Raw genomic sequence first — 72089 nt, forward strand, 5'->3', positions numbered from 1 at the left:
AGCTCGCGCAGGAGCAGTGTTACATGGGAGCGCCATGTTGTTCCCATCACTACCCGCGCTGCTGCATTCTGGACCAGCTGGAGCCTCCGGGTGCTCTTCAAGGGGAGCCCCATGTAGAGAGCATTGCAGTAGTCAAGGCGAGAGGTGACGAGGGCGTGAGTGACTGTGCACAAGGAAACCCGATCGAGAAAGGGCCGCAACTGGCGAATCAGGCGAACCTGATAAAAGGTCCCCCTGGTAACAGCCGTCAGATGTTCCTCCAAAGACAGCTGCCTATCCAGGAGGACTCCCAGATTGCGAGCCCTTTCAGTGGGGGCCAAAGACTTGCCCCCAATAGTTTGAGTTTGAGCCTGTTCCTCCCCATCCAGATCTGCACAGCCTCCAGGCACTGGGACATCACTTCAAGGGCATTGTTGGGGTGGCCTGGGGTGGAGATGTACAGCTGGGTGTCATCAGCGTACTGATGGTATCTCACCCCAAAGCCTCCCCATCCAGATCCGCACAGCCTCCAGGCACTGGGACATCACTTCAAGGGCATTGTTGGGGTGGCCTGGGGTGGAGATGTACAGCTGGGTGTCATCAGCGTACTGATGGTATCTCACCCCAAAGCCACGGATGATCTCACCCAGCGGCTTCACATAAATGTTGAACAGAAGGGGCGAAAGGACCGATCCCTGCGGCACTCCACAGATGAGAGGCCTCGAGGTCGACCTCTGCCCCCCTGCCAACACAAACTGCGACCGGTCGGAGAGAAAGGAGGAGAACCACCGCAACACAGTGCCTCCCACCCCCAACTCTTCCAGCCGGTGCAGCATGATACCATGGTCGATGGTATCAAAAGCCGCTGAGAGATCTAATAGGACCAGAACAGAGGAATAAACCCTGTCCCGAGCCCTCCAGAGATCATCCACCAACGCGACCAATGCCATTTCCGTGCTGTGCCCAGACCTGAAACCCGACTGGAACGGATCTAGATAGGATGTTTCCTCCAGGAATTGCGGAAACTGTTGCGCGACCACACTCTCAACAACCTTCACAATGAAGCGAAGGTTGGAGACAGGACGATAGTTAGCCAATATTGCTGGATCCAGGGACGGCTTCTTGAGGAGAGGCCTCACCACCGCCTCTTTCAGGGCAGCGGGGAAGTGACCCTCACTCAACGAAGCATTAATGACGCCCTGGAGCCAGCCTTGTGTAACCTCCCGGGAAGCCAGTACCAACCAGGAGGGACACGGGTCCAGTAAACATGTGGCCGCACTAACTCTCCCCAAAATCCTGTCCACATCATCGGGAGTCACAGCATCAAACTCCTCCCAGATAACATTCTCAAGACTGTTCCTCGTCACCCTGCCCTGATCTACCCAGTCAGAGTCCAAATCCCCCCGGATCTGAGCGATTTTGTCATACAGGTATTGTCCGAAATCCTCTGCTCTGCCTTCTAAGCGATCCTCCCGCACTCCCAGATGGAACAGGGAGCGGGTCACCCTAAACAGGGTGGCTGGACGATTCCCTGATGACGCAATAGAGGTGGAAAAGTAGTTAGACTTTGCCATCTTTATCGCCACTAGGTAGGCCTTAATATGCGACCTTACCAGTGTTCGATCAGATTCAGCGAGACTGGCCCTCCAACCGCTCTCCAGGCATCTTTTCCGGCACTTCATTTCCCTCAGCTCCTCGGTAAACCAAGGAGCCGCCCGGGATCGGCAACGGGTCAGAGGCCGCAAAGGCACGACTCGGTCCAAGGCCCCACCAGCCGCCCGATCCCAGGCGGCTACCAGGTCCTCGGCCGAGTCATGTGCTAGATCCTCAGGAAATGGCCCAAGCTCCGTCTGGAACCTATCAGGATCCATCAGACGCCTGGGGCGGATCCATCTAATTGGGTCCGCCTCCCTGCGGCAAGGGGTCGCGGTTCGAAGATCTAGGCGAAGGAGTGAGTGGTCAGTCCATGACAAGGGTTCCATGTCTATATCCCCTATAACAAGACCACTCAACCACTGGCCAGAGACAAAAATCAAGTCCAGAGTGTGACCTCCCCTGTGAGTAGGGCCATGAACTAACTGGGTCAGGTCCATGGCCGTCATGGAAGCCATGAACTCCCGAGCCACCTCAGACGTTTCACCAACGGATGGCAAGTTGAAATCACCCATGACTATAAGCCTGGGTGTATCTACTGCCACCGTGGCTATCACGTCGAGTAGCTCAGGTAGGGCTTAAAAGCTGATCCAGATAAGATTAGAGCCACTGTGGAGTTACCACCCCCTGCTGATGTTAAATCAGTGCATAGATTTATCAGATTTGTTACCTATTTAGCAAAATTTCTGCCGCACCTATCGGAGGTTTGTCAGCCATTGAGATGCCTTCTGGACAAAGATGCAGTTTCAGTCCTTTAAAAACGAGAGAGAGAGAGAAAGAAAGGAAACACAATTGTCCTTTGTGAGCAGAGAGGCAAAACACACCGGCGGAGAACAACGAGGCAAGATGGTGAGTGAGTGGGCCCCAGCTGTGGAGCAGGGAGGAAAACCATCCGTGGGGCAGAGAGGAGGAGGAGGAGGAGGAGGAGGAGGAGGAGGAGGAGGAGGAGGAGGAGAACTGGCTGTGGAGAGGAGACAAGAGGCAAGCTTACCGTGTGCCATCCGGGTGGTCCTGTTGCTGGGAGAAACAGCACAAACGGGAGCCACGTGGCTGGGGAGCCAGGAGCAGCGCCAGCATGGCAGAGGGGAGAGCCGGCAGCGAGAGGCATCACAACAAAGCAGATCCTGAGAGGAGCGTGAAAAGCAACGGGAGAGCATTGGTGCAACCAGAGGCTGTTGTTGTTGGTGGAGCATTTCAGCAAAGGGGATCAGCGAACCGGTAACTGAGAACAGCAATAGAGCAACGTGGGAGACCAACAGGTGACCGGGGGTGGGGGGGGTAACTCCATGAACTGAGAAAAGCAGGGAGAGCTGAATACCCGGTAGTGGCAGGAGAAAAACAAGTAGGAAGGATAAAAAGACAACACAGGACACAAGGCAAAAGAAAATCAAAGGCAAGTAGACAAGAGCAAGTACAGAACATATAAAGGCAGAGAAGTAAGAGATAAATTAAGCCCACAAGAAACCAGGGAAGGAAAGGATCACAAGAAAGAAAGGACAATCAAAGAACATTCCAGTACAGGCTAAGAACGAACCTCGTGCTTAAGCCCACTCAACACTAAAAAAATTCAAATTGGACAATCTAAATGATCTGATAGAACCTTACATTTTTAAACTAGACAATTTGAACTATAGGCATTCTTTAAATGTTAGAACATTAAACTTTTAGCTAGACTTGAGTCCCCCAAATTTTAAATGATCTGTTAGAATATCTGTATTCCAAATTGGCCAGTTTTCCCTTTTAAAAATCTGTGGTAAAACGCTCTACATTTTCACTCTCAATTTTTTTAAATCCACTCATGGAAGAAGAAACTGATACTATTGTGATCTGCAGAATATGTTCCATTTATATACTTATGCCCATAGAATACCCAAACTACATACGTATGTAGCAAATGTAAATTAATCAAGTGACTAGAAGAAAAAGTAAAGGGTCTAGAGTAGGGGTGAAATGCTCCCGGTTCGGACCGGCTCGGGCGAGTAAGTAGCGATTGCGGTGGGCAGTTCGGAGGACCGGTAGCAAAAATCCCTGCCCCTGCCCCCCATGCCCAGCTGAGCCCCGCGATCATCAGAGCCTTTTTTCCCTTTTAAATGGCTCTGATCAGCCAAGCTCTGACATCCCAGCTGAGTTGCCTGCTAATCATGACCAGGAGGATTTTTCATCAGGTTCGCCTGATTCGCCAGTTGCGTCCCTTTCTGGATCGGGACTCCCTACACACAGTCACTCATGTCCTCGTTACTTCCTGCCTGGACTACTGTAACGCTCTCTACATGGGGCTCCCCTTGAGGAGCACCCAGAGGCTCCAACTGGCACAGAGTGCGGCTGCACGGGTGGTTATGGGAGCAACATGGCGCTCCCGTGTGACACCTCTCCTGTGCGAGTTGCACTGGCTCCCGGTGGTCTTCTGCATGCGCTTCAAGGTTTTGGTCACCACCTTTAGAGCGCTCCATGGCTTAGGACCTGGTTATTTACGGGACCGCCTACTACCACAAACAGCCTCCCACCAGCCGGTATGCTCTCATAGAGAGGGGCTCCTCCGGGTGCCATCAGCCAAACAATGTTGACTGGCGGCCCCCAGGGGGAGGGCCTTCTCTGTGGGGGCACCCACTATCTGGAACGAGCTCCCCCCAGAGATACGGAGGATCCCGGATCTGCGCACTTTTCGCCATGCTCTTAAGACCCTCCTATTCCAGCAAGCCGGCCTGGCCTAATTTTCTCCCCTGTTTTAAAATTCTTTTAAATCGAAATTTTAATCTGTTTTAAATTATTGGGATTTTTAATTGTCTCGGGCTAAATTATTTAATCTGGTTTTAATTATGTTTCTAACTTTTGTATCTATGTATTTTATTTTGTGTCTGTTCACTGCCCTGAGTCCTTCGGGAGTAGGGCGGTATATAAATTTAATAAAAAACAAAAAAACAAAAACAAGAGCCATGTAAAAGAAAAAAAGTTTCTTTTTTTCTCCCCCCCCCCGCAGCCTCCAGCTTGCTTACCTTAGCTGCTGATCGCATGACGATCGCAATCCATGCATCAGCAAGCAACTGAATCTCCCTGCCTGCAATCAAGCTCATCAGTGAGCAGCTCTTTCTGCCTGCCTGCCTTCCTGCCTAGACTTGTGGACTTCAACTCCCAGTAAAGCTGGCTGAGGAATTCTGGGAGTTGAAGTCCACAAGTCTTAAAGTTGCCAAGGTTGAACACCCCTGTTCTATTGGGTAAGTTTTTTTTCCCCTTTGGGAGCTTTAAAAAAAATAGTTAATTGGGGGTTTTTTTAGTTGTTCTTTTTTTAGACCTAGCCATTTAAAGTTTAGGAAGTTTTAAATTTAGCTGCTTTTATATAAAAATAAAAATAAATTAAAATAAAATAATATTTGTGCAGCTTTCTGAGATTTAGTGTGTTTCTGTAGTGTTTCACTCTAACTACACAAACACACAAAATCTCACAAAGCTGTATGTGGAATTTTGTGTGTGTAAAGTGTGAAAGTTGGTTTTTTGGGCTTTTGTGGCTGTGTGAGGTTCCTGCTTGTTGCAGGGGCCATTTTGAGTCTACCACATCTGCTTTTACATTGTGGGTGAGCCAGTTGTGTTGTGTTGTGTTGTGTGTGTGTAAAGTGTGAAAGTTTTTTGGGGGGGCTTTTTGTGGCTGTGTGAGGTTCCTGCTTGTTGCAGCAGCCATTTTGGGTCTAGCACAGCTGCTTTTACATTGTGGGTGAGCCAGTTGTGTTATGTTGTGTTTTGTAGGTTAAAAAAGGGCAAAGAAGTGACATTGACTTGGCCACGCCCACCCAGTCACCTTACCACCAAGCCCCACCCACTAATTAAGCCACGCCCACAGAACTGGTAGCAAAAAAAATTAGATTTCACCCCTGGTCTAGAGGAAACTCTAAGCACTTTGAAACTCGACCTACAAAATGAGAAATGCCAAACCTTGCAAAAAGAATATGCCAAAATTGAACATAATAATGACCAAACAACTTCTAAAAGAGTTGACCCCATAGAGGAAGAAGACAGGTGGAAACATGTCACTCACAGAAAAAAACACAAACCTAGTACAAAACCCCTGTCCAAACCAACCCAATCTGATGCAGCCCCACTGGTACTAAGCAATCGATATCATGGACTCTCACTAGAAGAAAACATGCAGACACATAGAAAAGAAACACCATCAAATGTCCTTTAAAAAGTAGCACCATCAAGTACTACTGTGACAGATAGAAAAACATGCCAAACCTCCCTAGGGAAAAAAAGGCGCATGCTGGTGATAGGAGATTCAATTCCCAAGGGAACAGAACCTGCCATCTGTAGACCAGACAGTCAATCCAGAGAGGTATGTTGTCTCCCTGGAGCTAAAATCAAAGATGTGGCTGAGAAACTAACCAAAATAATAAAACCCACAGACTACTACCCCTTTTATTACTACATGTAGGGACCAATGACACAAAAAAGGACTTGAAAACAATATTGAGTGATTATGAGCAGCTAGGCAAGAAAGTCAAGGAACTAGGTGCACAAGTAGTTTTTTCATCTGTACCGCCAACAAAAGGGCAAAATAGGTAAGAGAACAAAGAATTCTAGACGTGAACAACTGGCTAAAGGGTTGGTGTCGCCAAAAAAACTTTGGATTCCTGGACCATGATCTGTACTACCTCCAAGATGGGCTTTGGCAAGGGATGGGTTGCACCTCACAAAGACTGGGAAGAATGTCTTCGAAAAACAACTGGCTCAACTTATCAGGAGGGCTTTAAACTAAAATTGAGAGGGGAGGGTGACCAGTCTTTAGGATCTCCAGGACCTAATTCCAATCAAAGACCCCTAGAAAACAAGGCAAACAATGAAGGAGGGATGGGAAGGAAAACAAACTCAAACACCAAATAGGATGTGGAGTTTCCGAAAGATGCCCTAATTAATTCATGAGCCATGAGCCGAACTCCAAAAGAAATACAGTCATTTATTAGGAGCACCATTTCGGCAATATTCGGATGCAGTTAGAACTAATCCCACGTAGATTTACGTTCCCCTATGACCCTGTCTCTCCCCTCCTCTCTGGCCATGTCATAAATCACATTCTCCAATTAACCACTTTGGCTGGCTGTGAAATCCAACACCCTCCTTCTGATTGCGGTCAGGAAGAATGTATGGAATGCACTTCAGTTAGGGAAATCAATCAGCTCTATCAGTTCTCCCTCCCTCCTGCTCATGGCAACTTGAAAGCTTTGCAAGTTGACATAGGAGACATAGGAACAGTGGTGGGTTCCTCCCGGTTCGGCCCGGTTCAGCCGAGCCAGTAGCGGTGATGATATGACGTCACCGAACCAGTTCTCTTTGCTTGGGAGCTGCCCGCCCCCATGTTATTCTTACCTTTTATTTGGCCCCTCCCCCAATCTATCCGCTGCCTCCCGAGTCCCAGCTGATCAGCTAGAAGGAAAAAAACTGTTTAAACTCTTGCCATGGGGCTTCAAAGGGCCACCCTACAGCTGATCAGTGTTAAAAGGCAGTGTGGTGGTAGACCAGTGCGCTCCAAAAACAAATGGGTAGACCGGAATGCTCCAAAAACAAATGGGTAGATCAGTGCCTCCAAAAACAAATGGGTAGACCGGTGCCTCCAAAAACAAATGGGTAGACCGGAACGCTCCAAGAACAAATGGGTAGACCAGTACAGCTCTCCAAGCAGTTAAAAGCCTGGTAGACCAGTACCACTGCTAAATCCTAAAGAATTGTCACATGACCATCAAACCATGCCCACAAAATAAGCCACGCCCACAGAACTGGCAGTAAAAAAATTTAGAACCCACCCCTGCATAGGAAGCATACCCAGAGTCAGGCATTACGTTCTCAAGTGCCTATATACAAATGCACAAAGTCTGGGGAACAAACAGGGTGAACTTGAACTATTAATACACGAAGGTAGATACGGCATAGTTGGAATAACAGAAACTTGGTGAGACGAAACCCACGATTGGAACATAATGCTAGAAGGATACAAACTCTTCAAAAAACCCAGACCCCCATAAAAGAGGAGGTGGAGTTGCACTGTATGTAAAGGACCACTATATTGCTACAGAATTGCATGAAACCAAAGATGAAAACATCCTAGAATTCATATGGGTCAACATAAAAGACAAAAAGAATGGCATGGCCATAGGTGTATACTATAGGCCACCCAATCAAGCAGAAAAAATAGATACCCTTTTTGCCAACCAACTTGCAAACATATGTAGGAAACACACTACAATAGTAATGGGGGACTTCAATTACCCTGATATCAATTGGAAAACTAATTCTGCACCAAGTGAGAAATCAAATAGGTTCCTAACCAACCTAGCTGACAACTTTGTTGTCCAAAAGGTAGAGGAGGGAACTAGAGGGACAGCCATACTGGACTTAATACTTACAAACAGAGAAGAAGTGATAGAGGGAGTTGAAACTGCAGGAACCTTGGGTGAGAGTGACCATGTCATACTAGAATTCAACATAATGCAAACACAAACTGTTATGTCCGCGCAGGCGTGAGCAGAGGCTTTCCTTCTGCCACGCAGGTGCGGGACATATTTTAAAGTTATTAGTTAAAGGCTGACAGTTTTCCTTTAAAAGGGTCTGTCAGCCGGAAATTGCATGTTGGTTTTACTGAGTCATTATCTGCAATAAACGTTGCTGCTGGAAGTTTGGCTTATCATCTGTGTTCCTACACCCACACATTTCATTGATGACGAAGGAGGGATTGCTGGGCCCTGAGCCAACGTAGAGATAAAAGAGGCACACGTGAGTGGTGACTGTTTGTTTTGGAAAGAGAATGGCTAACTCACCACAGTTTGTTCCATTTGATCCTGAAACACAGACGTGGGAATCCTATGACCTTTTTGACTGTATATTGGAAGCTAATGACTATACAAATATCACAGACAATCGTAAACGAGCACTTTTTTTGAGCATTTGTGGAAAAGAAGTGTTTGAGATGGCGAGGGCCCTTATTGTGCCCCAACCCCTGCAGACAGTTCCTTGGGACATATTATTAAGCAAATTGAGGGAACATTATGCTCCTCGACCATCTTGCATTGCTAGAAGACATGCTTTTTACCATAGGGACCAGGCGGAGGGTGAGTCTGTCAGTAGTTATATGGCAGCCCTCAGGAAAGCAGCTATCTATTGTGAATTTAGCAACTTAGATGAAGCCCTTCGAGACAGATTGGTCTGTGGGGTTTGGGATGTTCAGTTACAGAGACAATTATTGGCGAAACCAACGTTAATGCTACAGACAGCAGTAGAGGAGGCGCAAGCTGCCGAAACATCGAATAGATTGACGGAAGAGATACAGAAGTCGGGCAGCCCCCTGGTGGCTAGAAGGGGGAAACCGTCCATCGGGGAGAGGTGGAATTACAGGAGGACACTGAAGATGAGGGAAATAATCATAATGATGTCCATCGGTTGAGAGCGGCCAGCAAGGATCGCAGATGGACAGAGGATCGAAAGTTGTTCTCCTCATGTATAGGGTGCAGCAGAAACCATCCGAGAGCTATGTGTCGCCATAAAAACACCATTTGTAGATGGTGTGGGAAGAAGGGTCACCTAGCACAAGTTTGCTGTGCCACGTTGCCTGCCCCCCCCCAACTGGTCAGGCTTCAATTCATAATGGGGGGGAAGTGTGGCCCACCGAGGTTAAGAACCCCAGAGGATGAGTGTTTTACTATTAACACGGACGCTTGTCATTCAGAGAGGGTGAGCAATCAAACCGGGATTCCGGGAAGTAGTAAACTTTACATTACTGTCCTTATTGTGGGATCTCCCTGCCGAATGGAAGTGGATACAGGGTCGGAAACAACAATTGTATCCTGGCAGACTCTACAGAAATTGGTGCCACATGGAGCCGAGCGGAAGCTTATGCGTAGTCGTATTCGTTTGAGAGATTATCAAGGAAATAACATCCCCATTAAGGGTAGTGGAACATTCCACGTCGAATATAAAGACTTCTCCAGGCCACTTAAATTGGTTGTTGTTGAAGGTGCACTGCCTAACCTCCTGGGACTGGATTGGTTTGCAGCTTTGGGGTTAGAGATTACTGGGGTTCATAAAATCCAGGGAGAAACCATCGGAGAGTTGAGTAAAGAGTTCGCCGATGTGTTTGACGGAAAGTTGGGAGAATATAGGGGTACCCCGATATCCTTCAGTTTAGACCCCAAGGTGGCACCAATAAGAATGAAACCAAGGAGGGTGCCGTTTGCATTAAAGTCCAAGGTTGATGAACAACTAGATAAATTGATTCAGCAAGGCATACTGGAACCGGTGGACCACGCCAAGTGGGAGACCCCTATCGTGACCCCAGTGAAACCAGACGGGTCGGTCTGAATTTGCGCGGATTATAAATGTATGTTGAATAGGGCTCTTCAACATAATGCTTATTCGTTACCAGTGGTGCAGCACTTGCTACATTTGTTGGGGGAGGGGGTAAGATCTTTGCAAAGTTAGATCTTGCCCAAGCATATCAGCAGCTCCCTGTAGATGACTCCACTGCCGAAGCCCAAACAATCATAACACATCGGGGGGGGGGGGTTCCATTGTCGCTGCCTACAGTTTGGGGTGAGCGTGGCCCCAGGTTTGTTTCAAAGCCTGATGGAACGTTTGTTATATGGCATTCCTGGGGTTGTGCCCTATTTCGATGACATGCTCATCTCCGCTACCAATAAAACTGAATTATTTGAACGACTACGACTAGTGCTACAAAGATTTCAAGAGGCTGGACTAAAGGTAAAGGAAGAAAAGTGTAAAGTAGCAGTAAATCAAGTCGAGTTCCTGGGATACCTGGTTGATGCGTCTGGATTGCACCCCACCAAGGAGAAAGTACAAGCAATACAGGCTGCGCCAACACCAAGGAATAAGATGGAACTCCAGGCCTTTTTAGGGCTCCTCAATTTCTATAGTGTGTTTTTGTGACAAAAGGCATCTGTCGCTGAACCACTACATCGACTATTGGGGAAAAAGGTGCCATGGGTATGGGGGCGCAGAGAAGCAGCTGCATTTGTGGGGGTAAAAAAATTAATTTCCTCAGAAAGCATCTTAGTTCAGTTTAATGAATGTCTGCTGTTAGTCCTGACATGTGATGCATCCCCGTTTGGAGTCAGGGGAGTTTTGAGTCATCGCCTTCCAGACAATTGTGAGGCTCCAATGGTGTTCTTTTCCAGGACATTATCATCTGCTGAGAGAAACTACAGCCAACTTCATAAAGAGGAGTTGGCTGCGGTGGCTGGAATTAAGAGATTTCACGAATATGTTTATGGAAGGAGATATGATTTAGTGACAGATCATAAGCCGCTTTTGGGACTAATCGCGTGGGACCAGCAAACACTGCAGATCCTGTCCCCAAAAATGATGTGTTAGACAGAGTTCTTAGCAGCATATAGTTATCGACTTATACATCGACCCGGCATAGAACTGGGCCATGCTGACAGCCTAAACCGATGTCTGCTACCTAATCTAGTGGAGGATCCAGCTCCAGCAGCATCATTACTGCTGATTGAGACCATGCTGTCCGTTCTTGTTATGGCTGCGGAAGTGGCAACCCAGTCAAGAAAAGACTGAATGATCATGCAAATGTTAAACTGGGTGTGGAGGGGATGGCCTAAAGAGACAGGGAGTGTAGAGTTTAAGCCATTCCGGGCAAGGCAATACAAACTTTCAGTGCAGAAGGGTTGCCTATTGTGGGGGAATCAGGTAGTGATACCCTCAAGGCTAAGGAAATCATTATTAGAGACTCTACACGAAGGCCACCCCGGAATTGTAAGGATGAAGGCATTGGCCCGTAGTTATCTGTGGTGGCCAAATATAGATAGAGATATTGCGGAGTGGGTGGCGTTGTGTCAAGCATGCCAGGAATTGAGACTGGCACCTCCTGCAGCACCACCACGGGACTGGGAAACACCAAAAGGCCCCTGGTTTAGAATACATCTCGATTTTGCAGGGCCGATAAAGGGGTTGTCCTTCCTAATTGTTGTGGATGCCTATTCCAAATGGCTGGAGGTGGCCATAATGAGGTCAACCACGATGGATGCTGTTGTTAAAGTATTAAACAAAATGTTTGTGACACATGGGTTGCCGGACGTGTTGGTATCGGACAATGGGCCGCAATTTACGGCAACGACATTCGAGGTATTCCTAGTAAACCGAGAAATAAGTCACAACCTTGTTGTGCCATTTCATCCCACGAGTAATGGGCAGGCGGAGCAAATGGTGTGAACGATGAAAGAGGCCTTGACTCGAATGGGTCCAGGGGACTATCAGGAGAAACTTGATAAGTATTTGTTCAACCAACACATCACTCCCTGTGTAGCCACCGGAAAGAGTCCAGCCAAATTATTTATGGATCGCTGGCTGAGAACAAATTTAGATAGAATACACCCCGATTATTTGACAGAAACCCTCACAGACTGGGAAAGTATGGTCAGAACCTTTGAGCAAGGTGATCTAGTATACACCCGGAATTATACCGGTCAACCCATATGGGTGCCGGCACAGATTACAGAAGTTACGGGTCCCCATTCGTACCAGGTGGAGCTCAAGGATGGGCGCCTGTGGTGCTGACATATTGATCAGCTTTGGAGCCGAGTGAGGGGGACAGTCATTAGGGAGCTGGAAGAAGTAAACCGGGGTGGGAATCCAGAAGAGCGAGAGGGATGACAACGCAGTGAAAGGCTATCTGAAGGGCTGAGGCCAGTGCAGAATGAAACACCTGTTATTGAGGGTCCATTGCCATGGAGCTTGTCTCGCTTTTCCCCATCTCCGACTGAGGGATATGTTCAGGGGGGGCCCCCAGAGAGTATTTGTAAGCCATATGATGTAGTTGAAGAATCGTCAAGAATACAGTCGACGTGTGAGGGCCTGACAGAAATACAGGAGAGCTGCCAGTCGACGCAAAGCCGCCATAGACCAATGTATCTCGATGATTATGTTTGTGGTATACGAAGTTTCCCCGAGGAAGGGGAAGGGGTGTTATGTCCACACAGGTGTGAGCAGAGGCTTTCCTTCTGCCACGCAGGTGCGGGACATATTTTAAAGTTATTGGTTAAAGGCTGACAGTTTTCCTTTAAAAGGGGCTGTCAGCCGGAAATTGCATGTTGGTTTTACTGAGTCATTATCTGCAATAAACATTGCTGCTGGAAGTTTGGCTTATTGTCTGTGTTCCTACACACACACATTCCATTGGATGTGTGGGTGTAGATAGAACACAATGATACCAGAGTCTTAGATTTTAAAAGAGCTGATTTTAATAAACTCAGAACTTGGGAAAAATTCCTTGGATGAATATCCTAAAGGGGAACTCAAGAATCTTGGGAAACTCTGAAAAATACGATCATAAAAGCCCAGTCCAGCACAATACCGCTGAGAAAGAAAAACAAGAAATCCAAGAAGAAACCAGCATGGCTGCACAAAGATCTCTCTGACAAATTGAAAGACAAAAAATGGAAAGAGGGACACATAACTAAGGCAGGATATCAGCAGATAGTCAGAATCTGCAAAGACGAAGTCAGGAGCAAAGGCTCAGAATGAACAAAGACTTGCAACAAAAGTCAAAGATAATAAAAAAAAGTTTCTTCCGACATATAAATAACAAGAAAAAAATGAAGGAAACAGTTGGTCCACTAAAGAGAGAAGATGGCAAGGAAGTAACCCTAACCCTAACCCAACCTACCAGAAACATAACTGTAAAAAATGGACTGGAAATAAAAGTTAAAATAAGCAAAAAACCAGTAAGAGAACACCTGTCTGACCTTGATGAATTCAAATCACCAGGACCTGACGGATTACATCCCAGAGTTCTAAAGAAGATGGCAGATGTCATCTCAGAACCACTGCACTACATCTTTCAAAAATCCTGGAATACCGGGGAACTACCAGAGGACTGGAAAAGAGCTGATGTGGTTCCCATCTTCAAAAAAGAAAAAAAAAACAGACCCAGGAAACTACAGACCAATCAGCCAAACATCAATACCCGGAAAGATACTGGTAAAGATAATAAAAAAACAGATCTGCCAACACCTAGAAACGAGTAAAGCAATAACTAGCAGCCAGCACAGGTTTGTTAAAAACAGATCATGCCAAACCAATCTTATTTCATTCTTCAACACAGTGACTAAATTAGTAGACCAGAGAAATACTGTGGACATAATATACTTAGACTTCAGCAAAGCATTTGACAAAGTAGACCACAACCTACTTCTTCATAAGCTAGAAAAAAGTGGGATAGATAGCTTCAACACCAGTGTTGTGACCCAGGCCCAAGTAGGTAGTAATCGATGCAAACAGTTCCAAAACAAACAGTCTTTATTAGAACAGCTGAGAATTAACTCATTCTCAGCATAGTCCAAACTAAAGCAAAACAAACTCTTCATAACACAAATTCTTCAGTCTAATCACCAACCTTAGGCAAACTGCCAAAGGCTTCTCTTGGCAAAAGTTCAGAACCAGAAGACGCCGACAAGAGATAAGTGCAGCAAGACAAGAACAAGTCTATCAACGTTGTTTTCTGACAAAGAGCCCAAGAGCCGTTGCTGGTCTTTTAAGCCTTATGGGAGGGGCCAATCATTTCTTGGCCCTACTCCTGAGTCGTCCTCTTTGCTGTAGCTGCTCTTGCCTTCTGGCAGCTCTTCTCATACGTGCACTAGGAACAGGCTCCTCCTGTTCCTCTGCCTCTCTACTGTCAGCCTCTGGAGGCTCCGGAGTCCGCACCTCACTCCCCGATGGCCCTGGCCCCATCTCTGCCTCCAACACAGAGCCCTCATCCGGGCCTTCCCCAGCCTCCAGGACTGGCCCATGTTCTTCCTCAGCCTCATCACTGTACGACTCCGCTTCCAGCTCCGCAGGCTGCTGGTGGACCACAACAACAAGATGGATTTGCAACTGGCTGACAAACTGTACTCAATGAGTAGTCCTTAATGGGTCCAAGTCTACATGCAGAGAAGTAAGCAGTGGGGTACCACAAAGTTCCGTCTTAGGCCCAGTACTCTTCAATATCTTCATAAATGACTTAGATGAGGGAATAGAAGGAGAATTTACCAAATTTGCAGATGATACTAAACTGGCAGGAATAGCTAACATCCTAGAAGATAGGCTCAAGATCCATATGGATCTTGACAGACTTGAACACTGGGCCCTATCTAACAAAATAAAATTCAATGTAGAGAAAAGTAAAGTCCTACACTTAGGTAAGAAAAACCAAAAGTACACATATAAACTGGGTGAAACCAGGCTTAATAGAAGTGACTGTGAGAGGGATCTAGGAGTCTTAGTGGACAACCAACTAAATTTGAGCTAGCAGTGTGCAGCGGCAGCCAAAAAAGCCAATACAATCCTAAATTACATTAACAGAGGGATACAATCAGGATCAAGTGAGGTGCTAATACCACTCTATAAAGCCTTAGTAAGACCACACCTAGAGTACTGCATCCAGTTTTGGTCACCAGACTATAAAAAAGATGTTGAGACTCTAGAAAAAGTGCAGAGGAGAGCAACCAGGATGATTGGGGACTAGAGACTAAAACGTATGAAGAACGGTTACAGGAACTGGACATGGCTAGTCTAGTGAAGAGAAGGACCAGGGGAGACAGGATAGCAGTGTTCCAGTATTTGAGGGGCTGCCACAGAGAGGAGGGGGTCAAGCTATTTTCCAAAGCACCTGAGGGCCAGACAAGGAATAATGGATGGAAACTGATCAAGGAGAGATTCAACCTGGAAATAAGGAAGAACTTACTGACAGTGAGAACAATCAACCAATGGAACAGCTTGCCTTCGGAAATTGTGGGAGCTTCATCACTTGAGACTTTCAACAAAAGTTTGGACTGCCATTTGTCAGAAATGGTGTAGGATCTCCTGCTTAGGTGGGGCGTTGGACTAGATGACCTATAAAGTCCCTTCCAACACTATTAATCTGGTAATCTGGTAATTTTACGATTTGTGGACTTCAACACCCAGAATTCCTCAATGTTGGAGACCCCTGTCCTTATGAATCCTTTATTTTGGTTTCAAAGAGCTCCTGGTTGCCTGCTATGGGAACAAAGAAACTAGCAGAGGTAGACTTTGGGTCTGGTCCAAGAGGGCAATTCTTATCTTGAATATTTATCGTCTATCAATGACTCTTGTTCTGATGCAACAGAATGTTCGCAAAACTTCTGATTTATAAAAACCAAAGAGTCCGCAATATAAATGTTGAAGAAATGAGGAGTTCCCAAGCAAGAAGCGGAAACCCGGCTGAAATAAATATTCTATATAAAGTCTAGAGAACAAATAGTGTGTTTGGATAGGAGAGGGAAACACAAAAGTGGTGTTTGCACAAAATTACTAAGTACGGGTTGCTTTAACCTTGGTTGGTGGTTTTGGCAATTTGATGGGCCAATCCACCCTTTGTGGTTAGTTTATGGATTTGTTTTTCATTCCAACCCCGAAAATGGAGAAAACTGAATGAACCACAGTAAATTTACTCTTGGGACAGGATTGGGCAACTATGGCCCCTTTATGACCTGTGGACTTCAACTCCCAGCATGGCTGGCTCAGGAATTCTGGGAGTTGAAGTCTACAAATCGTAAAGGGGCCGCCCATGCCTTGGGAGAATCCTGCAAATTGTAATTGACACTACAAAAATAAGGAAGGAAACATTATTGTTGGATTCAGGGATAAGACTGGGATAGTAAGGTACTTGGGTGGGGAATCAAGAATCTGAAGAAGAAATGGGTGCCAGAGATAAAATCTTTAAGAAGAGGGACAGAGGGTGCAAAAAGCTTTGGTAAATGGAAAGGCCAGAATAGTGGAATCCATATTCAATCTGTGGTTGAAAGAGAACAATACTTTCATTCATCGCTTCACTGGGCGAGGGTGTCTTCCCCGCCACCCTTAAGGAGGCGGTGGTGAGGCCCCTCCTCAAGAAGCCTTCCCTGGACCCGGCAGTATTGGCCAATTATCGTCCAGTCTCCAACCTTCGTTTTGTAGCGAAGGTTGTTGAGAGTGTGGTTGCGGGACAGCTTCCCCAGTACCTGGATGAAGCGTCGTATCTGGATCCGTTCCAGTCGGGTTTCAGGCCTGGGTACAGCACGGAAATGGCATTGGTCGCGTTGGTTGATGATCTCTGGAGGGCTCGGGACAGGGGTTGCTCCTCTGTCCTGGTCCTGTTAGATCTTTCAGCGGCTTTTGATACCATCGACCATGGTATCATGCTGCACCGGTTGGAAGAGTTGGGGGTGGGAGGCACCGTACTAAGGTGGTTCTCCTCTCTGACCGGTCACAGTCTGTGTTGACAGGGGGGCAGAGGTCGACCCCGAGACCCCTTATATGTGGGGTGCTGCAGGGATCGGTCCTCTCGCCCCTTTTGTTCAACATTTATGTAAAGCCGCTGGGCGAGATCATCCGTGGTTTCGGGGTGAAGTACCATCAGTACGCTGACGACACCCAGCTGTACATCTCCACCCCGGACCACCCCAACGATGCCCTTGAAGTGATTTCCCAGTGCCTGGAGGCCGTACGGATCTGGATGGGGAGGAACAGGCTCAGGCTCAACCCATCCAAGACCGAGTGGCTGTGGTTTCCGACGTCCTGATATAGTCAGCTGGTGCCATCGCTGATGATTGGGGGCGAATCATTGGCCCCCACGGATAGGGCTCGCAACTTGGGTGTCCTCCTGGATTCACGGCTGTCTTTAGAAGAGCACTTGACGGCCGTGACCGGGAGGATTTTTCATCAGGTTCGCCTGATCCGCCAGTTGCGTCCCTTTCTAGATCGGGACTCCCTACGCACAGTCACTCATGCCCTCGTTACCTCTCGTCTGGACTATTGCAACGCTCTCTACATGGGGCTCCCCTTGAGGTGCACTCGGAGGCTCCAACTGGTGCAGAGTGCGGCGCGCGAGTGGTTATGGGAGCGACGTGGAGTTCCTATGTATCACCTCTCCTGTGCGAGCTGCACTGGCTCCCGGTGGTCTTCTGGGTGCGCTTCAAGGTTTTGGTTATCACCTTTAAAGCGCTCCATGGCTTAGGACCTGGTTATTTACGGGACCGCCTGCTACCACCAATAGCCTCCCACCGGCCAGTACGCTCCCATAGAGAGGGGCTCCTCCAGGTGCCATTGGCCAAACAATGTCGGCTGTCGGCCCCTAGGGTGAGACCCTTCTCTGTGGGGGCACCTACAAATCTGGAACGAGCTCCCCCCGGAGATGCGGAGGATCCCGGATCTGCGCACCTTCCCCCGCGCGCTTAAGACTCTTCTATTTCATCAAGCTGGCCTGGCCTAAATCTTCCCCCTTTTAATGTGGAAATTTTAAATTTGTTTTAATTATAGGGTTATGGGTAAGGCGTTTTAAATTGGGGAGCCATTTTGGATTTAATTTTGTTTTAAATGTATTTTATTTTATTTTAAAAGTAGTTTTTATTGAATATAAATATTAAAAAAGACATACGTAACATATACACAACAAACATTTATACAACATATACACAAAAAGAGTGTAATTTCTTCTTAAGCATTTTTTCAGAGTGACATTCTACAATTCTACTTATGATATATTCCTTCACCTCTCCTTAATCTAATAACATTTTTTATTATATATATATATATTTAAATCGGTAATATTTCCCCTATATTTTTTGTAGATTTCTGATTTTTAACCAATTATACCAATTATTCCATATTTTATAATAGTCTGATTCTTCTCTTTCTTGTAATTCTTTGGTTAACCTATCCATTTCAGCGCATTCTAAAATTTTCCCTATTACTTCTGTTTCACTTGGTATTTTTTCTTGCTTCCAATTTTTTGCGTAAGTTATTCTTGCAGCAGTTAATATGTGAATTGTGAGATATTTGATATCCTTTGGGTATGATTTGTTAAAGATTCCTAATAGAAATGTTTCTGGTTCTTTTTTAATCTGTGTTTTTGTTATTTGTTCCAACCATTTTTTGATGTTAGACCAAAATTTCTTTGCTGCCGGGCACGTCCACCATAAATGATAGAAAGTCCCTTGTGCCTTTTTGCACTTCCAACAAATTGAGCTATTTTTAGGTTGTATTTTTGCCAATCTGGTTGGAGACATATGCCACCGATAAAACATTTTCAGTTGGTTTTCCTTGTACGCCGTTGCTTTTGTTAAATTTAGGTTTACCTGCCAGAACTTTTCCCATTTTTCCAAAGGTATTGTGTGTTTGATGTTTTGAGCCCACTTAATCATCGTTTCTTTGACTGTCTCTTCTTCCAATTTATAGCGTAGAAGAAATTTATAAATTCTACTAATTAATTTATTTTCTGAATCTAATATAATTTTATCTATTTCTTGTTTTTGATTATAAATTTCATATGTTTTTATATGTTCTCTGTATTTGGATTGTATTTGAGTATAAGTCCACCAGTCTATTTCTCTGTGTAAATCTGTCTCCAATTGTTGTTTTGTCTTTAATTTGCCTTGATAGTCAATTATATCTTTATATCTAATTATTTTTGTCTTATCTGTTAAATTTGGGTGCCTAATTGATTCTGCCGGTGCTAGCCAATTTGGTATCTTCATATAATGTTGTTTTTTAATTTTAAGCCAAATTTGTAATAATGAGTTTCTTATTGTGTGTCTTTTAAAATATGAATGTCTTTTGTATTTCTCATCCCACATAAAGGAGTGCCAGCCAGTTTGGAGTTCGTGTCCCTCAATTGTTAAAATTCTAGAATCCTTTAATTCTATCCAATCTTTGACCCACGATAGTACTGCTGCTTGGTAATATACCTCCCAGTCAGGGAGTGCAGCTCCTCCTCTATCTTTTGTATCCTGAAGCAGCTTAAATTTTATTCGTGGCCTTTTCCCTTGCCATATAAATTTAGATGTTATTTTATTCAGCTTTTCAAAAAACGGTTTATCTATTTTAATTGGGGTGACCTGAAACAAATATAAAAATTTAGGTAATATAGTCATTTTGATGGCCGAAATTCTTCCTAGGAATGAAATGTGTAAATTTTCCCATTTTTCTAAGTCTTTCTTTGTTTGTTCTAGTAATTTATCATAATTGTTTTCTTTAATTGCTGATGTTCTTGTAGATAACCAGATTCCTAGATATTTTATTTTTTTTGTTGTTTGGATTTGTATATTATCTGTCAATTCTTTTGTTTGGATTTCCGTAAGGTTTTTTACAATTAGCTTCGATTTACTTTTATTGATTTTTAGTCCGGCCACTTCTCCAAATTCTTCTATTTTTTGGAACAAATTAGGTATAGATTCCCTAGGATTTTCTGTCAAAAACACTAGGTCATCAGCAAAGGCTTGAGCTTTGTATTCTTCTCTATTGATCCTTAAACCTTCAATTCCTTGGTACGCGCACTTCTCGGGTGTTTTAAATGTATTTTAATGTTTATATTGTATGTTTTTTAATCTTGGCTGTTCACCGCCCTGAGTCCTTTGGGAGAGGGGGCAGTATAAAAATTTAATAAATATAAATATAATATATTGATGATGACAACCGAACCGTGAGGCAAACAAGAAGGAAGACTCAGACACAGACAGAATTGAAGGAAGTAGATATTTTTGGACTTCAGATCCCATTTCTCTTACTTTAACCCTCTCTCCTCTTCTGTATCTTGGCCCACAGAGCTGCTGGTGTTACCTGCTCCTTTTTTAAAAAAAATAATTTTTATTAAACAGTTTGTCTTTAAAAAACAACCACATATACATAAAAAAACAAAACACATCAAAACATAATGTATTGAACATTACATACCGTCTATGGTAATTTTACAGCATTCCATATTGACATACGTATTTTGCTTTTGTAGTTCTCTATTCTATCATTTCTATTTACTTCTCAATAGTAGTATAATAGTGTTACTCCAACGTATATATATACACACATTATAATATTAATTGTTCTTATCTACACATTTATATTTGATTATATTTACATCTCTGTATTTAATGTTATTCAGTTACTCCAATTTAAGTTTCATCAGTATTAAGTTAAACATTTCCTGTTCTGGTTTCTATTTTCGAGCCAACTGTACATTTTATTCCATGTTTCATAATAGTCCAAATCCTCCCTCTCTTTCAACTCCATAGTCATTTTATCCATCTCTGCACATTCGAGAATTTTCCTAATTACCGTATTTTTCGGAGTATAAGATGCATCTTTTTCCCCCCTAAAAGAGGCTGAAAATTTGGGTGCGTCTTATATGCCAAATGTAGCTTTTTCAGCCCTAACGAGGCGCTAATGAGGCACTAGTAAGCGATCTTCCCAGCTTTGCCTACTCCCTCGACTCTGTGCTTTAACAAGGCACTAAAGAGTGAAGTGATCTCTATTACAATTGAAAATACCTAACCTGCTCTCTGTAAATATGTGTGCTTGTATATATGTCATTGTGTGATGTCATTGTGTCCCTTGTCATTGGTTATTACTTACCATTCGCCCCGCCTCCTCTGTATATAAGCCTTCACTCCTCTCAGACTGTGAGCTGTCTAAAAGTGTTCCTGAGGAAGATGAGAAATAAACATTATTGATACAAGAAAGTCTACAGTCTCTTATATTGGGCCTAACCAGAATAATCAAACTAGCAACAAATTGGTAGCAAGAGGATGGTTTGGTAGGCCCAACCAAACATAAAGATGCAAGACTCACAAAAAGAAAAAAGAAGACCTGCCACCAGATACATAACAAAAAGAATGGCAGCTCAGCTGACTCCTGACAAATATACACCACTTGAAAACATGAAGAAACAAACGCAATTACAAGAAAATGAACTGCTAACACAAAACGAACAACCACTAGCTGGAGCAGAAGAACCTTTCTCAACACCAAACAAAGAAGATGAAGTAAAAAGAAAAATACTAGAACTAATAGAAACAACTACAGTTGAATCAAATCTGCTTGTGAAAATCCGCAGCATGATAAACGACCATGGAACAGCAGCAGATAACGAAAATAACAAACAAGAAAAATACAAGGTAAGAAGCTCAACCCCTAACTTCAAAAACGACACCGAAGATGGCGACAGCTTCCCGCCTTTTTCATGGCAGCCATCTTACCCTCCTAATACTCCCAAAATGGCCAACCAATTACTAAAAGAATTCCAAACCTCAAACTATAAAGTAGAAAACAAAACCTACCAAGAAGATGACTACCCAAGTTCAGAAACAAATAAAAAACAACTATTTAAACAAAACAAAACTCAACCTACTGAACTAGAAATAGATAACGCTATACAGGTGCTGACTGCAGCACTCGGGACTAAACTAAAAATACCAAACGAACAACCAGAAAATGAAAAATAAAATTCTAAACTATCACCTACCAAAAGCCAAAAAGAAATAAACTGTCTAAAGAAAGACCTAGCCACCCGAAAAAAGACGCACTGGCAATCATACTTACCTACCGAAGAACGACTTGCTGAGCAACCCGGCTTCATCAAAGATGGCAGCCCACCTCGGACTCCACTTCCTGACTGCTTCGAAGAAAATGGCCAACAAGCCTCCGGTGGCTTCTTCCTCGGTCGTCGCGACCTTGGAGACTCACCGACGAGCAGAGCAGCATCCCAGGCATCCTTCAGTCACCAGAGGCCCTCCGGAAACAAAGCCGAAGAACAGAAGGCCGACTGGGACTTCACCCCGGGAGCTGCAGACACAGGATCCTCACTCGCCGACTGCTGGAGAAGAATGAGGACTGAGCATGCGCAGAACGAACCTGCAAAGAAAAAAGAAGAAGACATAGATACAAGTCAGCGCAGATCCAGCCAGAACATAGAGATAAGTAAATACAGACATGCATCTACCATACCCAGGCCTTATTGCGAGTATGCTAAGGTCTTAAACCATGGACAGCTCCTAAACATAAATAACACTTCACAACACTCAGGGACACTATCTTCAGACTTTATAAAATTAAAATTAGATGGGAGCAACTTAATGGAATGGAACCAATGTTTACAAATTACATATTTGAAAGAGAATGTTTTATTTTTTATTGATAACCCACCAGACAAACCTTGGACTTATGAAATAGACTGCCTCCATCATAAAGCATATTATATATTAATTGCCTCCATTTCCCCAAGTATACTTCCCAGTATTGAACATAATCTAACTGTATCTGAAACATACCAAAAATTATTCAATTTGTTCTATAGCAAAAGTGTAGCCACCACCACAAAAATTTCTAGGGAATTCTATTCTGCCAAACTAAAACATGATACCTCCATGAGTGAACATATCTTGAATCTAAACGCAGTCAGAGCAGATCTTATCCAAAGGGGGGAAACTATTTCTGATAACACTATGAAAAGCATTATAATCAATTCATTAGACCACAGCTGGGATAACTATATTACCTTAATCGACAACTTAAGTATAGAACAAATTACCTTAGAAAACCTTACCAATAAGCTTATTACTGAAGATAGACTTAGAAAGGAGCGATATACACAACAAAGGGAAGGTAGAAATCAAAGAAGAACTGATTTTAGGGTCAGAGATAGATACCCACATGAATGTTCAATATGTGGATCTGAAAGACATCAAAAAAGAGACTGCCCCAAGAACACAAGATATAGTGACACATATCAACACAAAGATAGGAGAATACATTTCTTAGACAGAACTTCCCCTGACTACAGGTATAAACGCAGGGAATCAACACATTCTAGAGAAAGACAAATGTACAGAAATAACCCTAGGGAAAATAAGAAAGGATCACTATATGGAATAAGAAACAGTGACACTTTAACATCTGATTCACTCAACACTTGGCTCATTGATTCTGGAGCCACATGTCATACAACTCACAATAGAAAAATATTAAGCAATTTCACTGAAAAGAAATATTACATTAAAGTAGTGAACCAAAATGAAGTCCTAGTGAGAGGAATGGGAGACACACATATAAAGGGTATAGGAAAAATAGAGGGGGTGCTATTTGTACCCGAAATTCCAAGTAATATATTGGCAACTCTAAAATTAAGTATAGAGAATGAAGTAGAGACCACTTTCAAAGGTGGAAAGGTATTTATGACTAAAAACAACAAAAACATAGGTAAACTATTCACAAATGACGGACTAACATATCTACTGCCACAAAATAATGAATTAATCTACGCAAACTACCAATTAAAAAACAACGAGGCAAAATCAGATAGTCATAATGAGAGTAATAATAATAATGCATCAACCACTGATAGTAATATGTCTGAAAATTTAAGCAATGGAAAACCTATACACAATAATTGTAGTCACTTACTCCACAGAAAGCTAGGACACGCAAGTTTTCCTGTCATACGAAAGATGTTAGAATGCTCTGAAGATTTAAAAATAAAGAACTGTAAAAATTATTTGGAATGCTCCGTGTGTAATTCGTCCAAACTTAAAAACAAACCTAAACCCAAAAAGGCCACTCGCACCACACACTCAATTTTTCAATTAATCCATATGGATGTAGTAGGCCCATTGAAACCTTCAATTAAATATAAAAAAAGATACTTTCTAACCATAGTCGATGACTACAGTAGATTCGGTTTTGTATACACCCTTAACCACAAAAGTGAAGTTTTCAAAAAATTTAAGGAGTTCTTTAAAATAGTAGAAACACAACACAATATTAAAATTAAACAAATAATGACCGACAGGGGGTCGGAATTCCTATCCAACGAATTTTCAAATTGGCTAAAATCACAAGGGATATTGCACTTTAAATCTTGTCCATTTTCCCCTTTTCAAAATGGAGTATCTGAAAGAAAGAATGGTTTGCTACAAACCATGGTTAAATGTGTGTTAGACGATGCTGGCTTGAACCAATCATTCTGGGCTGAGGCCCTTACTTATTCCAATTACACTATAAACCACTTATGGTCAAGTACAATCAACAAAACTCCATACGAACTCATGTATGGAAGAAAACCAAAAATTGGACATTTACACATATTTGGTATAACTGCTGATGTATATGTCCCCACACAATTAAGGCGCAAAGGAGAGAAAGTATCCAAAAGACTAATATTTATGGGGTACGAATCAGGAACCAAGGGATATCGCTTCATTGATAAAAATAACCATTTCATTGTATCCAGATCTGCCGTGTTTCATGAACACATGAACTGGTCAAAAATACATCTCAACGAAATATATCCAGAATCAAAAAACATTACACACACACACACAGAACATCATACATCAGATACCAACCCCAAAAGTACAACCACGAACAAAATCAAATGTCCAAAAATAATTAATGATGAATGGAAGAAAGGACATCCCACTTTGAAGGTAGACCAATTAACTGAAAAAGAAACTAAATATATGCATAGCGATGAACATCCCCAGAATAGACCCATTAGATCCAATAGAGGCACAATCCCTAAAAGATTAGATGATTATGTACTGTCTATCCAAGCTAAACACCTGACTCCCAACACATATGATGACATACTCAAGTTACCTATAGAAGAAAAAAGTAAGTGGGAGGAAGCGATGAAAAAGGAGATGGACAGTTTGAAAGAACTAAATGTATACTCACCAACAGATCTACCCTCAGAGAAATCCCCCATAGGCACTAAATGGATCTATAAAATCCAGCTAGTGGATGGTAAATTCCTATATAAAGCCAGATTAGTGGCCCAAGGCTTTGCCCAAAGATTTCCAGATGACTATGAGGACACATACTCTCCAACCGTTAGATCAGAAAGTGTGAAAACAGCATTGGTATTAGCTTCCATCTTAAACCTAGAAGTATATCAATTTGATGTGCAGACAGCTTACCTACATGCTGATCTTGATAAAGAAATCTATGTAAAAGCGCCCCCAGGAAAGGATACAAAAAAGGGAGAAATTTGGCTATTGAATAAGAGTCTTTATGGACTAAAACAGTCTGGCAAACGGTGGTATGAATGTTTATCAAAGATACTTAATGATATGGGTTTCATAGCTACTTCATCTGATTTTTGTTTTTTCACAAAAAGAAATAATGATTCTATTGAATATGTTTTGATTTATGTTGATGACATATTATATTTTGGACGTGATAAGATTAAATGTGATGATTTTGCTAAACAATTGGGCAAACATTTCAATTTAAAAATATTAGGAAAAGTAAACAAGTATTTAGGAGTCCAAATTGATAAAATGGATAAGGGTTTCAAATTGTCCCAAAAAGATAAAATTATAGAACTCATACAAAAGTGTAATATGGTTAACTCAAAAATTTGTGAAACTCCCATGTCAACTGATTTTTATAGAAATGTGCATAATGAATACGAGCCATTCAAAGATAACACTTTATATCGATCAATTATTGGGTCCTTATTATACATATCTAATTGGACTAGGCCTGATATCACCCTTGCCGTAAATTTGTTGTCAAGACATGTAAGCAATCCTAACTTATACCATTGGGAAGGAATCAAGAGAATTTTGAGATACTTGAAATCTAGCATTAATGTATGTCTATACTTAGAACCATTCATTTCTGAAAAACCAACGTTGACCTGCTACGCCGATGCAGACTGGGCTGCTGATTCAAAAAGCAGAAAAAGCACCTCTGGATATGTTTTTCTTATAAATGGTTGTACGGTGCACTGGTACACTGGCAAACAGAACTTAATTGCCACCTCTACAGCAGAAGCCGAGTATGTTTGTTAATCCAAAGCGGTCAATAATCTAACCTGGTTCAATGATTTGTTATCTAATGTATGGGATGAACCTATTTATCCAATTATCATCAATGAAGATAATAAAGCAGCAATAGACAGCTTCCGAGGCAATAGGCCAACGATCTCGACATATCGATATCAAATATAAACATGTAAGGCAACTGTCAAGTATAGGATTCATTAAAGCTGTTCATTGCGATACTAGTGAACAAATTGCTGACATCCTCACTAAGCCATTAGCAACCAAACAACATGTATATTTGACTTCTAAACTTAATGTACATATATAATCTTAATAACCCACCATTGGTTAGGTATTTTAGAGGGGGATTTGTTACAATTGAAAATACCTAACCTGCTCTCTGTAAATATGTGTGCTTGTATATATGTCATTGTGTGATGTCATTGTGTCCCTTGTCATTGGTTATTACTTACCATTCGCCCCGCCTCCTCTGTATATAAGCCTTCACTCCTCTCAGACTGCGAGCTGTCTAAAAGTGTTCCTGAGGAAGATGAGAAATAAACATTATTGATACAAGAAAGTCTACAGTCTCTTATATTGGGCCTAACCAGAATAATCAAACTAGCAACAATCTCTCTTCCCCCCCCCCCCGTGCTTTGCTTGCTTTTTTCATTGCTGCTTCCTCTCAGCTGTGCCTTAGAAGCTGTTTTTTATCCCCAAGCAGGGGATAAAAAACCAGCAAACTAATGTGCTGAAGCTGACCAGACTAAGGACGCTAACCAGATGAATACCTGGTAGGCAGATTTCCCCCCCCCCCATTTTTCTCCCCAAAAACTAAGCTGCGTCTTATACTCAGGTGCATCTTATACTCCGAAAAATATGGTACTATTTCATCTGAGGGTACATTGTTTTGTTTCCAATTTTTTGCAAATGTGATTCTTGCTGTGGTAAGTACAGTATTATGCCTTTGTATTTGTAACACATATATATTATGCCTTTGTATTTGTAACATCAATGTGCTATGCCTTTATATTTCTTATTTCTACCTCTATTCTAGCTTCTAGTCAGGCCACCATTACTAATCCTAGTGTTAATACACATGTTTATATTAAGACATAGTCCTTCATTATTTGGTTATTCAAAGTCTCAGTACACCATTCTAGTACCAAACATCCTATTATTTAAACTGTTGATTTCATTCTGGTGGGCTTCTCATGTGAGTTTCCAGTTTAGAAAAAACACAGGACAAGTGTTTTCTCGGGATGAGAGAGCAGCAAACAAAAGGCTACAATCTCTTTTATTAGTTACCCTAATACAGCGTCATCAGAAGGCGTTATTATGGCCACACATCTCATATTACACACAAGAGATAGGGAAACAATGGTAAAGATACAAAGCAAAACCTAACTCTGGCTGCTTGGTATCAGATACTACCAGGCGAGAGGCCCATCTCTGTTATCTGATTCTCAGGAATGTGTTTACAAAGAGATAAGAGATATTTTTACTTTGTACCCCAGGATGTTTATACAAGGAGATATCTTTACTTTGTATCCCAGGATGTTTATACAAGGAGATATCTTTACTTTTGCAGGCACGTCCTATGTTAAAAACAATGAGAGAATGAATAGGGCCCTTCAGAGAGTATCCATATGAACCCGCTTTTCATAGTTTGATTATTTCGATGCTAAGCTCCATACAAGTGTCCAACCAGTTAAACTGGTCTATTCATGTACTATGGCCACTGCATTCCCACATTTCCTCTGTTTTTGTTTTTTGCAACAGGGTTCAGCTGTGTTGTTATTATGATGTTCTCTTTATGCCTGGGAAACATGTCTATCATCATAGTAAACAAAGCAGTAATACATTGAATACTACAACATACAGAAATAAGCAAAGCAATAATCATGAGTACAGTAGAGAATATGTTCTTCATCCATCTGGTTTCTGCAAATGTTTTTAGCTCACCCATCCTTTTATTATGGTGAACAAAGTTAGTGGAAAAGTGGCCAGGAGATGTCAAGCGAGGTAGGCCATCATGTTTCTGGGGTGTATTCCAGTTATACATTTCCACAAATCGCTCACACAAATTGTAAATCCATCCGGTTTCAGGCACCCAAGAAAACCACATGTCAGGAGTTTGTAACCTCTGAGTTATCCTGGAAGCCCTATCTTGCAAGTCCCGAGCACCTCCTCTGACCACACCTGATTTGTTCCTCCAGTTCCAGAAGGGCTTTGGTTTCACTTTTCAGGACGTCCTTCCTATTGGAGGGAATAAAACCTTTGCACATTTGCAGAAGGGAGGGGAGACATTGGATGCAGCAACAAAGCAAAACAAGCAGTACAATTATAGATACAATAGTTGGCATAATTGATTTCAACCAAGAACCATCCGGGAGCCATGACCAAAGAGCAGTCCAGGTGTCAATGGCGCCAGATCCATTGGATGATAAGGGATTGTTTTTTGATCAAGTTTTCCATATGTTCTATGGTGTGAGTGATGTTATACTGATAATCAGATACATAGGTACAACAACATGAATGTATAAGGGCACAATCGCCTCCTTTAGCTAAGGCATATCGGTTTTGTAAGACTACCTCTCTGATTTCAGCCAGTTCTTTATTCATCAGCTTCAGCACCTTGATAGTCTCTTTGAACATATATACTGTCCAGTTATTTAATAAATGAAGATCCCAATAGTTCATTGCCACCTGAGATTGGGCAAGATGTTTCTTAATATCTGAGTTTTTAATGAGCCACCCAGTGTCAGTGATGGGTGTGGTTTAGGAAATAGGAGTAGTGGAGTTTGTCCGATTAGCAGCTATTTGAATATCTTTTACTGTCCCATCATGATTGAATGTAGAGGCTGCTGACATGAAGGATCATGAGATGTAGGGGCAATAGATGCAAGATCGTAACTTAATTCCAGAATCCATGATATATAGTCTCCTTTATGCAATTGTTACAGAGGCCCATTGTTCTTATTCACTCCCCCCTCAGCTGGAAATGTCAATATGGGAACCTTAGGTGTTGGAGTAGACTTAGGTAGAAAGTAAGGACCTTGTGCATAGACAATGCGTTTGTGGCAGGAGCATTCTTACATGGTCACTTGAGAGTCCCAAAGCTAACAATGTCCAAGGCCATAAACAAATCATAGTCACTTATACGTGTGAAACAAAATTACTAGCAAAATTAGAAAAACAATTCTGCTAACATTAGTATGTGTAAGAAAGTGGTAAAATGTATATGTACAATATGAAGGTAGTTTTTTCTCCTGATGAAATCTTCCGCTGTGCGCAGGGGACCAACTTCCGGTGTAGTTCTGCAAAGCTGATGGTCACCACCTTGCGTTAAGAGTCTGTTGCCGGGAGGACTCAGCAAGATGTTTTTTCTCTTAAATCTCAGCACCAAGGGTTTCTCCTTCTTTTTGTTGTAAATGAAATGGTCTTACTTGTCTTCCGGGGATCCAAATGATGCGATCATTGTCCTGGACAGCAGCATATCCATGGCCCCAGGTAATAAGGTCAGCAGGTCCTTTCCAGGCAGGATCAGGTAGTTGGTGGAAATAGACCTTTGGTTTTAGGGCAGCTGATGGATAAGCAGAAAAATGACGGGTCGCAGCCGATGTGGGAGGCTGTCCAGTCAAGTTAAGGAAGTTCAAAGTATATAAACAAAGATTGAGTTTGTTTTGCATGGCTGGGAGGCCGAGGCATTTTTCCTCTTTCAATTTTATAAGCCAAATTTATGTGTGATGGACCACTTGTTACAAAAGTCTGCAAAGGCAGTACTGGTGTACCCAGGTCCATTGTCAGTTTTAAGTTCAATTGGGCGTCCCATCGATGCAGAAATCCGAATACAATGATTTATTACATGTTTGGTTGCTTCTCCCCTTTTTGGGAATGCCAATAATAAGTCCTGAATAAGTATCCAAGGAAACATGCAAATATTTCCATGGGGCAAAGGATGGGTACTGAGTTACATCCATTTGCCAAATTTCACAAGCTTTAAGTCCTCTAGGGTTAACACCCATAGGGATAGAATGAGCTTGTTGACTACAGGTAGGACATTGTTGTATGATGGCAGTCGCTTCAGCTGCCGTGAGACCAAATTGTTTCGCTAATGCTTTTTATTTTGATGAAAATAGGCATGACTGTCCCATGGTGTGATGGAAGATATAACCATGAGCGCAGTTGCAGCTTTGTCATTTCCCTCTTCCAATCTCTGTCTCCGCTACCCACAATATCTATAACCTTCCAATAAACAAATCTCCTTATAACACTAAACATTCAAGTCCTTCTCTCACTGCCATTCTGACTTCCAAGCCAGCCCGTCTGTGCAAACCAACTTTCTCTTAAACAATTCAACTCCTTCTTACATTCCCTGTAACACTGGGTTCTTTGCATACCAGTCTTTATTCAAAATAGCACAATTATCTATTCACAGCCTACAATGTCCAGTTAATCCTAAAAATTTCCTCAACTCTTCAGGTGTTATTTTCTTTCATTAATTAAATGTCCTATGTATTTTATCTCTCTTTCTACATATTGTAACTTCTAACTCATCTCTGTGATAATTCCAAACAAACAAACAAATAAACAAACAACAGACAAACAAAGAACAAACATGCCATCTGTTAAGTATGCAAAATGCACGTAGACATAAAAACAATAAGGAGTATTTTGAGTCAATGCTCTGAAATAGAATTGGGTATGAAAGTATTTAAAACGTCAAAAATTTCCAGAAGGAAAAAGAAGGTATTTCATTCTGAGCCAAGACAGTGCTTTGCAAAGGCAGGTATCAGATATCACCCTTTCACTCCCGCCTTTCTCTGGCTGGTTCTCTGAGAGAAAAAAAAATGGTTAAAAGTACAAAGAAACCGTAGCCCCCCTCTTTCGTGCCTCTCATCTCCCAGGAAAAAAAAGGAGGGGGTGAGGGAAAGGAAAATTTTTTTTAAAACAGACCAAGCCTCCCTTCTCCTCGGAGGGCAGGGAGAGAAAAGAAAAAAAGTGCTTATACACAAAATTACATTTCATGCAATCCAATACACACCCATTCACATCTGTACTGCAATCAGACCTTTTGTATAATACATCCTTCATGCGAATCAGTCATTCAAATTATTTCAATGAACTAGTTTATTCCCAAAACAGTGAAAAAATTCAGGCAACAGTCATAATCACAAAAGGTGATATGGGCCCATAACCATTGCCCGGTTTTCCACAGTTTCAAGTTCAAACCCAGTCAATTTTTGCTGGCCAGCCAAGCATATCAATTCCACACACTATCATTATAGATGTACATCAACAAAATATTTTTAACAGAAATCACTTCAAGTTGATTAGTTCAAATTATCTGAGTCTTCCCATTTAGACAGGCTCTAATTTTATTTCCTGCTAAACCCCGGGTGGGAAGAACAATAAACAATTTATTTATTTATTTATTTATTTTTTCAGCCTGAGAAACGTACTGAGAGTCAGAGATCAAATTAAAAGCTTGTTGAGAAAAAGTGTGAAAGCTAAGATAGTCACAGACAATTAGTGTAAGATTCTTTCCAGATGTCGTCATGAGTATCCTTGTAAGCAATGGCTCCTCTGGAGAAAATCATTAAGCAAGTAAACCTAGGATCTTTAGGCAAATGATATGAAATACAGCTTACATAGTCAGTTAGAGCACACTGAAAAGATGAATCATTCCGAAGACAAAAGTAAAAGTCAGATTTTGAGATAGAAAGAATAATATTTATTAGATCAGTTCCATTTCTTCGACAGTCTGGATTACGTCCCAAGGTTATAATTTCAGCAATAGCTTAAATAAAGGGTAAAACATTTTTAGATGGTAATGAGACAAATAAAGCAATGTACTTTTTGCTGTTCTAAAACAGAATTAAATCTCCTGGCTTTTTTCTTTTAGTCAATAACTCAAATAATGGACTAAGTAAATGCATAGGTAAAGAGAAATATGAGCAGTCCCAATTAATAGTACCCAGTAATTGTTGCAAATTTAACTTTGGGTAACTTTAAAAGCCGGAGCAGAAAGAGATTGCACATACAGATAAGGAGCTGTATTTTCTCTGGGGCAATGTGCAATTCATTTACACATAAATCATTTTGTATTTTCAAAAAGCCAATTAGGTTGTATTTTTTGTGCTTCAATTAAGACGTCATCTATACGATGATCCTGACACACTTTAATCATATCTGCCAAATTAAGATTTTTTCCCAGCCCAACAATAGCTTTTAAGTGGTGTTGTTTTTTAGCTTTCTTTCTTTATGTTAGAGAAGGCTTGTTGACGCTTGCCAGAAACAAGCATTTTTCTGAAGGCTTGTTAAGCACATTCAGAAGAAGCTTGCAAAATTGCAGCCGGCAGACACACTGAAAGCATTTCAGCAATTTATTCTATCCATCCCCCTTTTTTTGTCTAACTGTTTCTTTAAATTCTGCTTAGTGGGGGTGTAACTGACTCCTTCAGAATGAGCTGATGTTTAATTTCATGCCGTGCGTCTGCGTGGGTGATTTAACGTGAGAGCAATCTCTCAACAAAGTCTGAAAAGGAACTATTAACAGTGTCCTGAAGGCTTTTATTTATTTATTTTTTAATGTATCATAAAACACTCTATAACTAATCTCCAGAGTGCAAAAAATTTTTCAGGGCTGGGGAGCTTTGTGGAGGCATGTTCCCATCTGCTTCCACAGATTCACTTTTAAAGAGCCCTTTTATTGCCAAAAGTTTTTTAGAAGGTAAATCAAATTCTTTTCATGGGCAGGACTTTCCCGTTATCTTTTTAAAACAATAATTGAGGACTTGGCCAATTCTCTAAGTTTGTGGAGGTACGTAACCTGGGAGAACTAGAGAATTCTGCCCCCATACTCACGATTTATGGGAGGGTGCTTCGTTCGCAGACGACCGGCCCTGGTTTGCAGAGGCTCTTCCAGCCGAATGAGTATGAGGGTGCCAAGAGACGTGCTCGATCCATGAATCACGTCGGGGTCACCAGATGTTGATTTCATTCTGGTGGGCTTCTCATGTGAGTTTCCAGTTTAGAAAAAACACAGGACAAGTGTTTTCTCGGGATGAGAGAGCAGCAAACAAAAGGCTACAATCTCTTTTATTAGTTACCCTAATACAGCGTCATCAGAAGGCGTTATTATGGCCACACATCTCATATTACACACAAGAGATAGGGAAACAATGGTAAAGATACAAAGCAAAACCTAACTCTGGCTGCTTGGTATCAGATACTACCAGGCGAGAGGCCCATCTCTGTTATCTGATTCTCAGGAATGTGTTTACAAAGAGATAAGAGATATTTTTACTTTGTACCCCAGGATGTTTATACAAGGAGATATCTTTACTTTGTATCCCAGGATGTTTATACAAGGAGATATCTTTACTTTTGCAGGCACGTCCTATGTTAAAAACAATGAGAGAATGAATAGGGCCCTTCAGAGAGTATCCATATGAACCCGCTTTTCATAGTTTGATTATTTCGATGCTAAGCTCCATACAAGTGTCCAACCAGTTAAACTGGTCTATTCATGTACTATGGCCACTGCATTCCCACATTAAACATACCTAATAGTACCATCTTTCAACCTCCAACCTTTCCATCTAACTATTGCTTTATATAAAGGTGTGTATTCTTATTTCTACCTCTATTCTGGTTTTTAATCAGGCCATCATTATATTAGGAAAAAAAAGAAAGAAAAAAATACTTTCTTTCATCATCTCTTGACCATTTTAATATTTCAATTCTTATTCGGTTTTTAACTTGCCTCCCATACTCCTCTCTTGGATCTTTGTCTCTATCAGCATCTGTGTCTTCACCATTCAGTCTGAATATTTCTCCCATCTCTATCCTCCTAAGCTGCCAGGTCTCCAGACTGTCCACCCACGCCCCTATCTCCCTTTCAAAAGTATCTTCCAGGTTATCTGATTCCATTTTTAAATCTCTTAAGGTACTTTTCCCTTGGTTTATTTCATCAGTCATTATTATCTTTATCATCTTCTCCTTCTCATCTTCTTGCTTTATTTGCTGGTTTGTCTGTTCTATCTTTTCCTCCATTCTTTCTGTTGTCTCCTCTCTTTCCTGAACTCTTTGATCTTCATTCATTATCAGTTGTAGGATATTTTCTGTTTTCCCATTTATGCCTTGTGATAGGTTTTTTATCTCTCTGTGATTCTTTGTCATAGTATCTCTTGGCTTGACTCTCGTCTCGGTCTGTGTAACGTCACAAAACACAGCAAGCAGATATGAGGTTGCAAGTTTTACTAAACGTATTGCAGCAACACAGCCAAAAGTACAGAACAAGCCGGATGGTCAGTTCAAAGTCAGCGCTGCGCGCAACTGCCACGCAGCACTATTTATCTTGTTCCTTATCATGGAAGCCACCATCCGGCACTTATTACCCCAACCAACCCCCCCCCATCAGCTGTTCAGCGGTTTCGTAGTTCGCGCCGAAGCTCCGTAACGTCATCACACGTCGCTGGCCAGGAAACAAGCCAGAAGCTGATATCGTCAGGGGTCACTGTGTGCCGTTTGGTGGTCTGAAATTGCTGTCTGCTGCCTGGCTCTCCCCCCACCGTTCAGGTGATGTCTCTGACAGCTTCAGGTCCCCCAGCCCCCCTAGGAATGGCAAGTCCTGGCAGGGCTCGCAGGCGGCTCCCCTCTACCAGGAGCCCACCTGTAAAAGGAAAGCAGAGGTGTTAGTGGTAGCAAACAGTCAACCTGTATTCCCTGGTTTGTTTGGGTATTTGTGATGAAATCACCTGAGCAATCGTGCAGCATGAACGTCTGGTGCTGCCACCCAAGTGGCCTGTGAAACAGGATACCCCTTCCATCGCACCAGATATTGGACGTTACCCCTACAGAACCTGGAGTCCAATATCCGGTCTATTTCATATTGGTCCGTATATGGTGGGCCAGGAGAATCACTTGTTCTTTCTACTGTTACGGGCTTTAAACAGGCTACTGTGAAACACAGGATGTATTCTGACTAATGGGGGGGGGGTAGCTTAAGAGCTACAGTAACAGGATTGATTACCCGGGTTATCAGAAAAGGGCCTAAATACTTTGGTCCTAATTTCTGACTTGGTAACCTAAGTTTTAGATACTTAGTTGAAAGATAGACTTTTTTTTTTATTGCAAAAGTTTTACAATTACATTTTCACCCCTTTTTTCATCCCCCCACCTCCCTCCCCAAACTTCCCATCCTCCCTAACCCTCCCTAACCCTCCCCCCCCCAGACTTCCCTATTACATACTCATAACACTAATATATAAACCGGAACCCATCCCTCCCCCTATATAATTTTTCCTCTTTGTCTCTTTACATTAAAATATTTCTAATACATTATTTTCAAATAAAAGCTATTTGATACTTTCTAGTTTGGTATTTGTTCTGAACATATTCTATCCACCTTTTCCATTCCCATTCATAAATCTCTTGTGAACAATCTTTTAAATACGCCGAAATCTTCGCCATCTCTGCAAAACTAGCCATCTTCAAAGTCCATTCCTCGATAGTAGGCAAAGCTTCATTCTTCCAATATTTACCTATCAACAATCTTGCTGCTGTTATCATATACAATATTAGTTTTATTTCACCCCGTGTAAAACCCTTAACTATACCCAATAAAAACAATTGTGGAGAAAATTGAATTTTTTTCTTCAAAACATTCTGCATGACCCACCAAATTTTTATCCAAAAAGCCTTAACTTTCCTACAGGTCCACCAAACATGATAATACGTAGCATCCAAACATTCACATCTCCAACATTTTGGCTGAACATTAGGGTACATACATGACAACTTTTTGGGATCTAAATGCCATCTATAAAACATTTTACAAAAATTTTCCCTCAGGTTCTGCGACTGTGTAAATTTAACATTCTGAACCCAAATTTTTTCCCATGTTTCCAACATCACTGGTTCTTCAAAATTTTGTGCCCACTTAATCATACAATCTTTAACTAATTCAGTTTCTGAATCCCTTTCTAGCAAAACATTATAAAGCCTTTTAATATGCATTGGACCTTTCTCTCTTATATGTGTAACCAATTCTTCCTCATGCAACATAATACCAGTTTTTTGGTCCTCTTTCCATCTCAATTGTAGTTGATTATATTGTAACCAAGTTAAGTTAATTCCTTCATCCAACAGTGTCTGTAATGTCTTCAGCTGCCATCTGCCCGCATCTGTAAAAAGAACCTCTTTATATAAAAACCCCCCGAGTGACATTATATTTGTATTCCACATAGTATGACCAAGATCCAGCCATAACGGTATTTTATAATCCCATTTGAGTCGGTGCTTCTTCCAAACTCTCATCAAAGAATCTCTAAGTATATGACTTTTAAATACTTTATCTGCTTTGTCGTCATAAAATAAATAAGCATGCCATCCAAATTCAAGATCAAAACTTTCTGCATTCAGTATTCCAGTCTTTTTACTTCCAAACCAATCACTTGTTAAAGTTAAAGCTGCTGCATCATAATATAACTGTAGGTTTGGAAGTTTAAGGCCTCCTCTTTCTGGAACATCTTGCATAATTTTCAGTTTCACTCTCGGCTTCTTCTCGTTCCAGACAAACTTATTCACACCAGACTGCCAAACTTTCAGTTGTTTATCATTTTTAAGCACCGGAATCATTTGAAACAAAAACAGAAATCTTGGCAAAATGTTCATCTTAACTGCTGCTATTCTTCCAAGTAAAGACAGTTGCAGCTTTTTCCAAGTCTCCATATCTTTCTGGACCTCTCGCCACAACACCTCATAATTATTTTGAAACAATTTCATATTTGATTCTGCAACCTGAACTCCAAGATATTTTACCTTAGGTACAATTTCAAAACCTGCCCTCCTTTCAAGCTCATGTTTACGATCTTGTGTCATATTTTTTACTATCATTTTAGTCTTTTTTGAATTCAGTCTAAAGCCTGAAACTCTACCATAGTCTTGTATAATGTCGTTCATCAAGATTATTGATTCCATTGGTTGTGATAGGGTAACAACCAGATCATCTGCAAATGCCTTTATTCTGTAATCCTCTTGCCTTATCATTATGCCTTTCAAAATTTTAGAGTCCCGTATTGTATTTAGCAAGACTTCCAATGTTAAAATAAATAAAAGTGGGGACAACGGACATCCCTGTCTTGTTCCTTTTTCAATTTTAAACTCTGTCGTCAAACTTCCATTAATAATAATCTGTGCCTTTTGCTCTTGATAAATTGCTGAGATCGCCTGTATAAATTGGTCCCCAAAGTCCATCTTTTTTAAAGTCTTTAGTAGAAAATTCCAATCCACTCTATCAAAGGCCTTCTCTGCATCCAAAAAAGCCAGCACTGCAGGAATCTGTTTATTCTTATCAAGATATTCCAATAAATCTATTACTTGCCTTACATTGTCCTTCATATATCTGCCTTCAATAAATCCCGCTTGGTCCTCATGAATCACCTTTTGGATTACTGGCATCAACCTGTTGGCTAATACCTTCGCATAAATTTTATAGTCTGTGTTCAAAAGAGATATTGGTCTATAATTCTCTGGTTTTTTAGGACCAACTTGTTCTTTTGGTATCAAAGATATATAAGCAGTTGTCCAAGATGGGGGTATTTTACCCCCTTGTTGAATATTACAAAATAAGTCTCTAAGTTGTCCCACCATTTCAGCTTGTAAAGTTTTGTAATACACTGCAGTCAAACCATCCGTGCCAGGAGCTTTGGCTGTTTTTAACTGTTTAATTGCTACTGTTATCTCCTCCTCTGTTATAGGATAATTCATCCTTTCCTTTTGTTGATCAGTAATTTTTATAACTCTCTTATCATTTAAATATTTTTCTATAAGTCCATTCTGCACCTCTTCTTTAGCATATAGTTTAGTATAATAGTCCACAAAAGCTTCTTTAATTAATTTTTGTTGAAAAATTTCTTTCCCTCCAATATCAATACTATCGATAGTCCGTATACTTTGTTTTTTCCTCAATGTGTAAGCCAACCATCTGCCCGGTTTGTTAGCGTTGCGAAATGTATTATGCTTCGCATATTGTAGACTTGTTGCAACTTGTTCCGCCATAAGCATTTGAAATTGGTCTTTCAAAAGTTTTATAGCACTTCGAATTCTTTCATCTGTTGGGTTTTTAATAAGTAACTGTTCTTTATTCTTTATCTCCATTTCCAACTCAAGTCTTTTCTTTTGTTGGAACAGTCTATGTTTAGAATTCATATAGATAAGTACCCCTCTCATATAAGCTTTACTTGCGTCCCAAACAATTTCAATTGGAGTACCTTTATTCAAATTTATTTCAAAAAATTCTTTCAAATGCTTTTTAAGTTCTATTATATTTTTTTCATATCTAAACAAGTTCTCATTTAATCTCCAAGAGCGTCTCTCAACCTTGTCCATCTCAATTTCTATCCATACAGGGCTATGGTCAGTCAAAGTTCTTGGAAAAATCTTTGTTCTTTTTGTCTTGACAAGTAGATCATTTGACAACAGGATAAAATCAATCCTAGAAAAGGATCTATGTCTATCAGAGAAAAAAGTGTAATCCAATTCATTTAAATTATGTATTCTCCAAACATCTTTTAGTTCCATATCTTCTTTCATATCAAAAAAAGTCTGTGGTAGTCTAATTCTAGACTTTGCCAAGCTCTTTTTGTCTAGTTTAGAATCAATTACTCCATTCCAATCTCCCATAATTAAAATAGATCTATAGTCCCATTGCAATATTTTAGTATGTAACATCTTATAAAAATAGTCCTGTTGTTGGTTGGGAGCATAAATTCCAATCAGAAGAATTTGGCCATTTGCTGTAAGCAATTCAATTGCTACAAACCTACCATCTTGATCTACTTCTATAACTTTCGCTGTTAATTTTTTATTTACATAAATAACCACACCATTCTTTTTCTGCGAAGTTGAAGATATAAAATGTGCTCCTAGTTTTGAATTTATCAAATATTTTTGATCTTGAGTTGTGATATGCGTTTCTTGTAAACATATTATATCATTATGAAATTGTTTCAAATATGTAAATAATTTCTTCCTTTTCTGTGCTGAATTCAACCCATTGACATTCCAAGATAAACACTTAAAGGTCATCAGCCTCTTTCTGGAGCGCAGAGCAAAATATTTGAAGTTCATCTGAGAGCTTCGATCTCGCTCCTCCCATAGCGCCACTCTCTTGTATGGTAGTCTTAACTGCCTTCTTGTCTTGTCTTTCCTGTTGTTGTTGTTGCTTTTGTTTAAGTAGCTTGGATTGAGCTCTAGTTATACGTTGATCTTTAACTTCAGCCAACTGAATCAAATCCAAAATTGGAGAAGAGTCCAGCAAGGGCTCACTCAGAAAACCTCCTTCTGCACCTTGCACTGTTTCTAATTCCTGCTTAGACTGTTCTTTCAGTTGCCTCTCTTCACTCTCCTTAATCTCCAAAACCGTAGATGTACGTGGAGATGGTGTTCTTTCCTTAAGAATAGTACTATAAAAGTGTTGTGCCTTCTCCACGGTATTCAGCCGATATCCTTCTCCCTTATATCTAAAAATTATCCCAGCTGGTGCGTCCCACCGGAAGGGTATCTGTAAATTTTTCAATTCCTTAACAAGAAAACCAAATTCTTTTCTGGCTTTCAGCATTTTAGGAGGTAATTCTTTAAAAATTTCAAGTCGTGAACCCCCCACTTGTACAGAAGTATGAAAAGATTTTTGCAGGATATCATTTCTAATTTCTCTATCAGTAAAATATATGACCACATCTCTGGGCAGTTGTCTTTGTCTGGCCACCCAAGAGTTCACTCTGTAAATTTTATCTATTTTATGAAATACCAAATCAGGATTAGCTTGTAAAATCTTAGCCAAGGCTTCAGAGCAAACTTGTCTCAGATCCTGTCTCTCCTCCTCTCGAATTCCCCGAAGCCGTATGGCAAATTCCATCGCCCGGAATTGTATCATAACAATCTCATCTTCAATTCTCTGCATTTTATTGTCAACTTCATCAATTTTATAATCATTGTCTTTCATCTTAACATTAACTTCTGATTTAAATTCTTCAACTTTAAAATCAACTTTCCCAATAAATCCTACCAGGCCAGACGCCACTTCTGATATTTTTTTGGTCACCTTTTTTTGATTCTGATTCACCATGTCTTTAACTTCATTAATTTCCTGCATAAATTCCTGATGTGATTTTTGAAGTTTATCATCTATCTCCTGTTGAGATTTTTGAAATTTATCATCCAAAGTTTTAGAAATAAATTCTTTTAAATCTCCCACATCAAATTCTTTTTTCTGAGTTTGTAGCTGTTGAGCAGGGGGAAGTTGCGTTTCATGTTTGTGTGTGGGGGATCCCCCCCCTGATACCTTCCCTTCCTGCTTCTTTGAAGCCATCCTGGCTCGTGATCTGGTTTTTCTAAAGAGGGAAGTTCCTTTTCCTTTCCCTCCTGCACAAAGACTTCTAAAAAAGTCCCCCAGATTTAATCAAATAAGGGTTAAAATAAAGCAAAGTCCAGTATTAAAAGGGGAGAAATTGTTGTTTCTCTTATAACAAACAAGGCAACTTTGTAGCAACTTGGAAACTTTGTAACAAAACAAGATAACTTCACCAATCCACATTCGCTGGCTCGTTAACTCTGAGGCTAGGCGCCATGTTTTTTCAAAGCCCTTTCACTCACTCGCATTTCTCAAATTGAAAGTCAATAAAGTGCTGATACTTGCGTTTCCAAATTTCAGGATTCAGGTAGTTTCGCTGTTTATTGAATCCGGTTCTTTCACTTTAAGTTTCCTGCAGCCGGCTTGTTCTGCAAAAGCAGAATCGTCCCACGTCGCTCGGAGTTTCAGCAGGCTGGAAGGGAGCCACGCCTGTTCTCTCCCCAGAAACTTCCCTGGGGGGTTACAGGGGCTCAACCTGTGCCCTGCGATCTCTCTTCTTCAATCCTTTAGGATTTAGAAGTTTTCGAGCCGCTTCTTCGTCTCGAAGCGGCTCTACGGGCGGCGGGGCTGGCGGAGCTTCAAAGAGCGCCGCCGTCGCTGAAGACAAGGAAACCGGAAGCCGAAAGATAGACTTGATCCCCCACCCGGAACGGTTTTGGATCCGTCCTTTTCTTGTCTACATATGCTTTGCATTTGTCTGCATCTTTCTGCAAAGCTATCTTCACACTTGGCCATATGGGGCGGATTTTTTCTGCCCACCCGGCTGGAGTGTCCACGTCTGTCGACAGTGGATCCAATTCTGGAATAGCTGAAAACTCTCTGCCAGACACTACTTGAAAGGGAGAAAGACCTGTGCTGCAGTGTGTTATATTATTGTAGGCCACCTCCGCGAATGGCAGGAGGCCTGAACAATTTGATTGCTGATAGGATACATAACACCGTAGGTACCGTTCCACCATGGTGTTAGCTTGTTCAGCTGCTCCATTGGTACTAGGATGAAAGGCAGAACTCAAACCTTGAGTGAATCCTATCAGGTGTATAAAGCATCTCCAGAACTTGGCGGTGAACTGAACACCACGGTCTGATATAATCCTTTTGGGTACCCCATGGAGGTGGTAGATATGTTGTAGAAACAGATCGGTCAGCCATCGTGCAGACGGTATGCCTTTACATGGTACAAAATGGGCTTGCTTTGAAAATAAATCTACCACTGTCCAAATTACAGTGTATCCATTACTAGGGGGGAGATCGACTATGAAATCCATAGCGATCTCCTCCCACGGCTTACTAGGATTGGCTACCGTCTGTAATAAGCCTATGGGTTTTCCGGACCAGGGTTTGGATGCCGCACATGTTGGACAACTTTTAACATACTTTTTGATGTCTCCACGCATCCGTGGCCACCAAAACTGCCTTCTGACGAGGTGGAGTGTTTTCAGATACCCAAAATGCCCCGCTGGTTTGGCGTCATGGCACCTCCATAATACGGTAGTCCGGAGGCATTCCGGGATGTACATTCTATCTCCTTTCCAGGCCAATCCATCCTTATAAGTTATCAGATTCTGGTTCTGTGTTAACCACTGATCATGCTGTATAGCTGCTTTAAGTTCAGTACAGAAGGGGTTGTCTGGTCCAGTAATCGCTAACATTTTTTGGGAACACAGTCTAGGGGTTATAAGGGCTTCTACGATCTCCTCTCATTTGCTGTTATATTGTGACATGCGAGACAGGGCATCTGCTAGAAAATTCTTCCCAGCCGGGACATACTGTATTTTTTATTTCGCATTTTGTATTTTGTATTTGTATTTTTTATTTTTATTTTCTTTCTTATTTTTGGATCCTCTTTTTTTTCTTATTCTTCTTTTTCTTCTTTTTTACACTTAAAGGATTAAGGTTTGGAAGAACCTGAAGAGCTTGATTTGATTATTTTTCTTTTTTCTTTTTTCCCCCTTTTTTGGATTTTTCTTTCTTTTTGGTTCCTTTACCTGATTGGATTACAAAATGAGCAGAAAAGTAGCAACAGTGGGATCTGCTGCAACTATGCCCTCATCATCACCATCTGGTGGGCAAAGATCTATCCAGACAATGTTGCAACAAGAAAAAGATAAAGATAAAGAACCGCCAATACAAACAATTCTACAAACAGTACTAAGAATGGAACAACAACTGCTTAAGATGGAACAACAACTATCTAAGACAGATGGAAAAGTCCAAAGGATGGAACAGCAGCTACTTAAGACAGATGAAAAAGTGGGCAACATCCAGCAAACAATGTTGAAATATGAAGAGAGATTGTCAAAACTAGAGAAAAAGGAAGACCAAAAAGAGGAGAAAATGAAAGAAATTGAGAATAGACTGGGAGATGTTGAACTAGAAGCAAGTGGGCTAATTGGATGGGAAATAGACAAAGCAGAATTCTACTTAAGATTTCAACATTTGGAAGAAGAAAAAGGAGAAAATTTGGCAGATGTTATGATTGGGTTGCTGGCCGAGGCCTTAGAAGTTACTAAAGAGAAGATGATGGAAGGGGTCGATGAGATTTATCGAGTCTACACTAGATATGCAATACGTAATAAATTGCCAAGAGAGGTACATATAAGATTTACTAAGAAATCGATTAAAGCACAAATTCTCCAGGTAGCAAGAGAAAAAACTTTGAAATACAAGGAAAAAGAAGTGGTGGTTTGGAGACAAATACCAAGGAAAGTTAGAGAGTTGAGAAGAGAATATCACTTTTTGACGAAAATTTTGATCCAAAAAGGAATTAACTATAGATGGTTGACCCCAGAAGGACTAACTTTTACATGGCAGCTTCAAAGATACAGACTGAATACGATTGATAAAGCAAGAGCTTTCTATGATCAATTTCTCAGAGAAAAAGAAATGGAAATGGAATTTGAAACTCAACCTGTAGTTCCAATAAAATTTACAGAGGAAGAATTGGCAATGCTTGAGTCGACCGAGGGAGCAGTTGGAGGAGTTGCCCAACAAAAGGAACAACGTGAAGTAAGATCAACTAGAGCAACAAAACCTACATATAAAGTATGAATATGGAAGAAAGGAAATTAATTTCAATAAATATAAATGGATTTAATTCGGCTATTAAAAGAAAGAAAGTATTTCACAAATTAGAGAAACTAAAAGCTGATATAATTTGTTTACAAGAAGTACATATTAAAAAACAACATGAGCATTTATTGACACAACCAAAACTTGGAAAAACCTTTCTATCCCTATCGCAAAGTAAAAAAAGGAGTTGTATTATATATTAAAAATGCAATATTGGCGGAACAAAAATATTCAGATTTAGAAGGTAGAATTTTGATGGTGGAAATAATTGATAATAAGATGAAAACTCTTCTAATAGTAATATATGCTCCAAATGAAAATCAAAGTGACTTCTACAGAAGACTACATAACAAAATAATTGAAATGGAATATGATAATATATGTATGATGGGGGACTTTAATGGAATTGTGGATGGAAATTTGGACTACAAAATGAATAAAGCAATAAAACATAGTAGAAAGATATTGCCAAGATCTCTCTTTAAGATGATGGAGGAAATAAATATGAAAGATACATGGAGAGAGAGAAACAGAGACAATAAACAATATACTTTTTATTCTGATAGACATTCATCTTGGTCTAGACTAGATATGATATGGGCAACAATGGATTTGCTGTTGAACATAGAATATGTGGAAATAGAAACCAATCTATGGGCGGATCATAATCCTGTGACAATAACCTGGAAAGGGCGAAAAAGAAGATCCAGATGGACCTTAAATAATACAATATTAAAAGAGAAAGACTTTGTGCAGAAAATGAAAAGAGACCTGGCTTTTTTCTTCAAAGAAAATAAGAAAGAAGAGACATTGATACAAAACCATTGGGATACAATGAAGGCTTATGCCAGAGGACTAATTATAGATTATACAAGGAAAAGGAATGTATAAAAAGGACAAACCTCAAAAATATTGACTGATGATTATAAAAGTCTCGAAAAGGAACTCCAGAAAGATCCATATAAGAAGGACGTTAAAATTAAAATGGATATAATAAAGCATAAAATGGACTTACTGGAGAAAGAAGAATTAGCCCAAAAAATAAGAAGTGCCAAACAAAATTACTTTGAAAATGCAAATAAACCAGGAAGATGGTTAGCATATAAATTGAAAAAGGAAAGAGAATCAAGGAAAATAACATATCTAGTCAACGAACAAGGGCAAAGTAAATTTGGAAATAAAGAGATGGGGAAGATAATACAAAAGTATTATAGACAACTTTACAAAAGAGAGATAATAGAGGAGGAGAAAGTGTTAAAGTACCTACAAGAAGCAAAATTACCTCGGATTTCTAAAGATATGGAGGAGATGCTGGAAGGAAACATAACGATGATGGAGTTAACAGAAGCAATCAAGAAGCAAAAGAACGGGAAGGCGCCAGGGCCAGACGGTTTACCAGTTGAATACTATAGGACGGCGGTTCTCAACCTGGGGGTCGCGACCCCTTTGGGGCTCGAACGGCCATTTCACAGGGGTCGCCAAAGCCCTCTCTCGCACCCCCCACGCCTTCACTCACCCTCACCCTCTGCCTCTGTTGGAGGGCTGCGTATCCCAGCATGCAATGCGGTGCCCAACGCTTTAGCAAAGAGAGCGGAGAGAAGTTGCATGGGTGCGTGCGTGTGGGTGTGCGCGCACGTGACTAGAAAATATTCTAGTGCAGGAAAAGTCCTGGGGAGTTCAGGGACTCCCTGCTGCTACAGCCACCGCCACCAATACCTGCAGCTGCAAGAGCCCAACAGAAAAAGTTTGGGTGAGTAAGTTCAGGGATTCCCTGTGGCCACCGCACCACCTATGCCTCAGTGGTGGGTTGCTCCTGGTTCGCACCAGTTCCGGTAGTAAAAACATTTAATAGTTCGGAGAACCAGTAATAAGATTGGCTGGCCACGCCCACGAACCGGTTCCTGGCCCGGTCGCCGGTCGCTTACCCTGCCCACTTCCAATCTATTGCTGCCTCCTGAGTCCCAGCTGATGGCTAGAGGGAAAAAAAACTGTTTAAACTCTTGCCGGGAGGCTTCAAAGGGCCGCCCTACAGCTGATCAGTGTTAAAAGAAAACAAATAGGTTAATTACCATAAGTGTCAGCGTTCCAAATTAGGCTCTCTTCCAGCGCTGACATAACAAGATGAACTTTTACCTAGTTTTGTATGTACAGATAGTGTTTCCTGGGAGACGAGGATGGGGGCTACATTCCTGTGAAAAGAACGTGCCGGGAGGTAGAGATGGATCTGCATGATGGCCAATGGGACATTGGGGTTGGAGAGCGGAAGAGGAGGGGGTTGGAAGGAGGGGCCAGTTTGGCTGCAAAATGAAATCAGGAATGTCGGACTCGGCTATTCTTAAAATAAAAGTGATTCATTAGAGTTTGCGTTTGAGAATGAAGTTTATTCAAGATAGCACCGAAACCTGACAGACAGCCAAACTCTCCTCCAAATCCAGGCTGGCTGAGTTTAAATCATCCCGTTCCCTCCCAGACATCTGGTCGGACGGACTATGGCTGAAGCCAAGCTATCGGAGGAAAGCCTGCTTCAAGAAACGGGAGGAGCAGAAGCGGTCGTGATTCCAGCCAACTTGGAAAATACAAAGGTTCAACTTTCTCCACCTTCCCTCCCCGCAGAACTTCAAGCAAAGAAACGTGAAGCAGATAAGTACCCGGGGACTGTGCCAAAAGCCTTAGAGGCGGAATCCCCTTTTGCAAAGGTAAAAGATAAAGAAAAACCCCTAAGTGAATTGGGAAGGGCGAGCTGGGGATGGGAATGGCAGCGAAGCTCAGACAAGGCAGCACCTCCCCACCCCAGGATGAGAGACGAGGCAGAGGACTATCAACACCAGGGCTGGCCCTCCAGAGCTCAGCACAGAGAGGAGAGGGCAGAGAGGGAGGAGCCACCCCAGTTCAGAGGGAAGTTCGATGGTGACCCAGACAACCTCGTCCAATTCCTCGATTCAGCTGAGATATACATAGAGCGGTTCGGACACCTCTACCCTTTCCCCAGAGCCCTAGTGAATGCTATCTTGGAAGGGCTGGAGGGAGAAGCAAAGAGGTGGTCAGCATCACTCTACAAATACAGGGCCCCCCAGCTACAAAATGCGGATGGGTTCTTGCAACTATTGAGAGCCCGTTATGAGGAGGAGGAGGAGGACCCCTATGTGGAAGACGAGCTCAGAAACCTAATGCAGAGCGGGAAGCCTATCAGAGAGCATATCCGTGAATTCAGGAGAGTCATTGGGACACTGCCTCCCCTACCAGAGCGATTGCTGGTGTATTTTTTTAGAACAAGCCTAGATAAAAGAATTTCCCAAGTGACTGCCTATCGTGACATCCCAAACCGACTCGCTGAATGGTTCCGGGTAGCGATAAAAGTCGACAGAGGGCTGCGGGCGAGTGACACGTCAAAACCACCCGAGGGAAAGGAGAGAGGCCGACCAGACCAGGGGCCACTCAACAGATGAGAAACCCCAACATCACAGCCCTCCTACAGACCAACTGCCCCACGGAGCCCACTGAAATGCTACAGATGTGGGGGAAGCGGCCACATAGCAGCAAGATGTGGAACGCCTAGACCGGGACCAGCTCCACTGCCCAAAGCACGACTGGAACGAGGGCCCAAGCGCGTCACCCACGTACTGCAGGAAGCTCCCCAAATCCCTGAGTTTTTCGCTCATCTGACCGAAACCAGAGGAATCCCAGATGAGGGAGATCAGTTCCCCGAACCCTATGACACGGAAGACGAAGGCGAGGATGACCCGATGGTGAGTGGACCCGTCCATCCTTTCCTTTTCCCCATACACCTAACAGCCCCCAAAACAGGGGCCCAAGAGACTTTCCAAGCCCTAATAGACTCGGGTAGCACACGGTGCCTAATCAACCTACCCACAGTTCTAAAATTGGGAATCCGAGCTAAAAAGCTCAAACAACCAATTCGCTTCGAGCAAGTTGATGGGTCCCTAGTGGGAGGAACGTATGCCACACACTTGACTGAACCCGTGAGACTAGAACTCGCAGATCACTGGGAGACAATCCGCTTCATAATAGCCCCCAAGATGACAGAACCAGTCATATTGGGACTCTCATGGCTCGACAAATGGGGCCCAATCATTTGGTGGCAAGAGGGAACCCGCAGGCTGAGAATAGCAAAGGGGCCCCAACCCCTGCCGCCCCGACCAGAAGAATTCCCTCCCACGCTGAAACCCCAAAGCAGCCCTCCACTACAGAAGAAAACACCACCCACACAAGGGTCCCTCCCAGAAGGTGCAGCAAAGCAATTGGCAGCCGCACCCACCACCGCTTGTAACGCAAACCAGATCCCAAGGGAGTACCAAGACCTTGCAGGGGTATTCAGCGAGGCCGAGTGTGACATTCTGCCCCCCCACCGCGAGACCGATTGTGCCATCGAGATTATCCCAGGAGCGAAACTACCCAAACCTAAAATGTATGCCATGACGCCCCGAGAAATGCAGGAAATGCGGGACTACATAGACAAAAACTTACAAAGGGGATTTATTGAGCCAGTGAAACCAAGGGTAGCGGCGCCGGTCATGTTTAAAGAGAAAAAGGACGGCTCCATGAGACTGGTGGTCGACTTTCGAAGTCTCAACGCTGTACGCGTACAAAACTTGTACCCCCTCCCCCTCATGAAAGACATGTTAGCCCACCTAGCTAAAGGGAAGGTTTTCACCAAACTAGACCTTCGAGAAGCTTATTACCGAGTACGCATAAGGGCAGGAGATGAATGGAAAACAGCATTCAACTGCCCCCTGGGTAGTTTCCAGTTTAAAGTAATGCCTTTTGGATTGCAAGGAGCCCCGGCAGTGTTCATGCAGTTAATAAACGAAGTCTTACATGAACACCTTTACAAAGGGATCCTCGTCTACCTGGACGATATTCTTATCTACACGGAGACCATAGACGAACATATACCCCTCGTCCGCCAAGTACTGAAAAAACTGCTACGGGCAAACCTATATGTCAAACTGCCAAAATGCGATTTCCACCAATCACGGCTAGACTACCTGGGCTACCGAGTATCAAATGAGGGGATAGCTGATTGGACCCAGCCAAGGTCCAATCAGTTCTACAATGGCAGCCCCCTCGCACCCGCAGACAACTGCAAAGTTTTCTAGGCTTTGCGAATTTCTACAGACAATTCATCCCCTCGTTCGCGAAGATTGCCAAACCTTTGACAGACCTCCTAAAGACAGGATCCCAGTGATGAAACCTCGCCCGGGACAACCCCTACAGTGGGACCTGACCTGCCAACAGGCATTTGAGACGCTAAAAGGACTGTTCGCGAAAGAACCTGTCTTAAAACACCCGGATCCAGAACAGCCTTTTGTCATCCAAGCAGACACAAGTGATGTGGCAGTAGGAGCCGTGTTACTCCAAAAGAACAACCAAGGTGATCTACAACCCTGCGCCTACACCTCCCGCAAACTCACCGATACGGAGAGGCGATGGGCGGCGTGGGAGAAGGAAGCGTTTGCAGTAAGGTGGGCCTTGTTGACCTGGCGGCACCTTCTAGAGGGAGGCCAGAAACCATTTGAAGTCTGGACTGATCATAAAAACCTAGAGGCTCTAAAAACCCCACGAAAACTGTTGCCCAGGCAAATGCGGTGGGCACAATACTTCAATCGTTTCAATTTCGAGCTTAAGCACATCCCAGGTGGGAGAAATTTCCTGGCTGATGCCCTCTCCCGGATGCCCTAATACAACAGTGAGCGGGAGCAGGTAGTGAATGCCATCATCCCCTCCACCCAAGTTGCGGCCCAAGTGGTCACCAGACGGCAACGACGTGACCAGCAAGGCCAACTTGCAAGTGACTTAACGGCGAAATTAAAAAATGAAACGCTGACAGACCCCTGGTATCGGGACAATCAACATCTCTTGACAAAAAGAGATGAACTAGCATGGAGGGGGACAAAGCTCTATGTCCCACAGAGTTTATGCATCCTGATTCTCAAGAGGAGCCACGATGTTAAACCAGCAGGACACTTCGGGTTCCTAAAGACTCTGCACCTAGTACGAAGGCAGTTCTGGTGGCCACATATGAGAAAGGACGTAGACAGTTATGTAAAAAGCTGCACCATTTGTGCCACGATGAAGACAAGGCCAGGGTGCCCGCCTGGATTGTTGCAACCAGTAGCTGAGCCAACAAGACCATGGGAGGAGATTGCAATGGACTTTATAGTAGACCTACCGAGGAGCAGTGGAAATACAGTGATCTGGACTGTAATAGACTTATTCTCCAAACAGGCACACTTCATTCCTTGTAGTGGACTGCCTTCAGCCCGTCAGTTATCCAAACTGTTCCTGAAACACATTTACCGCCTACATGGAGTCCCCAGGAGAATCATTTCCGACAGAGGGGTCCAGTTCACAGCAAAGTTCTGGAGGGAGTTTCTACGATCCATAGGTTCATCCCAAGGGCTCAGCTCAGCATTTCACCCGAGCACCAATGGGGGGGCAGAAAGACTGAACGCTATGATAGAACAGTATTTAAGATGCTACGTCGACTACCAGCAGTCCAATTGGACAGACCTCCTATCTTTTGCGGAGGTTGCATATAATAATGCTGTCCACAGCAGCACGGGGCTAACCCCGTTCAAAATAGTGAGTGGCATGGATTTTGTTCCCATGCCAGAATACCCGAGGGAGCCCCCTTCCTCAGTCAGTTTGACCGACTGGATGGCAATGTTGAGACAAACTTGGGAAAATGTTAAGAGGGCGCTGGCAAAGGCGGCTCAATCTTATAAGGACCAAGCAGACAAGCACCGAACTCCCCAAAGACCATTTCAGCTGGGAGAGAAAGTTTACCTCTCCACCAAGTACTTGAGACTTAGACTCCCGAGCAGGAAATTGGGCCCAAAATTTATAGGACCATTTCCTATAATAAAAATAATCAACCCCGTTACAGTGCAATTGCAGTTGCCACGGCTTTTGGGGAAAATTCACCCCGTTTTTCACAGTAGCCTTCTAAAACCTGTAGTGGGGTCTACTTTAAGGCCAACGCCACGTGAACCCCCTGGGCCCCTGGTTGTTGGGGGCCAAACGCACTACGAAGTGCAGCGGATTCTTGATTCAAGATGGCACAGGGGGCGCCTTCAGTACTTAATTAAATGGAAGGGTTACCCATTGTCAGAGGCTTCCTGGGTGAAGAGCGCAAACATCCAAGCTGATCGCCTTATAGCAAAATTCCATGCAGACCACCCGGGAAAGCCGGGAGGGGGGGTTCACAGCCAGGGAGGGGCTGATGAGACTAATCTTGTTGTGTTTTCCCTATGGGATAGGTGATATCGCAGAAATGAAGGGAGAGGGGCCGGATGTCAGCGTTCCAAATTAGGCTCTCTTCCAGCACTGACATAACAAGATGAACTTTTACCTAGTTTTGTATGTACAGATAGTGTTTCCTGGGAGACGAGGATGGGGGCTACATTCCTGTGAAAAGAACGTGCCGGGAGGTAGAGATGGATCTGCATGATGGCCAATGGGACATTGGGGTTGGAGAGCGGAAGAGGAGGGGGTTGGAAGGAGGGGCCAGTTTGGCTGCAAAATGAAATCAGGAATGTCGGACTCGGCTATTCTTAAAATAAAAGTGATTCATTAGAGTTTGCGTTTGAGAATGAAGTTTATTCAAGATAGCACCGAAACCTGACAATAAGTTGATTTGATCAGCCTCCCGACTCTCAGCTGATTTGCTCTCAGCTGTTTTGTGCAGGGCTCTGTTCTGTTGCTAGCTGCAAAGAGGTAAATTGCTGGAGCAGATTTTTTTCCCCTAGCTATGCTGAAAAAGCAAAACGGAAAGTAAAGTAAAGCAGGGTCTTTGCTGCAACGTGACAAAATGAGGCAGAGAGAGATTTCTTTTTCTTTTTCCTCACCAAAAAAGGTAGGTGCAAAACTGCAAACAATGGGAAATTTAGGGCAAAAGATGAGGTTCAAGATTTTAAAACACAAAAGAAAAAAAGCTCTATTTAACTAGGGAATTGAGATACTATTAATTGTATATTGTGTTGAAAGCAGAAATGGTTAAGTTGTGGTTTGGCAGAATATATGGGGGAAATTATTATTATTATTATTATTTTAAATTTAATTTATATGCCGCCCTTCTCCGGAGACTCAGGGTGGCTTACAATGCGTTAAGCAATAGCCTTCATACTTTTGTATATTTATACAAAGTCAGCTTATTGCCCCCACAACTGGGTCCTCAATTTACCCACCTTAGAAAGGATGGAAGGCTGAGTCAACCTTGAGCCTGGTGAGAATTGAACTCACAGTAATTGCAGGCAGCTGGATGTTAAATGCTGCCTTAGGAGCATTAGCCTCCTACGCCACTCAGGCTCAGGTTTTGGTTTATTATTATTGGTAAATATAATTAATTGATTTGTAAGAAATTGGATTGCATGGAAATAATTGGAATATTCATGTTCATATTGATTAATATACAAAAAAGATAATTATATAACTAATTGATTTATATTAAAATGTTGAATTTGTATTAAACAACTGTATTACATAATTACATAATTAACCAATGTGAGGATGGATATAAAAATAGATGACAATGCGAAGGGGTATAATATAGAATAGAAGGGAAAAATTGAATTTGATTAAGATTAGAGATGAGGATGAAGGGTAATATTGGTTTTTTACAAAAATAGATGAGGAATAAATATGGCAAAAAGGAAATATAGAAATTGTAAATTTAATTGAAATGACTAAACACTGACTAAACATTTCTGAACCGGCCAAATACTCTGTTCAAAGAAAATACATTGTATGTTTGTATGTGTGTTTCTAATTATTGCTATTTATTCATATTTGTTCTCTTTTATTCTTTAAAGTTTAACAATTCATTCTTTATCTTAATATCTTTATATTTGTTTGGGGTTGGTTTTCTTCCTTTCATCTTTTTTATTGTACAGCAATCTTTCTCCTCAAACCTACCACCTCTCTCTCTTTTCTTTCCTTCTTACTTTCTCTTCCCCCCTTCTTCTCCTCCCTACTTCCACTTCCTTTCTCCTTCTCCTCTCTTCCTCCCTCTCTTACCCTCACTCCTACTCTAATTTCCCTTCCCTTCCTTCATCCCTCTCTATTGCTGTATCCTTTGATGCATATGGACTACTCAGAGGGCTGAAAAAGTTATTTTTGACTGGTCCTCGCACTTTTGACCAGTCCTCGAACTTACGACTGTCCTCACATTTTACGTTTTTGCCCTATCTTGTCACCATGGTGAAGAGAAGCAGTTGTGAAATGAGTGACATGGTTGTTAAGAATGCTACAATGGGCATAAATGATGACCAGTCATAAGTGCGAAGACCGGTCAAAAGTGCGAGGACCTGTCAGAAATCACTTTTTTCAGCCCTCTGGGTAGTCCTTTTGTGCATATGGACTACTCAGAGGGCTGAAAAAGTTATTTTTGACTGGTCCTCGCACTTTTGACCAGTCCTCGAACTTACGACTGTCCTCACATTTTTACGTTTTTCTCCCTATCTTGTCACCATGGTGAAGAGAAGCAGTTGTGAAATGAGTGACACGGTTGTTAAGAATGCTACAATGGGCATAAATGATGACCAGTCATAAGTGCGAAGACCGGTCAAAAGTGCGAGGACCTGTCAGAAATCACTTTTTTCAGCCCTCTGAGTAGTCCTTTTGTGCACATGGACTACTCAGAGGGCTGAAAAAGTTATTTTTGACTGGTCCTCGCACTTTTGACCAGTCCTCGAACTTACGACTGTCCTCACATTTTTACGTTTTTCTCCCTATCTTGTCACCATGGTGAAGAGAAGCAATTGTGAAATGAGTGACATGGTTGTTAAGAATGCTGCACGGGCATAAATGTGAGGATGGTCATAAGTGTGAGGACCAGTCAAAAGTGCGAGGACCTGTCAGAAATGACTTTTTTCAGCCCTCTGAGTAGTCCCTATACACATAATCATGGCGACCCGGTCACATGACCAGCTAGCCACGCCCACCCAGTCACATGACATCCAAGCCACACCCACAAAATAAGCCACCTAAATAAGATTTAGGTATTTCCTTCTTTGTCATCACTTCATTCATCATCTCCAATAGTGGAAGGGTCAAAGATTCTTGTAATGTCCTATAGCAGTGGTTCTCAACCTTCCTAATGCTGTGACCCTTTAATACAGTTCCTCATGTTGTGGTGACCCCCAACCAGGGGTGGGTTCTAAATTTTTTTACTACTGGTTCTGTGGGCGTGGCTTATTTTGTGGGTGTGGCTTGGACCCACCTGTACTCAGCATAGCTAGGGGAAAAAAATCTGCTCCAGCAATTTACCTCTTTGCAGCTAGCAACAGAACAGAGCCCTGCACAAAACAGCTGAGAGCAAATCAGCTGAGAGTCGGGAGGCTGATCAAATCAACTTATGGTAATTAACCTATTTGTTTTCTTTTAACACTGATCAGCTGTAGGGCGGCCCTTTGAAGCCTCCCGGCAAGAGTTTAAACAGTTTTTTTTCCCTCTAGCCATCAGCTGGGACTCAGGAGGCAGCAATAGATTGGGAGTGGGCAGGGTAAGCGACCGGTGACCAGGCCAGGAACCGGTTCGGGGGCGTGGCCAGCCAATCTTATTACTGGTTCTCCGAACTATTAAATGTTTTTACTACCGGAACCGGTGCGAACCAGGAGCAACCCACCACTGAGGCATAGGTGGTGCGGTGGTGGCAGGGTGTGACGAAATGGGGTTGAGGGTTACCCCGGACCGTGAACCAGCTCATGAGTAAACACACTGAGACTGAAATGATTCTGACAGAGGCGTCTTGTGTAAAAATATAATTTACTTTAAAACATTTAAAAAGCACTATGTCTTTAAGAAAACACATTAAAAACAAAGTCTTATCTGGGTATGTGAAGCAAGGCTATCTCCCTAGATCCCTCTCCACAATACCGAAACAGTTCACAAAAGAATAAAGCTAGCATGAAGGTAAGCAGCTTCGGCGTCGATACATCATCAAGGCCATCATGGTGGGAGCAGCACGAGCTTCACAGCTGAAAGTCACCTGAAGTAAAAACAGTTCAAACAGCAAACATTGCTTGAAGCTTGTGGGAGGAAGAAGGTCCAGCAACAGCAGTCCCGATGATAGCTTGCGTGCTATAAAACAGCAAAAAGCAAGCATCCGTGGGAGTCTCTCTGTAACGTCTGGAGTCCTTATCTGCATTCTTCTCCGATCTGCGGCATGGCACCAAGCTTCCTGCAGGAGCTGTGCTTTTAGGCCTAGAAGACTAGGCCCAAGTAGCAAGCAAAAGGTCCTTGCTTATATAGGGAGTTAACCTGCAATTATCCAGGGCGGGGAAGGCTTGCAGGTAATTGCCAACAGCAGATGGCTTGATTAAAACCATACTGTTTGTGAGTAGGCAGATAGCCACAGCAATCCTGGAAACACTCGTGACAATCCCCTTCTCTGCGGCTATTTGACTGGTTAACAAACATACATTCTACATTGGGTACATATATACATCAATGGTAAGTACATTCACATAGCCATCGACATTTTTCCCAGAAGATAGAGGTGTTGGTCACGGGGCAGCGGTTTGGTAAGCACGTCCGCTACCTGTTCCTTGGTTTCACAATACACAGTCTTAATGAAACCTGTTTTCACCAATTGCCTCACATGTTTGTTTTGTATATCAATATGGCGTGATCTCTGGCCTACAGCATCGGCTTCCGATATGTTAATGGCAGCCATGTTATCCTCATAAACTTTTATAGGTTGCATGGGCTGCCTCCATAAGCTTACCAGAAGATCGTCAAACCAAACTAGGTTATTGGAAGCTTTGGACAAACTTACATACTCAGCTTCCGCTGTGGAAGTTGCAATTAACTTCTGCTTCCCAGAGTACCAATACACGGGGCTATTATTTAGGTATACAATGTACCCCGAGGTACTTTTTCTAGATCTAACATCCCCTGCCCAATCGGCATCCGAAAAACAACTCAATCTTAATTCTCTAGTTGCTTCTGGTTCCAATAACAATGAATAGTTCGCAGTACCCTTTAAGTATCTCAGGAGTCGTTTAATTCCGCTCCAATGGTACTGTGTGGGATGTTCAGAATGTCTAGATAACACATTTACACTTAGACTGATGTCCGGTCTAGTCCAATTTGCAATGTACAACAACGACCCAATCACGGACTTGTAAAGGGTCTTATCTTCAAACTCCGTGCTCTCAGTGTACATATTCTTAAGGAAGTCTGTTGCCATAGGGGTATCACATGGCTTCGCCTCTACCATGCTACACTTTTTAAGCAATTCCTGAATCTTATCTTCCTGAGAGAGCCGAAACCCCTTCTCGGTTTTTACGAATTGCACCCCTAAAAATTTGCTAATGTGACCTAATGGTTTTAAGGCGAAACTCTTACTTAGGTCCTCAGAGAACTTCTTATGCCTGTTCTCTGATCTGCAAATATATAGTATGTCATCGACGTGCAACAGTACTGTTTCCCTAATGCCCTGATCTTCCTTGACAAAAACACACTCGTCAGCCGACGATGGTAAAAAGCCCATCTCTCTCAGGCTTTTAGTGAGACACTCGTACCATCGCTTACCAGATTGTTTTAAGCCATATAGGCTCTTGTTCAACAACCACACATCGTCTTCCCAATGGCTTACTCCCTGAGGAATCCCCACGTACAGCTCTTTGTCTAACTGGGCGTGCAGGTACGCGGTCTGAATATCGAACTGATAGACATGTTCGCCTCGCATGGTAGCGATAAAGAGAGCTGTTCTCACGCTCTCAGGGCGCACTGTGGGCGAGAAGGTGTCCTCATAATCATCAGGGAATCTCTGCGAGAATCCCTGCGCCACTAGTCTCGCCTTATAGATAAAGCCCCCACCTTCAATGGGCTTTTGCTTGAAAAGCCATCTGGTGCCGATCACCCTCTTGTCCTTGGGCAATCTTGTTGGCATGAATACATCGAGCCTTCTCAGGCTGTCTAATTCTGTATCCATGGCGGCCAGCCACTTCTGTCGTTCATGGTCAGGTAAGGCCAACACATCCTCATATCTCTGAGGGGTGGCCAAAACCTGGTCGACTAACAAAGTCATCGTACCTCTTAGGCTTATTGCCCCTGGTAACCCTAACTGGTCTGCCTTTAGGAGAGTCACTTACATCAGAGTCGTCCGATGAGTCATCTACCTCGTGACTATCACTATGCGTCTCAGAAGCTGGGTGCCTATCCTTCCTGGCTACCCCCATCTTACGCTTCAATACCCCTTTCAAGGGTGCCTGGGATGCACGCTTCCCAGAACCAGATGTATCCCTATCCTCGGGTAGGTTTTCCGATACATCCTCCGATTGCCTATGACGACTACGGGAAGGGCTCCGAGTAAGAATCTCATTGGCATGGATCTTACTCCAGTTGGCCCCTTCGTGAAAGGTGGCAGACCTTGATATCATCAGTTTTCCGTTAGGGTAGGCAAACCTAAATGCCTTGGAGCCCTGCTCATAACCAACAAATCTCAGTTTAACAGAGATTGGGTCTCCCTTTCTCCTGAGCTCCTTCGGGACATGAACATCGGCCATCGCTCCGAAAACGTGGAGGTGTGCCAAGCTAGGCTTATGGCCGTATAGCACCTCGTATGGGGTCTTCTGCACCACGCTAGACCACACACGGTTCAGGGTGTAATTCGCGTATCTAACTGCTTCTACCCAATACGCGAAGTTTAATCCGGAATCCTCTAGGGCGCACCGCATCATAGTTTGTAATACGTTGCTGCGCTGTTCTGCAACGCGATTTTGAAACTTAGAGTAAGGCGCGGTGCGTAAGTGGACTATACCCTTACTCCTTGACCAGCTGGAGAACTGCCTGGAATTAAATTCAGTCCCCCTGTCAGTTAAGATCTTCTTAACTCTGACCTGGTGCTGGTTCTGGACTAAGTTACAAAATTCCTTAAACTTAGTCAACGTTTCACTCTTGGACATTAGGGGAAAAACGAATCCAAATCTGCTATGGTCGTCTACTATGGTAAGAAAGTACCGTCTCTTACCCACGGAATGTGCGAATGGACCCACCAAATCCATGTGGACGAGCTGAAACGGGTGTTCAGAGTACCTCTGAGACTTCTCGGGCGCAGATTTCGCCTTCAACTTTGCACTCCTACAAATTGAACAGTCTAGGAATGTGTTACAGTCATTGATCTTGGTTCCCCTTGAGTGTTCGGTTACCTTCTTCACTATAGGAAAACTCATGTGACCTAGCCTGCGATGCATCAAGTGAGCACATTCATTGTGCAACGGCTCACCTATAGCAATTGCATTAGCATTTTCAGGTTCCCTATTATCTGACTCTAAGTTAAAATTTAAAAACTTTTTATTAACTTTACATTTGTCTTTACAAGGCTTCCTCTGGTGAAAGTCTTGATCCTCATCACCTAGTTCTAACTGTGATTCATTGTTACTACCAAATGAGATAGCATAATTGCTATCACTGCAGGACTCAGCATTCGTATTGGGGGAATAATAAGGCAAGCCACCTATCTTCAAAACCTCCCCAATCACACATTTGTTGTTTTTGATCACAGCTGTTCCTCCTGAGAACAGAATCTCCATTCTAGGGTTCATATCCTCATCAGGCTTAGCAGATTATGATCTATCTCTGGTACATACAATGCTCTGTGAATCTCCCCTATCCCAGGGATATAAACATCTCCAATGCCAACAACATTCACCTTTTTACCGTTTGCAACTTTGACCATGGATTGATGCCTTCTCATATTAGCAAACAACCTTCGGTCACTGACAACATGGTTACTGGCTCCACTGTCCATTAACCATAGTTGCTCTCGCTGTTCCCTTGTAAGCTCTGACTCAGTAGTTTCCACTATACCTACAGAGCTATCATTAAACCTGGGATTGTTCCCTTTGTTGCCTCTATTTGGCTTTTTACCCCTTCTGTGGTTAGGAACATCTATACTTGGCTTTCTACCAGGAGGCAATGGCCTCCTTTTACATTTATTATCAGAAGGTGCCTTTGAACATGCCCTAGCATTCACATTTTGTGGGCAATCCCTTCTATAATGTTCTCTTGAACCACAATTGAAGCATTCTCCGATAGTATATGCTCTATCTGAACTATCGGGCCTTCTTAAAGGTTTTTCCTTTTTGTGAAAAGCCGCCCTGCATTTTCGCAAGTTATCTTCAGCAATCAGTCTGCCAGATAACACTTCTAAAGATAAGTTATTACAACTAACATTATCCAATTGCGATATAAAATTATCCCAGCTGGGATCAAGGGAATTGAGTATAACAGTAATGAGGGTTTGTTCAGACACTGTTTCCCCCCTCAACATCAATTCCTGCCTTAACCTGTTTAACTCACATAAGTGTTCATTAATATCTACTCCCGCCTTCAACCTTGCGGAATAGAACTCCCTATAAACTCTGTTTGTAACATGGGAGCTTTTTGAACAAAATAGCTTATGTAGTTTCACCCAAACTTCTGTTACGGTCAGGTTACTAGGTATACTGGGATATAATGCAGGGTTAATGGACATCAATAAAATACAAAAGGCCTTATGGTGTAAAATATCAACTTCTAAGGACCATGGTCTAGGTGGGGGTTTTAACAGCAACGATAAAACATTTTCTTTCATTAAAATTACTTGAATACTTTTAACCCATTCCTTAAAATTTCCTCCACCCACACTTAAACTTTTAAAATTAGGAGGAAGGACCTGTACATTATTAAACATGGAAACAGACATTAATTGATGTTCAAAATGTGGTCCGTCCTGGAACGGGCAATAAGGCATTGGAATGGAAGCACACAGCACAGTGTCTTCCATCAGGCATTCTGACGATCGTTCCTCCCCAATGGGAGGGATTAAAACTTCAGGTTGTGCAGATGCAAAACTCATCCTGGCTTGATCACAAAAACTCGAGGGTCCTCTCTGGTGCACATCCCTAGGAATTTTTGGACGTGCTCCCAAATTCCTATCTTCAGTTGAGGTAGCCTCCGGAACCGTCCTGGATGTCGATGTCGTCACGGATGGATATATCCCACTCGTGGCGTGCGCTGAATTAGTCGCAGACATCAGGGGGGCTTTGAGATGCGCAGCTCCTATTTGTTGAGCTGATGGTGCCTGCAAACCATCACCTAAAATGGTTGCCAAAGTTTCTATCACACTTGCAACCTTACGCTCAACATGAGAGTCTGTTAAATTTTTAGCAGAAGTCACTGATGTCATCAAGGGAGCTAAAGTCTTTATAGCCTGATCTATGATGGCTTCAACAGCAGGTGGCGCAATGTCAACTTGGCCATGCTGGTTTAACAAAGAAGCAGGAACATTTGAATCAGGCAGTCTGTTATCCCCCATTCTCCACTTATGGTCTGAGGTGGGGGTTTTAGGAAAAGATTGAAAGTCTCTTACCGATCCGATGTTTTGTAGGACTTCGATCTTCTTTCCTTTCACGGCTGAATTCTTTAATAATTCACTAGAATCAGCAGTCAGGTTCTGACTTACTGTGGGCAAACCTAAAAACTGAAGGATTGCCTTCCTAAACTCATCATCCACCTCTGTATTTGTTTTCAAGACCTGAAGTGGCGTTCTTCCAGTCTCTACTTCTTTAGGTGATGATGGTTTACTCACTATCTTAGGCCCTTCAGAAGTTGAGGCCTCTGCTCCAAAACTTACAGCTCCACTATTCTCTAAATCAATTAGAGTTTGGGGTTTTTCAGCCAAAACATTTTTGGCCTGAGCCCCAGACAGTCCAGTTTGTGACTTCATACTTTTTGCTGCTGCTGCTGCCCTAGTCAACATCTATTCAACTGCAGACATTCCAGTCTAGCGCGTTACCACATGAGCGTAAGTTCGTTAAACCATCCTCTGCTACCAACTGTGACGAAATGGGGTTGAGGGTTACCCCGGACCGTGAACCAGCTCATGAGTAAACACACTGAGACTGAAATGATTCTGACAGAGGCGTCTTGTGTAAAAATATAATTTACTTTAAAACATTTAAAAAGCACTATGTCTTTAAGAAAACACATTAAAAACAAAGTCTTATCTGGGTATGTGAAGCAAGGCTATCTCCCTAGATCCCTCTCCACAATACCGAAACAGTTCACAAAAGAATAAAGCTAGCATGAAGGTAAGCAGCTTCGGCGTCGATACATCATCAAGGCCATCATGGTGGGAGCAGCACGAGCTTCACAGCTGAAAGTCACCTGAAGTAAAAACAGTTCAAACAGCAAACATTGCTTGAAGCTTGTGGGAGGAAGAAGGTCCAGCAACAGCAGTCCCGATGATAGCTTGCGTGCTATAAAACAGCAAAAAGCAAGCATCCGTGGGAGTCTCTCTGTAACGTCTGGAGTCCTTATCTGCATTCTTCTCCGATCTGCGGCATGGCACCAAGCTTCCTGCAGGAGCTGTGCTTTTAGGCCTAGAAGACTAGGCCCAAGTAGCAAGCAAAAGGTCCTTGCTTATATAGGGAGTTAACCTGCAATTATCCAGGGCGGGGAAGGCTTGCAGGTAATTGCCAACAGCAGATGGCTTGATTAAAACCATACTGTTTGTGAGTAGGCAGATAGCCACAGCAATCCTGGAAACACTCGTGACACAGGGAATCCCTGAACTTACTCACCCAAACTTTTTCTGTTGGGCTCTTGCAGCTGCAGGTATTGGTGGCGGCGGCGGCAGCAGCAGCAGGGAGTCCCTGAACTCCCCAGGACTTTTCCTGCACTAGAATATTTTCTAGTCACATGCGCGCACACCCACACGCATGCACCCATGCAACCTCTCTCTGCTCTCTTTGCTAGAGCGTTGGGCACTGCATTGCACGCTGGGATACGCAGCCCTCTAACAGAGGCAGAGGGTGAGGGTGAGTGAAGGCATGGGGGGGGGGCGAGAGAGGGCTTTGGCGACCCCTGTGAAATGGCCGTTCAACCCCCAAAGGGGTCGCGACCCCCAGGTTGAGAACCGCTGCTTTAGAGTATTATGAAGCACACCCTGAAAAGCAGATGGCTTTGGTATTTTTAGACACACAAAAAGCTTTTGACAATGTAAACTGGTGATTAATGATACTCTAAATGGAAAAGATGGGCTTTGGTAGGAAATTTATCCAGGCAATTGAAGCCATATATTTTAAACAGATGGCAAAAGTAATGATAAATGGAGAATTGACTGATCCTATTGAGATAGAAAAAGGTACTAGACAAGGATGCCCGCTGTCCCCACTGTTGTTTATATTGACTCTAGAAGTCTTAAACAGACACATCAGAGAAGAAAAAGAGATAAAAGGCATGAAAATTTGAAAAGAATAATATAAACTACAAGCCTTTGCAGACGATCTGGTTTTTATCATTGAAGAACCATTAATAACTGTACCCAGGCTTCAGGCCTGGGTACAGCACGGAAACGGCATTGGTCGCGTTGGTGGATGATCTCTGGAGGGCTCGGGACAGGAGCTGCTCCTCTGTCCTGGTCCTATTAGATCTCTCAGCAGCTTTTGATACCATCGACCATGGTATCATGCTGCACTGGTTGGAAGAGTTGGGGGTGGGAGGCACTGTGTTGCGGTGGTTCTCCTCCTTTCTCTCCGACCGGTCGCAGTCTGTGTTGGCAGGGGGGCAGAGGTCGACCCCGAGGCGCCTCATATGTGGAGTGCCACAAGGGTCGGTCCTCTCACCCCTTTTGTTCAACATTTAGGTAAAGCCGCTGGGTGAGATCATCCGTGGTTTCGGGGTGAAGTACCATCAGTACGCTGACGATACTCAGCTGTACATCTCCACCCCGGACCACCCCAATGATGCCCTTGAAGTGATGTCCCGGTGCCTGGAGGCCGTGCGGATCTGGATGGGAAGGGACAGGCTCAGGCTCAACCCGTCCAAGACTGAGTGGCTGTGGTTTCCGACATCCCGATATAGTCAGTTGACGCCATCGCTGACTATCGGGGGCGAATCACTGGCCCCCACGGAAAGGGCTCGCAACTTGGGCGTCCTCCTGGATTCACAGCTGTCTTTCGAAGAGCACTTGACAGCCGTGACCAGGAGGATTTTCCATCAGGTTTGCCTGATTCGCCAGTTGCATCCCTTTCTGGATCGGGACTCCTTAAACACGGTCACTCATGCCCTCGTCACTTCCCGCCTGGACTACTGTAATGCTCTCTACATGGGGCTCCCCTTGAGGAGCACCCAGAGGCTCCAACTGGCGCAGAGTGCGGCCATGTGGGTGGTTATGGGAGCGACGTGGCGCTCCCATGTAACACCTCTCCTGCGCGAGCTGCACTGGCTCCCGGTGGTCTTCCAGGTGCGCTTCAAGGTTTTGGTTACCACCTTTAGAGCGCTCCATGGCTTAGGGCCTGATTATTTACGGGACCGCCTGCTGCCGCAAACGGCCTCCCACCGGCCGGTACGCTCTCACAGAGACGGACTCCTCTGGGTGCCGTCGGCCAAACAATGTCGGCTGGCGGCCCCCAGGGGGAGAGCCTTCTCTGTGGGGGCACCTACTATCTGGAACAAGCTCCCCCCGGAGATACAGAGGATCCCGGATCTACGCACCTTCCTCCGCGCTCTTAAGACCTTTTTATTTCACCAGGCTGGTCTGGCCTAACCTTTCCCATTCTTTTTTTAATGTAAATTTTAATGTAAATTTTAATTTGTTCTTAACCTGGGGTTTTAAATTTGTCTTGGGCTAAATTGAATTAATTTGATTTTATTTTTGCTCTTAATTTTTGTATTCTATGTGTTTTATTCTGTGCCTGTTCACCGCCCTGAGTCCTTCGGGAGTACGGCGGTATACAAATTAAATAAAATGAAATGAAATGAAAAATGAAATGAAATAACAATAAAAAAAATTGATAGAAACTATTGGAGAATTTCGGAAAGGGGATTTGGACAGATTACTGAGCAAAATTCTAAATTTTTTAAAATAAGGAAAAATGGGACTTAAAGGGGAAATAAATTTTACTGAAAGGAATTTTATTGATGCTTCAAGGTACACAGGAAATGATGATAATGTGACTTATTTCTAGGATCTTACCCAATAACTCCAACACAAGATGCAGTGAATCAGATCTCTTTATTAATCAATGTTTCAATTACAGATATGTGGCTGGAAGAGTCATCTGGATCCCTGGACCACGTCTTAAATACCTGGAGGGCGGAGCTGAGGTAAGGAGGGGTCAGGGGAGGATCTAGGTGGATGTGGTGTTAACCCCTATCATGCCTGGGATGGACAACGGTGGGCATTTATACATAACAAATCCCCCTCTAAATGCCCAACAGTTGGACCTGCTTGTGTGTTTTGCACCCGCACCCCTAATTTAGATGTAAGGTAAGCGTGCTGTTTACTTGGTAGTGGTTTGGTCAGGATGTCTGCGGCTTGCTCGATGGTCTCACAATGTACAGCCTTAATAAAACCAATGTTCATTAATTCTCTGACATGCTTGTGCTTAATGTCTATGTGTCTGGACCTTTGGCCTACTGCTTCTGCCATGGATATATAATCGTTACAGTTCTTTAATGGTAAGCCATTTGAACATTCATTCATTTTTTGTACCATTGGAAAACTAGCGTGGCCTAATTTTCTATGCAGTAGGTGGGCGCACTCATTATGAATGGGTTTGCCAATGTGTGGTTTCCCTTTGTGTGTTGTGTCTGAGGTGGGTTTGCTTTCTGTAATGTGTTCTCTTCCACCCCCTCTAGTTTCCGCGGGCGTACTTGTTTCTTTCTCCTTACTTTCTGGGTTAGTGTTTGTGTTTGTGTGTTCTTGGGGTACTAAGTATGTGAGTCCCCCTTCTATGATGATTTTCCCTATGTTTTTCTTTCCTTTAGTCATGTATGCTTTCCCTTCCTTAAAGGTTGTCTCAATGCCCAAGTCTTTACTGAGCTTGAGCGTAGCTAATATATTGTGGGGTATCTCAGGGATGAGCAGCACCCCCTCTATCTTCCCTATCCCATTTATGTGTGCGCTTCCTTCTCCTGTCACCAATACCTTGTTCTGATTAGCTACATTGATGTGATATTTCTTTGGCGTAAATGATGTCAGTATGTTTCTGTTATTGGTGGTGTGGTTGGTGGCCCCTGAATCAATGAGCCATGTGTTCTTTCCTTTTGTTTGAGTGTGTGAGTGTTGGTGGTCCCTAAGCTCATATAGTGACCCAGGCTGACTATCCCTGGAGCTATCTCTATATCCTCTCCTATCTCTGGGGTTGGGCGAGTCCCTGCGCCTGAATCTGCTTTCTGGGGAGCGCCTGTCTGAGTGTCCTGGTTTGCGGCCTAGTCTTTCCCTACGATAGCTGTGGTCTCTGTCCCTCTGGTTTCTGGGGCAATCTCTCCTATAGTGATTTCTAGAGCCGCAGTTAAAGCATTCTGGTTTGTCGTGATCCCTGGTCTGAAAGTCTACCCTTTTTATTGGTCTGCTCTCCCTACAGCTTGATGAGCGATCCCTTCTTAGGCTATCCTCCGCTATCAGCCTGTTGGATAATGTCTCTAAAGCGAGGTGCTCTATGTTGAGACTATCCAGTTGCATAATAAAGTTTTCCCAGCTGGGGTCTAGAGAGTTTATGATGATGCTTTTCATGCTATCATCTGATATGGTTTCCCCCCTTTGTATGAGTTCTGCCCTGGTGGCGTTTAGCTTAAGTATGTGTTCCCCCATGGGTGTCCCTGCCTTATGCCTGGCTGAGTAAAATTGATCTGTCCCCGTCCACACACACACACAAACACAGCCAGCCGAGGGTTAAGGAAACACTTTGGAACGCACCCAGTTTCTTTATCTCCCACTTGGCAGCGATAAACACACCATCTGCCAAGTGCCTTTATTTTCACAGAAAAACAGAAAGACAAATACTCAGCTTCCAAATGTCCGACAACAATAAATCTTTCTCTCCGCAGTTCCGAACGAGGCTCTAGTGACTATCCAAGGTTAGTTTTGTTCGTCACAAGGATCACTGACCACTACCCTCTATTATATAGTCTCTGGGGTGTGGTCCAGTGACTCAGTTCTAATCCCTAGCACGCCTCCTAAGCTGCTGCAATCGTTTATCACGCCTTCGGAGGCGTGCGTCCAGGAATGATGTTTCTCCGTCACTCTGATCCGAGCCACCTGTCTCCCTGCTAATCTCCTCTCCCTCGGCCGGCACCTGAGACAATGCCAGAGGGGAGGGGCCTGGAGAGGGAGGCCTGGCTGACTCCTCTTCCTCATGCTCGGAGCTTTCTTCCTCCGATGGGACAGGCTCAGAGGGCGGGGCCACAACACTATCCCCCACCGCAGGGCCCTTCCCCCGGGTCTGACGGTCGGGATGGGGTCGGGATGGGAACTGTTCGTGGAAAGCCCGCACCAGGTCAGGGGCCTGAACGGCAGATGCGTCCACCCAGGTGAAATCCTCGGGCCCGTACCCCTTCCAGGCGATGAGGTATTGGAAGCGCCCCTTCAGCCAACGGGAGTCCCGGGTACTGTCCACCTCGTACGTCGAGGCGTCGTCCTCGTCGGCTGCGGCTGGGGGGGCAGGCGTCGGCGGGTGGCGGAGATGGCTCGCGGGGGCCTCAGGGACCAGGAGGGACCGATGAAAGGGTGGGAGCCGCATGGAGCGGGGTAGAGTCAACCGGTAGGACACCGGATTGATGACCGCCTCGATAGGGAAGGGACCGATAAAGCGGTGGGCCAGTTTCCTCACCGGCCGGTCCGTGGGGAGGTGTTTCATGGACAACCACACCCGATCTCCTACTTCCAACGGTGGCGTCGCCCGGCGGGCGCGATCAGCGAACCGTTTATAATCCTCTTTCGCCCGGATCAGCTGCCGCCGCACCAGTTGCTGCACCGCCTGCAGCTCTGAGAGGAAGTCCCGGGTCTCGGGAACAGGGGATTCCATGATGGTCAACGGGAAAAGCCGTGGATGGTATCCGACGATGGCATGGAACGGGGTCATCTGGGTGGAGGTGTGTTGGGAGTTATTAAAAGCGAAGTCCGCCAGGGGAAGGTACTCTGCCCAGTTGTCCTGCTGCTGGTTGACAAAACAGCGGAGGTACTGCTCCAGTATGCCGATGACCTTCTCCGTGCCCCCGTCAGTCTCCGGATGGTGCGACGATGACAGGCACACCTGCACCTCCAGCGTGGCCATCAGGCTTTTCCAGAAGTGGGCTGTGAACTGGGCCCCGTGGTCCGAAACCACCCGGTCCGGCAGGCCGTGGAGGCGGAAGATATGTTGCAGGAACAGGCGAGCCATGGTGCGGGCCGAGGGCAGGCCGTGGCACGGGATGAAATGTGCCATCTTCGTGAGCGCATCCACCACCACGAGGACGGTCGTGTACGTAGCGGACAGGGGCAGGTCTGTCAGGAAGTCCATGGAGATGGCTCCCCACGGTCTCTCCGGTGTCGGCAGCGGCTGGAGGAGTCCAGGAGGGGGGCCGGACGCGGCTTTGGCCTGTCGGCACGTCACACAGGACGTCACGTAGGCGTGCACGTCGTGCCATACCCGAGGCCACCAAAAAGTCCGCGTCACCAAGTTCAAAGTCTTAAAGAAGCCGAAGTGCCCCGCCGCGGGGTTGTCATGGCACTGGTTCATGACGAGGGCTCAGAACGGACTCGTGGGCACATACAGCCAACCCCAGTGTCTGAGCAAGCCCTCCTCCACGGTCCATGGGGACGCGGGGCCAACGTCCACTCTCCGCTGCTGCAACCAGTCGTCCCGTCGCTGTGCTTCTAGCACCTGAGCCCGCAGGTCCACCGGTTCCTGGACCACGGCCAAGGAGTCCGCTGGCAGCACCGTCCGGGGGGGAAGGGAGTCCTTGGGGCAAAAGTATTCCGGCTTACGGGATAGCGCGTCCGCCCTCTGGTTGAGGTTGCTCGGAATGTATGTGACGTGGAAGTTGAACTGGGCGAAAAACAACGACCACCGGATCTGCCGCTGGTTCAACTTCCTGGCCGTGGTGAGGTGCTCCAGGTTCCGATGGTCCGTCCGCACCTCCACCTGGTTTCGGGCCCCCTCGAGGTGATGTCGCCAAGCCTCGAATGCGGCCTTGATGGCCAGCAACTCCTTTTCCCAGATGGTGTAGTTGCGCTCGGAAGGGTTGAGTTTCCGGGAGTAGTATGCGCAGGGAAAAAGAGTGCCGCCATCCACCGAAGCCTGTAGCAGCACCGCCCCAATCGCCACGTTGGACGCGTCCATCTCCACCACGAACGGACGGTGTGGATTGGGATGCCTCAGGACTGGCTCCGTGAGGAAGGCCTGCTTGAGGACCTCGAAGGCCTGTTGCTGCGGGGGCCCCCACTGGAACGGGACCTTCTTCCGAAGGAGCTGGGTCAACGGCAAGGTCAGGGTGGCGAAGCCCGGGATGAAGGTCCGATAGTAGTTGGCGAATCCCAACAGACGCTGGACGTCCTTCACCTGACGCGGGGGTTCCCAACTGCGCAAGGCCTCCACCTTGCGCGGGTCCATCGCGATGCCCTCGGGGGTGATGATGTGCCCGAGGAACTCTATGGAAGTCTGGAAGAAGTAGCATTTCTCCAACTTCGCATAGAGCTGGTGCTCCTGCAGGCGCTGCAGGACCTGGCGGACATGCTGGAGGTGACTTTCCGGGGTCCGGGAATAGATCAAAATGTCATCCAAGTAGATCACCACGAACCGATCCAGCATGTCCCGGAACACGTCATTCATCAAGTGCTGGAAGACCGCGGGGGCGTTGGTCAATCCGAACGGCATGACGGTATACTCGAAGTGTCCGTACCGCGTGCCGAATGCCGTCTTCCACTCGTCCCCCTCTCGCACGCGCACCAGGTTGTAGGCCCCTCGGAGATCGAGCTTAGTGAAGATCGAGGCCTCCCGCAACCTCTCCATCAGCTCTGGGATCAGCGGCAGGGGGTAGCGATTTCGTACTGTGATGGCATTCAAGCGCCGGTAGTCGCAACACAGGCGTAAGTCCCCCGTCTTCTTTTTAACGAAGAGGACCGGGGCCGAGAGCGGGGAGGTCGAAGGCCGGATGAACTCACGGGCCAGGTTCTTTTCCAGAAAGTCCCGTAAGGCGGCCAGCTCGGGCTCCGACATGGAGTACAGGTGTCCCGAGGGCAGGGGCGCGTTGGGCATCAGGTCCACCGCGCAGTCGTAGGGTCGGTGCGGGGGCAAGCGGTCCGCCTCCTTCTCACTGAACACGTCGGCGAAGGGCGTCAGCTTCGGAGGCAAGGAGACGTTCGGGGCAGAGACGTCCTGGCCGGCACAGGTGTGGCGAAGGTGGTCGACACACTGCAGGCTCGGGAACGAGATGGCGTTTCTCGACCACGCCACCTGAGGGTCGTGCGCCCGAAGCCAGGCCATCCCCAGGACCAAGGGAAAGTGCAGATCCGCCGTTATGTAAAACTGGATCGCCTCCTCGTGGTTCCCAATGGCGAGGCGCAAGGGCTGGGTAGCGAATTTGATGGGCCCCGCCACGAGTTCCCGCCCATCGATAGTCTCGACCCTCAACGGAGGGTCCACTGGAACCAAGGGGACTTTGTAATGGGCCACAAAGGCCTGGTCCATAAAGTTCGTGGTGGTCCCCGAGTCCACCAGCGCGTGCGCCTGGAGCCCCTCCGACCGGTTAGCCAACAACACCCGAGTGTTCAAAATCAGGTGCCGAGGGGGCTCACAGTCCACAGCTGCCGACTCCGGCGGGGCATGGTCACGTGCCTGACCCAGAGTTTCCCCTAGGCCAGGCCTGGCTCGTTTCCCGGCTGGTCACGCCGAGACTCCGGAACAGGCTTGAGCGATCCACTCCGCTTCCGGGGACACGAGGCGGCAAAATGTCCCGCCTCGCCGCAATAGAGGCACAACCCCCCTTGACGTCTCCGCATCCACTCCTGGGCCGTCAGTTGAGGTCTGGCTGCTCCGAGCTCCATGGGCTCCTCAGCCGTCGCTACAAAACACTGTGCGGTCCGGAGCGCTGTCGGTGCGAAACGCGGGGGTGCCGACGCTGTCGGTGGTTCCGGAAGAGCCCGACGGGGCCGTCGCCGTTGCAGGCGGGCGTCGATGCGCAGGCATTGGGTCACCAGCGCGTCGAGGGTTGGTGGCGCCTCCACACGAACCAGCTCGTCCTGCATCTCGTCGGAAAGGCCGTCCTGGAAGGCGTCCATCAGCGCCACCTCATTCCAAGCCGAATCCTGGCCTAGCAGTTGGAACTCTGCAATATAGTCCTGCAGGGGGCGCTTGCCTTGGCGGAGGTCCTTGATGCGCCTCGCTGCCGTCTGCACCCGGAGGGGGTCCTCAAACATGGTGCGCAGGTGTTGTAAAAAGCCCTGAAAGTCCAGGAGCAAGGGGCTATCTTGCAACAACAAGGACATGGCCCATCGGGCGGCAGTGCCAGAGAGGGAGCTGATAACAAATGCCACCCGAGCCCGGTCATCCGGAAAATCCTCCGGCCTCATCGCCATGAACAGTTGGCATTGTCCCAAGAAGGCCAGGAACATCTCCTGCTGCCCAGAAAACCTATCTGGCACGTTCACTGGGCATCTCGGACGGGGAGGGGGAGGAGGGGGAGCTGCAGGAGCATTTCCCAAAGCAAGTTGGGCAGTTAGCTGTGCTACTTGCTGTTGCAGAAGCTGATTGGCCTGCAGTATCTGCTGTAACTGCTGCTGCAGCTGTTGGTCCATCGTGGGTTAACGATGGAGTATGTGGTGACGAACAAGATGATCTGTCCCCGTCCACACACACACACAAACACAGCCAGCCGAGGGTTAAGGAAACACTTTGGAACACACCCAGTTTCTTTATCTCCCACTTGGCAGCGATAGACACACCGTCTGCCAAGTGCCTTTATTTTCACAGAAAAACAGAAAGACAAATACTCAGCTTCCAAATGTCCGACAACAATAAATCTTTCTCTCCGCAGTTCCGAACGAGGCTCTAGTGACTGTCCAAGGTTTGTTTTGTTCGTCACAAGGATCACTGACCACTACCCTCTATTATATAGTCTCTAGGGTGTGGTCCAGTGACTCAGTTCTAATCCCTAGCACGCCTCCTAAACTGCTGCAATCGTTTATCACGCCTTCGGAGGCGTGCGTCCAGGAATGATGTTTCTCTGTCACTCTGATCCGAGCCACCTGTCTCCCTGCTAATCTCCTCTCCCTCGGCCGGCACCTGAGACAATGCCAGAGGGGAGGGGCCTGGAAAGGGAGGCCTGGCTGACTCCTCTTCCTCATGCTCGGAGCTTTCTTCCTCCGATGGGACAGGCTCAGAGGGCGGGGCCACAACACAAATTCCCTGGATATTTTGGTTGTTGTGGCTGTACTTATGCTATAGAACAAATTAAATATTTTTTGTAGTATTTCTGCCACGGTTAAGTGGCGGCCAAGACTGGGGTAAATGCTGGGTGACAAGCTAGACATTAACAGATAGTAAGCCCTGTGGTGTAAACAGTCAATATCAAAAGTCCATGGTTTCTTTGGTGGGTCATCAAACAAAAACAACATATTTTCCTTTAGAAAAACAATTTGCAATTGATGTTTCCACTCCAAGAAGTTAGACCCATCTAATTTTAACTTGTGGTTATCACCAGTAAAAGTTATTGAGCTGTATGGCAGGTTACTTATAGTCTGGTGCTGTCCATGGTTCTTTATGTGAGGGAACTCACAATATGCTGGGGGAATGCTTGTTGCTAGTCTGAATGGACTTATCTCTATGTTCTCTTTTCTTCCTATAGGTGGCGACTGGGCATGCGCGAAGCTCATTTCGCGCTGGAGGTCGTCGGGTGCGGAGCTCTCTGTTTCTGGCCTCAAGCCTAGGCCTAGGCTTGATGCTGGGAGGTTGGGCTCACCCCTGGCACGCCCGTAGCCCTCCCTGGATGGCAGATGCTGTGGCTGGGCCCCTGGATCCCCGGCGAAGAACGGTAGCAGCTGGGGCGGCGAGCTGGTCGTAGGTCGAGGACTCCTGGAGCTCGGCGGTGCAGCGGTGGCGGCAGACGTAAGTCAAGGACCTTCGGGAACTATTGGTGCGGCGGCGGCGATGGCGATGGTGGCGGCAGACCCTGGGCGACGTTGGAGGACCTCCGGATGGGTCGGGAAGCCTGGTGGAGGCCGCGTGGCTGGTGAGTTGTTATTTTTTCTCCTCATTCCGCGGCTTATGGAAGTTGGTGCGGCGGGTGGCGAGTGCGAATCCTGCGGGTATTCAATCCTGCAGCCGGTCGGGTCCTGGCTGTAGTTTCTTGGGTGCATTGTCCCGCGTGGCGTCTGCTGGGGTGTTGTAAGGGTTCCGATGGCTACCCTGCTGGCCCTTTGGGTTTGTTGAGCGTCGGTTTGTTTCTTTCTGGTTGCTGGAGGCTTGAGTGCGGAGCCGAGTGCTGCAGCCAGGTTCTCGATCGCTTTCTCTCCCTCGGGTTCGATGGGCGAGCCCCCGTAGGCTTGCAATCTTGTTTCTGCGTTATTTTCAGGTTCTTCCCCATCGGAGTTGGGGTCCTCGTTGTTTCGC

Source organism: Pituophis catenifer, unplaced genomic scaffold (genome assembly GCF_029215685.1).
Source record: "Pituophis catenifer annectens isolate HBS135680 unplaced genomic scaffold, rPitCat1.0.hap2 SCAF_5, whole genome shotgun sequence".
Lineage (NCBI taxonomy): Eukaryota > Metazoa > Chordata > Lepidosauria > Squamata > Colubridae > Pituophis > Pituophis catenifer.